The 72,089-nt window shown below is 33.3% G+C and overlaps 2 protein-coding genes across 2 annotated transcripts; both read left to right on the top strand.

Moving 5' to 3' along the window:
* Positions 1-29,664: 29,664 nt before the first annotated feature.
* On the top strand, positions 29,665-50,734 carry LOC134255430 (multiple epidermal growth factor-like domains protein 10). The gene is made up of 8 exons (XM_062737953.1): positions 29,665-29,818; positions 46,552-46,791; positions 46,875-47,009; positions 47,092-47,232; positions 49,409-49,549; positions 49,759-49,899; positions 50,028-50,159; positions 50,589-50,734. The coding sequence occupies exons 1-8, from the start codon at positions 29,665-29,667 to the stop codon at positions 50,732-50,734; spliced, it is 1,230 nt and encodes a 409-aa protein (XP_062593937.1).
* A 201-nt stretch (positions 50,735-50,935) lies between these two features.
* LOC134255423 (receptor-type tyrosine-protein phosphatase alpha-like) lies at positions 50,936-68,311 on the top strand. Its single transcript, XM_062737944.1, has 18 exons — positions 50,936-51,055; positions 51,194-51,282; positions 51,837-52,006; positions 52,187-52,274; positions 52,385-52,456; positions 52,722-52,760; positions 52,967-53,064; positions 53,737-53,865; positions 56,782-56,927; positions 61,350-61,485; positions 63,970-64,119; positions 64,346-64,439; positions 64,682-64,752; positions 65,074-65,208; positions 65,415-65,534; positions 65,844-65,992; positions 66,604-66,739; positions 67,871-68,311. The coding sequence occupies exons 1-18, from the start codon at positions 51,051-51,053 to the stop codon at positions 67,940-67,942; spliced, it is 1,899 nt and encodes a 632-aa protein (XP_062593928.1). The 5' UTR covers positions 50,936-51,050; the 3' UTR covers positions 67,943-68,311.
* Positions 68,312-72,089: the final 3,778 nt, after the last annotated feature.

The raw sequence follows: 72,089 nt of genomic DNA, 5'->3' as shown, positions 1-72,089 counted from the left end.
AATTTTATGAATGAAGATTTTAAAAAGTTACTTGTAAGTTGTATATGTTATATCTGTGTATTCTACTTGGCTGTGTGCTTCAATAAAAGGGGGGGGGGGGTCGTCTTGAACATAGTAAATAGCCATAACGTTTGAACGGTAAGTACTAGGGCTTTCGTATTTCAAATATGTAATCCTTGTGAAAAGAACTTTTATTGGATACGACGAACTTTGACCCTTTGACCTAGACCTTGGAGAACACATGTGTACATCTGTATCTTTTTTTCTGTTTCGTTTCTATGGCAACCGTGAGCGACTCATTACAATTATTTTGAAAGTAGAAATCACTTTGACACATTGCAAGGAATAAACATTGAAAGTTTCAAAACGATTGCCTGAGTAGTTATTGAGAAAATCGAAATTAAAGAATTTTTACTTTCACCTGGTTTCCATGGCAATAATCGATTATATGAAAATTTTAAATACGAGTTGCAGAACTACAGATACTAATCCTTAAAATAAGAAAAGTTTCATGACGAACGTTTAAGGGACCAGAGAGAACACTCTCGGACAAAATTTGTCGCTTTTTACAGGTTTCCATGGCAACGGTAGACATATTGGAACTGAACGACCTCACTGCACAACTACAACCAGTGATCGTCCTTTGAGGAAAGTTTCAGGAAGATTGTCCCAGCCATCTCCGAGAAACAGCCTGGATAAAAAAAACATGCGTACAATATCAATATGTCGTCCCCGACTTCGTTCGGGGCGACATAATAACTCCTGAATTTTTCTCATCAATAACTCCTGAATTTTCCCCTTCAATTCGAGCATTTCTGCATTGCAGAGAGCTGATGTGTGTTATGAGATGATAAATCATGTGTGAACTTTCTCAGTTTAGCGGAATCATGAACATTTTCGGCGAGATGAATGTTTTGTATACAGTGGTGATCAAGGCTTTGCGAACCATCAGGAGCGGATCAAAGAATTTATGAATGAATAAAAACTATGGAAATGACGTACCAATTTTTTAATTTATACTTGCACTATCTAATGAAATGAATAATATACAAGTGATAGATATACAAGAAAACGCCAAATGATAATAAATGCAGCTGACAATCGTTATTTTTTTTATATAGATAAAATAAAATATTTATAAATTCAAGAGACAAAACAGAAGGAGAATGAATGATGGCAAAATATCACATGACGGGAACTGAATTTTATGAATGAAGATTTTAAAAAGTTACTTGTAAGTTGTATATGTTATATCTGTGTATTCTACTTGGCTGTGTGCTTCAATAAAAGGGGGGGGGGTCGTCTTGAACATAGTAAATAGCCATAACGTTTGAACGGTAAGTACTAGGGCTTTCGTATTTCAAATATGTAATCCTTGTGAAAAGAACTTTTATTGGATACGACGAACTTTGACCCTTTGACCTAGACCTTGGAGAACACATGTGTACATCTGTATCTTTTTTTCTGTTTCGTTTCTATGGCAACCGTTAGCGACTCATTACAATTATTTTGAAAGTAGAAATCACTTTGACACATTGCAAGGAATAAACATTGAAAGTTTCAAAACGATTGCCTGAGTAGTTATTGAGAAAATCGAAATTAAAGAATTTTTACTTTCACCTGGTTTCCATGGCAATAATCGATTATATGAAAATTTTAAATACGAGTTGCAGAACTACAGATACTAATCCTTAAAATAAGAAAAGTTTCATGACGAACGTTTAAGGGACCAGAGAGAACACTCTCGGACAAAATTTGTCGCTTTTTACAGGTTTCCATGGCAACGGTAGACATATTGGAACTGAACGACCTCACTGCACAACTACAACCAGTGATCGTCCTTTGAGGAAAGTTTCAGGAAGATTGTCCCAGCCATCTCCGAGAAACAGCCTGGATAAAAAAAACATGCGTACAATATCAATATGTCGTCCCCGACTTCGTTCGGGGCGACATAATAACTCCTGAATTTTTCTCATCAATAACTCCTGAATTTTCCCCTTCAATTCGAGCATTTCTGCATTGCAGAGAGCTGATGTGTGTTATGAGATGATAAATCATGTGTGAACTTTCTCAGTTTAGCGGAATCATGAACATTTTCGGCGAGATGAATGTTTTGTATACAGTGGTGATCAAGGCTTTGCGAACCATCAGGAGCGGATCAAAGAATTTATGAATGAATAAAAACTATGGAAATGACGTACCAATTTTTTAATTTATACTTGCACTATCTAATGAAATGAATAATATACAAGTGATAGATATACAAGAAAACGCCAAATGATAATAAATGCAGCTGACAATCGTTATTTTTTTTATATAGATAAAATAAAATATTTATAAATTCAAGAGACAAAACAGAAGGAGAATGAATGATGGCAAAATATCACATGACGGGAACTGAATTTTATGAATGAAGATTTTAAAAAGTTACTTGTAAGTTGTATATGTTATATCTGTGTATTCTACTTGGCTGTGTGCTTCAATAAAAGGGGGGGGGGTCGTCTTGAACATAGTAAATAGCCATAACGTTTGAACGGTAAGTACTAGGGCTTTCGTATTTCAAATATGTAATCCTTGTGAAAAGAACTTTTATTGGATACGACGAACTTTGACCCTTTGACCTAGACCTTGGAGAACACATGTGTACATCTGAATCTTTTTTTCTGTTTCGTTTCTATGGCAACCGTTGGACACATTGCAAGGAACACATGTGTACATCTGGTTTCCATGGCATCTTTTTTTCTGACGAACTTTCACAGGAGAACACTATGGCTTTTTAACCGGCAACGGTGAGCGACTCATTACAATTATTTTGAAAGTAGAAATCACTTTGACACATTGCAAGGAATAAACATTGAAAGTTTCAAAACGATTGCCTGAGTAGTTATTGAGAAAATCGAAATTAAGTTGTATATGTTATATCTGTGTATTCTAGAATTATTGACATAGTAAATAGCCATAACGTTTGAACGAAAGTACTTATGTAATTAAAAGAACTTTTATTGGATACGACTTTCACCTGGTTTCCATGGCAATAATCGATTATATGAAAATTTTAAATACGAGTTGCAGAACTACAGATACTAATCCTTAAAATAAGAAAAGTTTCATGACGAACGTTTAAGGGACCAGAGAGAACACTCTCGGACAAAATTTGTCGCTTTTTACAGGTTTCCATGGCAACGGTAGACATATTGGAACTGAACGACCTCACTGCACAACTACAACCAGTGATCGTCCTTTGAGGAAAGTTTCAGGAAGATTGTCCCAGCCATCTCCGAGAAACAGCCTGGATAAAAAAAACATGCGTACAATATCAATATGTCGTCCCCGACTTCGTTCGGGGCGACATAATAACTCCTGAATTTTTCTCATCAATAACTCCTGAATTTTCCCCTTCAATTCGAGCATTTCTGCATTGCAGAGAGCTGATGTGTGTTATGAGATGATAAATCATGTGTGAACTTTCTCAGTTTAGCGGAATCATGAACATTTTCGGCGAGATGAATGTTTTGTATACAGTGGTGATCAAGGCTTTGCGAACCATCAGGAGCGGATCAAAGAATTTATGAATGAATAAAAACTATGGAAATGACGTACCAATTTTTTAATTTATACTTGCACTATCTAATGAAATGAATAATATACAAGTGATAGATATACAAGAAAACGCCAAATGATAATAAATGCAGCTGACAATCGTTATTTTTTTTATATAGATAAAATAAAATATTTATAAATTCAAGAGACAAAACAGAAGGAGAATGAATGATGGCAAAATATCACATGACGGGAACTGAATTTTATGAATGAAGATTTTAAAAAGTTACTTGTAAGTTGTATATGTTATATCTGTGTATTCTACTTGGCTGTGTGCTTCAATAAAAGGGGGGGGGGGGGGGTCGTCTTGAACATAGTAAATAGCCATAACGTTTGAACGGTAAGTACTAGGGCTTTCGTATTTCAAATATGTAATCCTTGTGAAAAGAACTTTTATTGGATACGACGAACTTTGACCCTTTGACCTAGACCTTGGAGAACACATGTGTACATCTGTATCTTTTTTTCTGTTTCGTTTCTATGGCAACCGTGAGCGACTCATTACAATTATTTTGAAAGTAGAAATCACTTTGACACATTGCAAGGAATAAACATTGAAAGTTTCAAAACGATTGCCTGAGTAGTTATTGAGAAAATCGAAATTAAAGAATTTTTACTTTCACCTGGTTTCCATGGCAATAATCGATTATATGAAAATTTTAAATACGAGTTGCAGAACTACAGATACTAATCCTTAAAATAAGAAAAGTTTCATGACGAACGTTTAAGGGACCAGAGAGAACACTCTCGGACAAAATTTGTCGCTTTTTACAGGTTTCCATGGCAACGGTAGACATATTGGAACTGAACGACCTCACTGCACAACTACAACCAGTGATCGTCCTTTGAGGAAAGTTTCAGGAAGATTGTCCCAGCCATCTCCGAGAAACAGCCTGGATAAAAAAAACATGCGTACAATATCAATATGTCGTCCCCGACTTCGTTCGGGGCGACATAATAACTCCTGAATTTTTCTCATCAATAACTCCTGAATTTTCCCCTTCAATTCGAGCATTTCTGCATTGCAGAGAGCTGATGTGTGTTATGAGATGATAAATCATGTGTGAACTTTCTCAGTTTAGCGGAATCATGAACATTTTCGGCGAGATGAATGTTTTGTATACAGTGGTGATCAAGGCTTTGCGAACCATCAGGAGCGGATCAAAGAATTTATGAATGAATAAAAACTATGGAAATGACGTACCAATTTTTTAATTTATACTTGCACTATCTAATGAAATGAATAATATACAAGTGATAGATATACAAGAAAACGCCAAATGATAATAAATGCAGCTGACAATCGTTATTTTTTTTATATAGATAAAATAAAATATTTATAAATTCAAGAGACAAAACAGAAGGAGAATGAATGATGGCAAAATATCACATGACGGGAACTGAATTTTATGAATGAAGATTTTAAAAAGTTACTTGTAAGTTGTATATGTTATATCTGTGTATTCTACTTGGCTGTGTGCTTCAATAAAAGGGGGGGGGGGGGTCGTCTTGAACATAGTAAATAGCCATAACGTTTGAACGGTAAGTACTAGGGCTTTCGTATTTCAAATATGTAATCCTTGTGAAAAGAACTTTTATTGGATACGACGAACTTTGACCCTTTGACCTAGACCTTGGAGAACACATGTGTACATCTGTATCTTTTTTTCTGTTTCGTTTCTATGGCAACCGTGAGCGACTCATTACAATTATTTTGAAAGTAGAAATCACTTTGACACATTGCAAGGAATAAACATTGAAAGTTTCAAAACGATTGCCTGAGTAGTTATTGAGAAAATCGAAATTAAAGAATTTTTACTTTCACCTGGTTTCCATGGCAATAATCGATTATATGAAAATTTTAAATACGAGTTGCAGAACTACAGATACTAATCCTTAAAATAAGAAAAGTTTCATGACGAACGTTTAAGGGACCAGAGAGAACACTCTCGGACAAAATTTGTCGCTTTTTACAGGTTTCCATGGCAACGGTAGACATATTGGAACTGAACGACCTCACTGCACAACTACAACCAGTGATCGTCCTTTGAGGAAAGTTTCAGGAAGATTGTCCCAGCCATCTCCGAGAAACAGCCTGGATAAAAAAAACATGCGTACAATATCAATATGTCGTCCCCGACTTCGTTCGGGGCGACATAATAACTCCTGAATTTTTCTCATCAATAACTCCTGAATTTTCCCCTTCAATTCGAGCATTTCTGCATTGCAGAGAGCTGATGTGTGTTATGAGATGATAAATCATGTGTGAACTTTCTCAGTTTAGCGGAATCATGAACATTTTCGGCGAGATGAATGTTTTGTATACAGTGGTGATCAAGGCTTTGCGAACCATCAGGAGCGGATCAAAGAATTTATGAATGAATAAAAACTATGGAAATGACGTACCAATTTTTTAATTTATACTTGCACTATCTAATGAAATGAATAATATACAAGTGATAGATATACAAGAAAACGCCAAATGATAATAAATGCAGCTGACAATCGTTATTTTTTTTATATAGATAAAATAAAATATTTATAAATTCAAGAGACAAAACAGAAGGAGAATGAATGATGGCAAAATATCACATGACGGGAACTGAATTTTATGAATGAAGATTTTAAAAAGTTACTTGTAAGTTGTATATGTTATATCTGTGTATTCTACTTGGCTGTGTGCTTCAATAAAAGGGGGGGGGGTCGTCTTGAACATAGTAAATAGCCATAACGTTTGAACGGTAAGTACTAGGGCTTTCGTATTTCAAATATGTAATCCTTGTGAAAAGAACTTTTATTGGATACGACGAACTTTGACCCTTTGACCTAGACCTTGGAGAACACATGTGTACATCTGTATCTTTTTTTCTGTTTCGTTTCTATGGCAACCGTGAGCGACTCATTACAATTATTTTGAAAGTAGAAATCACTTTGACACATTGCAAGGAATAAACATTGAAAGTTTCAAAACGATTGCCTGAGTAGTTATTGAGAAAATCGAAATTAAAGAATTTTTACTTTCACCTGGTTTCCATGGCAATAATCGATTATATGAAAATTTTAAATACGAGTTGCAGAACTACAGATACTAATCCTTAAAATAAGAAAAGTTTCATGACGAACGTTTAAGGGACCAGAGAGAACACTCTCGGACAAAATTTGTCGCTTTTTACAGGTTTCCATGGCAACGGTAGACATATTGGAACTGAACGACCTCACTGCACAACTACAACCAGTGATCGTCCTTTGAGGAAAGTTTCAGGAAGATTGTCCCAGCCATCTCCGAGAAACAGCCTGGATAAAAAAAACATGCGTACAATATCAATATGTCGTCCCCGACTTCGTTCGGGGCGACATAATAACTCCTGAATTTTTCTCATCAATAACTCCTGAATTTTCCCCTTCAATTCGAGCATTTCTGCATTGCAGAGAGCTGATGTGTGTTATGAGATGATAAATCATGTGTGAACTTTCTCAGTTTAGCGGAATCATGAACATTTTCGGCGAGATGAATGTTTTGTATACAGTGGTGATCAAGGCTTTGCGAACCATCAGGAGCGGATCAAAGAATTTATGAATGAATAAAAACTATGGAAATGACGTACCAATTTTTTAATTTATACTTGCACTATCTAATGAAATGAATAATATACAAGTGATAGATATACAAGAAAACGCCAAATGATAATAAATGCAGCTGACAATCGTTATTTTTTTTATATAGATAAAATAAAATATTTATAAATTCAAGAGACAAAACAGAAGGAGAATGAATGATGGCAAAATATCACATGACGGGAACTGAATTTTATGAATGAAGATTTTAAAAAGTTACTTGTAAGTTGTATATGTTATATCTGTGTATTCTACTTGGCTGTGTGCTTCAATAAAAGGGGGGGGGGGGTCGTCTTGAACATAGTAAATAGCCATAACGTTTGAACGGTAAGTACTAGGGCTTTCGTATTTCAAATATGTAATCCTTGTGAAAAGAACTTTTATTGGATACGACGAACTTTGACCCTTTGACCTAGACCTTGGAGAACACATGTGTACATCTGTATCTTTTTTTCTGTTTCGTTTCTATGGCAACCGTGAGCGACTCATTACAATTATTTTGAAAGTAGAAATCACTTTGACACATTGCAAGGAATAAACATTGAAAGTTTCAAAACGATTGCCTGAGTAGTTATTGAGAAAATCGAAATTAAAGAATTTTTACTTTCACCTGGTTTCCATGGCAATAATCGATTATATGAAAATTTTAAATACGAGTTGCAGAACTACAGATACTAATCCTTAAAATAAGAAAAGTTTCATGACGAACGTTTAAGGGACCAGAGAGAACACTCTCGGACAAAATTTGTCGCTTTTTACAGGTTTCCATGGCAACGGTAGACATATTGGAACTGAACGACCTCACTGCACAACTACAACCAGTGATCGTCCTTTGAGGAAAGTTTCAGGAAGATTGTCCCAGCCATCTCCGAGAAACAGCCTGGATAAAAAAAACATGCGTACAATATCAATATGTCGTCCCCGACTTCGTTCGGGGCGACATAATAACTCCTGAATTTTTCTCATCAATAACTCCTGAATTTTCCCCTTCAATTCGAGCATTTCTGCATTGCAGAGAGCTGATGTGTGTTATGAGATGATAAATCATGTGTGAACTTTCTCAGTTTAGCGGAATCATGAACATTTTCGGCGAGATGAATGTTTTGTATACAGTGGTGATCAAGGCTTTGCGAACCATCAGGAGCGGATCAAAGAATTTATGAATGAATAAAAACTATGGAAATGACGTACCAATTTTTTAATTTATACTTGCACTATCTAATGAAATGAATAATATACAAGTGATAGATATACAAGAAAACGCCAAATGATAATAAATGCAGCTGACAATCGTTATTTTTTTTATATAGATAAAATAAAATATTTATAAATTCAAGAGACAAAACAGAAGGAGAATGAATGATGGCAAAATATCACATGACGGGAACTGAATTTTATGAATGAAGATTTTAAAAAGTTACTTGTAAGTTGTATATGTTATATCTGTGTATTCTACTTGGCTGTGTGCTTCAATAAAAGGGGGGGGGGGGTCGTCTTGAACATAGTAAATAGCCATAACGTTTGAACGGTAAGTACTAGGGCTTTCGTATTTCAAATATGTAATCCTTGTGAAAAGAACTTTTATTGGATACGACGAACTTTGACCCTTTGACCTAGACCTTGGAGAACACATGTGTACATCTGTATCTTTTTTTCTGTTTCGTTTCTATGGCAACCGTGAGCGACTCATTACAATTATTTTGAAAGTAGAAATCACTTTGACACATTGCAAGGAATAAACATTGAAAGTTTCAAAACGATTGCCTGAGTAGTTATTGAGAAAATCGAAATTAAAGAATTTTTACTTTCACCTGGTTTCCATGGCAATAATCGATTATATGAAAATTTTAAATACGAGTTGCAGAACTACAGATACTAATCCTTAAAATAAGAAAAGTTTCATGACGAACGTTTAAGGGACCAGAGAGAACACTCTCGGACAAAATTTGTCGCTTTTTACAGGTTTCCATGGCAACGGTAGACATATTGGAACTGAACGACCTCACTGCACAACTACAACCAGTGATCGTCCTTTGAGGAAAGTTTCAGGAAGATTGTCCCAGCCATCTCCGAGAAACAGCCTGGATAAAAAAAACATGCGTACAATATCAATATGTCGTCCCCGACTTCGTTCGGGGCGACATAATAACTCCTGAATTTTTCTCATCAATAACTCCTGAATTTTCCCCTTCAATTCGAGCATTTCTGCATTGCAGAGAGCTGATGTGTGTTATGAGATGATAAATCATGTGTGAACTTTCTCAGTTTAGCGGAATCATGAACATTTTCGGCGAGATGAATGTTTTGTATACAGTGGTGATCAAGGCTTTGCGAACCATCAGGAGCGGATCAAAGAATTTATGAATGAATAAAAACTATGGAAATGACGTACCAATTTTTTAATTTATACTTGCACTATCTAATGAAATGAATAATATACAAGTGATAGATATACAAGAAAACGCCAAATGATAATAAATGCAGCTGACAATCGTTATTTTTTTTATATAGATAAAATAAAATATTTATAAATTCAAGAGACAAAACAGAAGGAGAATGAATGATGGCAAAATATCACATGACGGGAACTGAATTTTATGAATGAAGATTTTAAAAAGTTACTTGTAAGTTGTATATGTTATATCTGTGTATTCTACTTGGCTGTGTGCTTCAATAAAAGGGGGGGGGGGGTCGTCTTGAACATAGTAAATAGCCATAACGTTTGAACGGTAAGTACTAGGGCTTTCGTATTTCAAATATGTAATCCTTGTGAAAAGAACTTTTATTGGATACGACGAACTTTGACCCTTTGACCTAGACCTTGGAGAACACATGTGTACATCTGTATCTTTTTTTCTGTTTCGTTTCTATGGCAACCGTGAGCGACTCATTACAATTATTTTGAAAGTAGAAATCACTTTGACACATTGCAAGGAATAAACATTGAAAGTTTCAAAACGATTGCCTGAGTAGTTATTGAGAAAATCGAAATTAAAGAATTTTTACTTTCACCTGGTTTCCATGGCAATAATCGATTATATGAAAATTTTAAATACGAGTTGCAGAACTACAGATACTAATCCTTAAAATAAGAAAAGTTTCATGACGAACGTTTAAGGGACCAGAGAGAACACTCTCGGACAAAATTTGTCGCTTTTTACAGGTTTCCATGGCAACGGTAGACATATTGGAACTGAACGACCTCACTGCACAACTACAACCAGTGATCGTCCTTTGAGGAAAGTTTCAGGAAGATTGTCCCAGCCATCTCCGAGAAACAGCCTGGATAAAAAAAACATGCGTACAATATCAATATGTCGTCCCCGACTTCGTTCGGGGCGACATAATAACTCCTGAATTTTTCTCATCAATAACTCCTGAATTTTCCCCTTCAATTCGAGCATTTCTGCATTGCAGAGAGCTGATGTGTGTTATGAGATGATAAATCATGTGTGAACTTTCTCAGTTTAGCGGAATCATGAACATTTTCGGCGAGATGAATGTTTTGTATACAGTGGTGATCAAGGCTTTGCGAACCATCAGGAGCGGATCAAAGAATTTATGAATGAATAAAAACTATGGAAATGACGTACCAATTTTTTAATTTATACTTGCACTATCTAATGAAATGAATAATATACAAGTGATAGATATACAAGAAAACGCCAAATGATAATAAATGCAGCTGACAATCGTTATTTTTTTTATATAGATAAAATAAAATATTTATAAATTCAAGAGACAAAACAGAAGGAGAATGAATGATGGCAAAATATCACATGACGGGAACTGAATTTTATGAATGAAGATTTTAAAAAGTTACTTGTAAGTTGTATATGTTATATCTGTGTATTCTACTTGGCTGTGTGCTTCAATAAAAGGGGGGGGGGTCGTCTTGAACATAGTAAATAGCCATAACGTTTGAACGGTAAGTACTAGGGCTTTCGTATTTCAAATATGTAATCCTTGTGAAAAGAACTTTTATTGGATACGACGAACTTTGACCCTTTGACCTAGACCTTGGAGAACACATGTGTACATCTGTATCTTTTTTTCTGTTTCGTTTCTATGGCAACCGTGAGCGACTCATTACAATTATTTTGAAAGTAGAAATCACTTTGACACATTGCAAGGAATAAACATTGAAAGTTTCAAAACGATTGCCTGAGTAGTTATTGAGAAAATCGAAATTAAAGAATTTTTACTTTCACCTGGTTTCCATGGCAATAATCGATTATATGAAAATTTTAAATACGAGTTGCAGAACTACAGATACTAATCCTTAAAATAAGAAAAGTTTCATGACGAACGTTTAAGGGACCAGAGAGAACACTCTCGGACAAAATTTGTCGCTTTTTACAGGTTTCCATGGCAACGGTAGACATATTGGAACTGAACGACCTCACTGCACAACTACAACCAGTGATCGTCCTTTGAGGAAAGTTTCAGGAAGATTGTCCCAGCCATCTCCGAGAAACAGCCTGGATAAAAAAAACATGCGTACAATATCAATATGTCGTCCCCGACTTCGTTCGGGGCGACATAATAACTCCTGAATTTTTCTCATCAATAACTCCTGAATTTTCCCCTTCAATTCGAGCATTTCTGCATTGCAGAGAGCTGATGTGTGTTATGAGATGATAAATCATGTGTGAACTTTCTCAGTTTAGCGGAATCATGAACATTTTCGGCGAGATGAATGTTTTGTATACAGTGGTGATCAAGGCTTTGCGAACCATCAGGAGCGGATCAAAGAATTTATGAATGAATAAAAACTATGGAAATGACGTACCAATTTTTTAATTTATACTTGCACTATCTAATGAAATGAATAATATACAAGTGATAGATATACAAGAAAACGCCAAATGATAATAAATGCAGCTGACAATCGTTATTTTTTTTATATAGATAAAATAAAATATTTATAAATTCAAGAGACAAAACAGAAGGAGAATGAATGATGGCAAAATATCACATGACGGGAACTGAATTTTATGAATGAAGATTTTAAAAAGTTACTTGTAAGTTGTATATGTTATATCTGTGTATTCTACTTGGCTGTGTGCTTCAATAAAAGGGGGGGGGGGGTCGTCTTGAACATAGTAAATAGCCATAACGTTTGAACGGTAAGTACTAGGGCTTTCGTATTTCAAATATGTAATCCTTGTGAAAAGAACTTTTATTGGATACGACGAACTTTGACCCTTTGACCTAGACCTTGGAGAACACATGTGTACATCTGAATCTTTTTTTCTGTTTCGTTTCCATGGCAACCGTGAGCGACTCATTACAATTATTTTGAAAGTAGAAATCACTTTGACACATTGCAAGGAATAAACATTGAAAGTTTCAAAACGATTGCCTGAGTAGTTATTGAGAAAATCGAAATTAAAGAATTTTTACTTTCACCTGGTTTCCATGGCAATAATCGATTATATGAAAATTTTAAATACGAGTTGCAGAACTACAGATACTAATCCTTAAAATAAGAAAAGTTTCATGACGAACGTTTAAGGGACCAGAGAGAACACTCTCGGACAAAATTTGTCGCTTTTTACAGGTTTCCATGGCAACGGTAGACATATTGGAACTGAACGACCTCACTGCACAACTACAACCAGTGATCGTCCTTTGAGGAAAGTTTCAGGAAGATTGTCCCAGCCATCTCCGAGAAACAGCCTGGATAAAAAAAACATGCGTACAATATCAATATGTCGTCCCCGACTTCGTTCGGGGCGACATAATAACTCCTGAATTTTTCTCATCAATAACTCCTGAATTTTCCCCTTCAATTCGAGCATTTCTGCATTGCAGAGAGCTGATGTGTGTTATGAGATGATAAATCATGTGTGAACTTTCTCAGTTTAGCGGAATCATGAACATTTTCGGCGAGATGAATGTTTTGTATACAGTGGTGATCAAGGCTTTGCGAACCATCAGGAGCGGATCAAAGAATTTATGAATGAATAAAAACTATGGAAATGACGTACCAATTTTTTAATTTATACTTGCACTATCTAATGAAATGAATAATATACAAGTGATAGATATACAAGAAAACGCCAAATGATAATAAATGCAGCTGACAATCGTTATTTTTTTTATATAGATAAAATAAAATATTTATAAATTCAAGAGACAAAACAGAAGGAGAATGAATGATGGCAAAATATCACATGACGGGAACTGAATTTTATGAATGAAGATTTTAAAAAGTTACTTGTAAGTTGTATATGTTATATCTGTGTATTCTACTTGGCTGTGTGCTTCAATAAAAGGGGGGGGGGTCGTCTTGAACATAGTAAATAGCCATAACGTTTGAACGGTAAGTACTAGGGCTTTCGTATTTCAAATATGTAATCCTTGTGAAAAGAACTTTTATTGGATACGACGAACTTTGACCCTTTGACCTAGACCTTGGAGAACACATGTGTACATCTGTATCTTTTTTTCTGTTTCGTTTCTATGGCAACCGTGAGCGACTCATTACAATTATTTTGAAAGTAGAAATCACTTTGACACATTGCAAGGAATAAACATTGAAAGTTTCAAAACGATTGCCTGAGTAGTTATTGAGAAAATCGAAATTAAAGAATTTTTACTTTCACCTGGTTTCCATGGCAATAATCGATTATATGAAAATTTTAAATACGAGTTGCAGAACTACAGATACTAATCCTTAAAATAAGAAAAGTTTCATGACGAACGTTTAAGGGACCAGAGAGAACACTCTCGGACAAAATTTGTCGCTTTTTACAGGTTTCCATGGCAACGGTAGACATATTGGAACTGAACGACCTCACTGCACAACTACAACCAGTGATCGTCCTTTGAGGAAAGTTTCAGGAAGATTGTCCCAGCCATCTCCGAGAAACAGCCTGGATAAAAAAAACATGCGTACAATATCAATATGTCGTCCCCGACTTCGTTCGGGGCGACATAATAACTCCTGAATTTTTCTCATCAATAACTCCTGAATTTTCCCCTTCAATTCGAGCATTTCTGCATTGCAGAGAGCTGATGTGTGTTATGAGATGATAAATCATGTGTGAACTTTCTCAGTTTAGCGGAATCATGAACATTTTCGGCGAGATGAATGTTTTGTATACAGTGGTGATCAAGGCTTTGCGAACCATCAGGAGCGGATCAAAGAATTTATGAATGAATAAAAACTATGGAAATGACGTACCAATTTTTTAATTTATACTTGCACTATCTAATGAAATGAATAATATACAAGTGATAGATATACAAGAAAACGCCAAATGATAATAAATGCAGCTGACAATCGTTATTTTTTTTATATAGATAAAATAAAATATTTATAAATTCAAGAGACAAAACAGAAGGAGAATGAATGATGGCAAAATATCACATGACGGGAACTGAATTTTATGAATGAAGATTTTAAAAAGTTACTTGTAAGTTGTATATGTTATATCTGTGTATTCTACTTGGCTGTGTGCTTCAATAAAAGGGGGGGGGGTCGTCTTGAACATAGTAAATAGCCATAACGTTTGAACGGTAAGTACTAGGGCTTTCGTATTTCAAATATGTAATCCTTGTGAAAAGAACTTTTATTGGATACGACGAACTTTGACCCTTTGACCTAGACCTTGGAGAACACATGTGTACATCTGTATCTTTTTTTCTGTTTCGTTTCTATGGCAACCGTGAGCGACTCATTACAATTATTTTGAAAGTAGAAATCACTTTGACACATTGCAAGGAATAAACATTGAAAGTTTCAAAACGATTGCCTGAGTAGTTATTGAGAAAATCGAAATTAAAGAATTTTTACTTTCACCTGGTTTCCATGGCAATAATCGATTATATGAAAATTTTAAATACGAGTTGCAGAACTACAGATACTAATCCTTAAAATAAGAAAAGTTTCATGACGAACGTTTAAGGGACCAGAGAGAACACTCTCGGACAAAATTTGTCGCTTTTTACAGGTTTCCATGGCAACGGTAAACATATTGGAACTGAACGACCTCACTGCACAACTACAACCAGTGATCGTCCTTTGAGGAAAGTTTCAGGAAGATTGTCCCAGCCATCTCCGAGAAACAGCCTGGATAAAAAAAACATGCGTACAATATCAATATGTCGTCCCCGACTTCGTTCGGGGCGACATAATAACTCCTGAATTTTTCTCATCAATAACTCCTGAATTTTCCCCTTCAATTCGAGCATTTCTGCATTGCAGAGAGCTGATGTGTGTTATGAGATGATAAATCATGTGTGAACTTTCTCAGTTTAGCGGAATCATGAACATTTTCGGCGAGATGAATGTTTTGTATACAGTGGTGATCAAGGCTTTGCGAACCATCAGGAGCGGATCAAAGAATTTATGAATGAATAAAAACTATGGAAATGACGTACCAATTTTTTAATTTATACTTGCACTATCTAATGAAATGAATAATATACAAGTGATAGATATACAAGAAAACGCCAAATGATAATAAATGCAGCTGACAATCGTTATTTTTTTTATATAGATAAAATAAAATATTTATAAATTCAAGAGACAAAACAGAAGGAGAATGAATGATGGCAAAATATCACATGACGGGAACTGAATTTTATGAATGAAGATTTTAAAAAGTTACTTGTAAGTTGTATATGTTATATCTGTGTATTCTACTTGGCTGTGTGCTTCAATAAAAGGGGGGGGGGTCGTCTTGAACATAGTAAATAGCCATAACGTTTGAACGGTAAGTACTAGGGCTTTCGTATTTCAAATATGTAATCCTTGTGAAAAGAACTTTTATTGGATACGACGAACTTTGACCCTTTGACCTAGACCTTGGAGAACACATGTGTACATCTGTATCTTTTTTTCTGTTTCGTTTCTATGGCAACCGTGAGCGACTCATTACAATTATTTTGAAAGTAGAAATCACTTTGACACATTGCAAGGAATAAACATTGAAAGTTTCAAAACGATTGCCTGAGTAGTTATTGAGAAAATCGAAATTAAAGAATTTTTACTTTCACCTGGTTTCCATGGCAATAATCGATTATATGAAAATTTTAAATACGAGTTGCAGAACTACAGATACTAATCCTTAAAATAAGAAAAGTTTCATGACGAACGTTTAAGGGACCAGAGAGAACACTCTCGGACAAAATTTGTCGCTTTTTACAGGTTTCCATGGCAACGGTAGACATATTGGAACTGAACGACCTCACTGCACAACTACAACCAGTGATCGTCCTTTGAGGAAAGTTTCAGGAAGATTGTCCCAGCCATCTCCGAGAAACAGCCTGGATAAAAAAAACATGCGTACAATATCAATATGTCGTCCCCGACTTCGTTCGGGGCGACATAATAACTCCTGAATTTTTCTCATCAATAACTCCTGAATTTTCCCCTTCAATTCGAGCATTTCTGCATTGCAGAGAGCTGATGTGTGTTATGAGATGATAAATCATGTGTGAACTTTCTCAGTTTAGCGGAATCATGAACATTTTCGGCGAGATGAATGTTTTGTATACAGTGGTGATCAAGGCTTTGCGAACCATCAGGAGCGGATCAAAGAATTTATGAATGAATAAAAACTATGGAAATGACGTACCAATTTTTTAATTTATACTTGCACTATCTAATGAAATGAATAATATACAAGTGATAGATATACAAGAAAACGCCAAATGATAATAAATGCAGCTGACAATCGTTATTTTTTTTATATAGATAAAATAAAATATTTATAAATTCAAGAGACAAAACAGAAGGAGAATGAATGATGGCAAAATATCACATGACGGGAACTGAATTTTATGAATGAAGATTTTAAAAAGTTACTTGTAAGTTGTATATGTTATATCTGTGTATTCTACTTGGCTGTGTGCTTCAATAAAAGGGGGGGGGGTCGTCTTGAACATAGTAAATAGCCATAACGTTTGAACGGTAAGTACTAGGGCTTTCGTATTTCAAATATGTAATCCTTGTGAAAAGAACTTATATTGGATACGACGAACTTTGACCCTTTGACCTAGACCTTGGAGAACACATGTGTACATCTGAATCTTTTTTTCTGTTTCGTTTCTATGGCAACCGTGAGCGACTCATTACAATTATTTTGAAAGTAGAAATCACTTTGACACATTGCAAGGAATAAACATTGAAAGTTTCAAAACGATTGCCTGAGTAGTTATTGAGAAAATCGAAATTAAAGAATTTTTACTTTCACCTGGTTTCCATGGCAATAATCGATTATATGAAAATTTTAAATACGAGTTGCAGAACTACAGATACTAATCTTTAAAATAAGAAAAGTTTCATGACGAACGTTTAAGGGACCAGAGAGAACACTCTCGGACAAAATTTGTCGCTTTTTACAGGTTTCCATGGCAACGGTAGACATATTGGAACTGAACGACCTCACTGCACAACTACAACCAGTGATCGTCCTTTGAGGAAAGTTTCAGGAAGATTGTCCCAGCCATCTCCGAGAAACAGCCTGGATAAAAAAAACATGCGTACAATATCAATATGTCGTCCCCGACTTCGTTCGGGGCGACATAATAACTCCTGAATTTTTCTCATCAATAACTCCTGAATTTTCCCCTTCAATTCGAGCATTTCTGCATTGCAGAGAGCTGATGTGTGTTATGAGATGATAAATCATGTGTGAACTTTCTCAGTTTAGCGGAATCATGAACATTTTCGGCGAGATGAATGTTTTGTATACAGTGGTGATCAAGGCTTTGCGAACCATCAGGAGCGGATCAAAGAATTTATGAATGAATAAAAACTATGGAAATGACGTACCAATTTTTTAATTTATACTTGCACTATCTAATGAAATGAATAATATACAAGTGATAGATATACAAGAAAACGCCAAATGATAATAAATGCAGCTGACAATCGTTATTTTTTTTATATAGATAAAATAAAATATTTATAAATTCAAGAGACAAAACAGAAGGAGAATGAATGATGGCAAAATATCACATGACGGGAACTGAATTTTATGAATGAAGATTTTAAAAAGTTACTTGTAAGTTGTATATGTTATATCTGTGTATTCTACTTGGCTGTGTGCTTCAATAAAAGGGGGGGGGTCGTCTTGAACATAGTAAATAGCCATAACGTTTGAACGGTAAGTACTAGGGCTTTCGTATTTCAAATATGTAATCCTTGTGAAAAGAACTTTTATTGGATACGACGAACTTTGACCCTTTGACCTAGACCTTGGAGAACACATGTGTACATCTGTATCTTTTTTTCTGTTTCGTTTCTATGGCAACCGTGAGCGACTCATTACAATTATTTTGAAAGTAGAAATCACTTTGACACATTGCAAGGAATAAACATTGAAAGTTTCAAAACGATTGCCTGAGTAGTTATTGAGAAAATCGAAATTAAAGAATTTTTACTTTCACCTGGTTTCCATGGCAATAATCGATTATATGAAAATTTTAAATACGAGTTGCAGAACTACAGATACTAATCCTTAAAATAAGAAAAGTTTCATGACGAACGTTTAAGGGACCAGAGAGAACACTCTCGGACAAAATTTGTCGCTTTTTACAGGTTTCCATGGCAACGGTAGACATATTGGAACTGAACGACCTCACTGCACAACTACAACCAGTGATCGTCCTTTGAGGAAAGTTTCAGGAAGATTGTCCCAGCCATCTCCGAGAAACAGCCTGGATAAAAAAAACATGCGTACAATATCAATATGTCGTCCCCGACTTCGTTCGGGGCGACATAATAACTCCTGAATTTTTCTCATCAATAACTCCTGAATTTTCCCCTTCAATTCGAGCATTTCTGCATTGCAGAGAGCTGATGTGTGTTATGAGATGATAAATCATGTGTGAACTTTCTCAGTTTAGCGGAATCATGAACATTTTCGGCGAGATGAATGTTTTGTATACAGTGGTGATCAAGGCTTTGCGAACCATCAGGAGCGGATCAAAGAATTTATGAATGAATAAAAACTATGGAAATGACGTACCAATTTTTTAATTTATACTTGCACTATCTAATGAAATGAATAATATACAAGTGATAGATATACAAGAAAACGCGAAATGATAATAAATGCAGCTGACAATCGTTATTTTTTTATATAGATAAAATAAAATATTTATAAATTCAAGAGACAAAACAGAAGGAGAATGAATGATGGCAAAATATCACATGACGGGAACTGAATTTTATGAATGAAGATTTTAAAAAGTTACTTGTAAGTTGTATATGTTATATCTGTGTATTCTACTTGGCTGTGTGCTTCAATAAAAGGGGGGGGTCGTCTTGAACATAGTAAATAGCCATAACGTTTGAACGGTAAGTACTAGGGCTTTCGTATTTCAAATATGTAATCCTTGTGAAAAGAACTTTTATTGGATACGACGAACTTTGACCCTTTGACCTAGACCTTGGAGAACACATGTGTACATCTGAATCTTTTTTTCTGTTTCGTTTCTATGGCAACCGTGAGCGACTCATTACAATTATTTTGAAAGTAGAAATCACTTTGACACATTGCAAGGAATAAACATTGAAAGTTTCAAAACGATTGCCTGAGTAGTTATTGAGAAAATCGAAATTAAAGAATTTTTACTTTCACCTGGTTTCCATGGCAATAATCGATTATATGAAAATTTTAAATACGAGTTGCAGAACTACAGATACTAATCCTTAAAATAAGAAAAGTTTCATGACGAACGTTTAAGGGACCAGAGAGAACACTCTCGGACAAAATTTGTCGCTTTTTACAGGTTTCCATGGCAACGGTAGACATATTGGAACTGAACGACCTCACTGCACAACTACAACCAGTGATCGTCCTTTGAGGAAAGTTTCAGGAAGATTGTCCCAGCCATCTCCGAGAAACAGCCTGGATAAAAAAAACATGCGTACAATATCAATATGTCGTCCCCGACTTCGTTCGGGGCGACATAATAACTCCTGAATTTTTCTCATGAATAACTCCTGAATTTTCCCTTCAATTCGAGCATTTCTGCATTGCAGAGAGCTGATGTGTGTTATGAGATGATAAATCATGTGTGAACTTTCTCAGTTTAGCGGAATCATGAACATTTTCGGCGAGATGAATGTTTTGTATACAGTGGTGATCAAGGCTTTGCGAACCATCAGGAGCGGATCAAAGAATTTATGAATGAATAAAAACTATGGAAATGACGTACCAATTTTTTAATTTATACTTGCACTATCTAATGAAATGAATAATATACAAGTGATAGATATACAAGAAAACGCGAAATGATAATAAATGCAGCTGACAATCGTTATTTTTTTTATATAGATAAAATAAAATATTTATAAATTCAAGAGACAAAACAGAAGGAGAATGAATGATGGCAAAATATCACATGACGGGAACTGAATTTTATGAATGAAGATTTTAAAAAGTTACTTGTAAGTTGTATATGTTATATCTGTGTATTCTACTTGGCTGTGTGCTTCAATAAAAGGGGGGGGGGGGGGGGGGTCGTCTTGAACATAGTAAATAGCCATAACGTTTGAACGGTAAGTACTAGGGCTTTCGTATTTCAAATATGTAATCCTTGTGAAAAGAACTTTTATTGGATACGACGAACTTTGACCCTTTGACCTAGACCTTGGAGAACACATGTGTACATCTGAATCTTTTTTTCTGTTTCGTTTCTATGGCAACCGTGAGCGACTCATTACAATTATTTTGAAAGTAGAAATCACTTTGACACATTGCAAGGAATAAACATTGAAAGTTTCAAAACGATTGCCTGAGTAGTTATTGAGAAAATCGAAATTAAAGAATTTTTACTTTCACCTGGTTTCCATGGCAATAATCGATTATATGAAAATTTTAAATACGAGTTGCAGAACTACAGATACTAATCCTTAAAATAAGAAAAGTTTCATGACGAACGTTTAAGGGACCAGAGAGAACACTCTCGGACAAAATTTGTCGCTTTTTACAGGTTTCCATGGCAACGGTAGACATATTGGAACTGAACGACCTCACTGCACAACTACAACCAGTGATCGTCCTTTGAGGAAAGTTTCAGGAAGATTGTCCCAGCCATCTCCGAGAAACAGCCTGGATAAAAAAAACATGCGCACAATATCAATATGTCGTCCCCGACTTCGTTCGGGGCGACATAACTAGAAAGTTTGCTATTGCAAGCAATAGCTTATGTCGTCCCGAATTAGAGAAGACTTTCATTATTTGTCATCACTAAATCAAAACCCATTATAGCTAAGCTTGGAAAACTATCAACTCGTATCAGTCCTTTCAGTACTTTCAATACTTTGATTTAAAATCAAAGTTAAAGAATTTTCACTTTGTCCCTGTTTCCATGGCAACTATTGACAATTTGCAACTTTTAAATCAAATCGCACAATTACAAATACTAACCATTACAACAACAAAGTTTCATGAAGAATGTCCAAGGGACCAGAGAGAACACTCGCGGACAAAATTCGTCGCTTTTTGTAGGTTTCCATGGCAACGGTAGCCATTTTGAAACTGAATGACCACATGGCACGACAAAAACCAATGATCGTCCTTTGAGGAAAGTTTCAGGAAGATTGTCCCAGCCATCTCCGAGAAAACGCCTGGACAAAAAACATGCGTACAATCGCAATATGTCGTCCCGACGACTTCGTCTGGGACGACATAATAATAGTGGAAAAGAAACAAACGTATCAGTAGAAGGTATTCCGTTGGAAACGGAAGACCTTAATAATCATAATAATAAAAATAATAAGAAACAGAGTAAAAACAATATGTTGGGGAACATAATTACGGAGCCAAATTTTAAGCCCGACATTACTAACCCACGCATGCGCATAACAGTGGCTGGGGCCATTGAATGTCTAGGTAAATTTGCTAATTATGTAATTTGTACATGTATGCACATAGCCACTTCGAGGTATCGAGGGTAAATTTCAATAGAAAATGCATAGCGGGACTGCATTTTGACTTCGAGGGATAAGGGATTTCGGGAGATCAAGAGTTTGAGAAATCAAGAATAAAGAACTACGAACGATAGTATTGTTCCCCCGCCTACCTCTAAGTCAATTCTCAGAAGTTAACATATTCGAATTATTTTCAAAATTATTATAGATATTTATATGAATTTTCATAAAACGTTACTTATTTGGGATTCCAAGGAGTGATAACTCTATAATTTTGGTAAAACTTGAGTTTTTTACTATAGAAATCAATGGAAAACGGAAAATATTTTTAAAACATCCCCCCCCTCCCCGTGAAATAAAAATTGATTTTTACAGGTAACATGGACTGTCATTTTACAAATTTATGCCAAAGCATTTTGTGTTTCACGGGGGGGGGGGGGGGGGGGGGCATATGTTTATAGACAAAAACGAAAAAATGCTGCTCTTTCAACCAATTTTAAAAGCTATTTACAACTAAATAATTGTATTTTAATAATTTATATAATTTTGTTTCATTTATTTGCTTAAAACATAAGAAAAGATATGAGATACATTTTATCATATGTAAGACTATTTCAAACTAGAGGTACTGTGAGCAATGAGCTCACTAAATGATACCCCCCGCCTCCTATAATGTCCATGTGTTGCTTTATATTGTTTTACGGTAATGTATAAAGAGAAATAACTCGTCCTATCAAATGTTACCAAGAAGCTTCTATATGTGACGTCATACGCAAACATTTAATGGCAATGTCCATGTTTTGCTATGGGAAACCTAAAATACGTGTCGAATAAAAAAAAGTAAAATAAGAGGTGCACAATGGCAATATTGTAAACCAACTTTTATTCGCGACGACTTTATTTCGCAATTACCAAGGATAAACTAATTTGCAACGATTAATTTTCGCGATCAAGCCTTTTAATAGACAAATATACTATAAGGACCGGTTCGCAGCGTGAAATATTCGCGATTTCGAGGTTCTCGCGAACTACGCGAAAATTTCTCGCATGCGAATAAAAGTTGATTTACAGTATGTAATAAAGATTCTGTGAAAGGTTCGTTAAATTTCACTCAGTAGCATAAGAGGAGTTGCGGATAAGAGATAAAGCGTAACAGACTGACGGACGGACGGACGGACGGACGAAAATCCCCATTACTATATACCCTCCCACTTTTCAAGCGGGGGGTATAGATATGGTGATTCTTGAACGTTTGATTTCAGTAGAAAATATCATGCATCTACCCCTTTTTTTTCAAGAGCTGGAATTAATGATGATTTACTATCTATCGCTGGAATTAAAATGATTAATCAATTACTATAGAACTGTTCTTTGTATTAAACAAAGATTTATTGGCCAAATTGCCATTAATATTGAATTTGATGGGTGCAAAATGTAGGCGGGAATCAAGAGTTAGAGTTCGTAGTTCTTTGCTTAGTTATATAGGGGGAAAAATTGGGACCAGAGACTCACTTCGAGCGATCAAGTACTTCGAGGTATCGAACTTCGAGCCATCAAGAGTTACCTGTATATGAATTTTATTTGGTAGGAGTATAACAAAACAGTTGTCGACAAGGGTCTCGGGCAACAGTCGACCTGTCGGACCAATGTGTAAACTGTTGCCCGCGGCCTTCGGCCTTCGGCAACCGTTTGCACACTGGTCCGACAGATCGACTGTTGCCCGAGACCCCAGTTAACAACTGTATACTATTGCATCCTATCAGACAAATTAATGCATTGAACTAAGGTCCAGACTGACATGTACCACCCTGATCTAACATAAAAAAAAGTCTCATTTAAAGAATTAAAATTTCTTTGCCAAAGCTCTACTAGGAAGTAAAGCCTTTAACCGTAGGTTTTATAACAAAACGTTAGGCATTAGAAAGTCACATTTCCATATAAGTGTTACATCTGAATTAAAGGAAGATGCCAAGGTCTGGTTGGAATTTCTGACAAGCTATAATGGCCAAACACCATTCCCATCTCTAGATTGGTCGACTAATGAAACACTCAACCTTTTTCACCGACAGTGTTGGTTCCTGTGGTGGAGGGGCCTTTTTCGAAAGAGTTTTTGAAGATCTATTTTCCAATGACATAATATTTTTAGTGAAATGAAAATTAACAGACATTTATAGAACACAAGAACATATTTTACAATCTGCAACCTATTCTACTCAATTAATTACTAATAGATACTTCTTAAACCTTTGTCGTTTTTTTTTCTCTTAACCTTGTTCATTAATTGTTTCCAATATTGTCCTCCATAGATATATTTTTCCCTATAAGTGATTTGGACTTTTTTTTCATATTATTGCGTTTGGGCGTTGAATGATATTAGTGTGATTCTATCAAACATGATCAGTTTTTGGATATTGTTTGTCTTTATTGGAATTACATCTGGATACGGTATGTTGTTTTTATAATCTTATTACAACATTTCAAAAGTCCCAAACTTAGGAAAAAAGGAATATTCACTAATTAATTTTTTATGCATAAATCAATGCATTTTTTTTCAATCTTGTGATATCACTTCTATTTTATGGTATGCGTCATTAAAGTATGCGTAATTAATGTAACATGATATGATTTTACAATGTTGTTACATGACATCTTTTGGTCAATAATAACAATTGATTTTTTTGGTATGGAATGGTGTACTATGATCAAAAGGACAAAAAGTAAGAATGTTATTTAAATTATGAAATAAACGATTTGCTTTCAGATAATTGCAGTTTTCTTCATATTATTATTACTGTTTTGCTACTCTTCCATTTTAAGGTTCTTATAATTAAAACAAAGAATCAAAAATAAATTCTGTACTCTATGGAAAGCTTGAAAAAAAAATCGCTATGATTAAAAATGATGCCGGTGAAATAATTCTTTACGTTTTAAGAAAACTTATTTTTAAAACCTAAATAGAGTAGATCTCTAGTTGGAAATAAGCACATTACGATATTAAAAAAAAGCCACGAATGAAACCGATCCCCAAGTCCATACATGAGTACAAACTTTAGTCAAAATTTCAAACGATTATAACTCTTTTGAAACAATTTCGATAATCAAACAAAAGTTTAACCATAGATTTTAATAAAATATTACACATTTACAACATTGCAAATTTTAAAGCAAATACAAATTATAAACTAAAGATACTAAACATCAAAATTTTGACTTAAATTTGTTCTCAGTTTATGGTCTTTTGGCCGGGTTCAAGGCAATAAAATGAGTTTTAGACTTTATACAAACATTAAAGCATTCAAAAATTGAACGAAAATGATGGGGAAAACATTGCTACAAATAGAATTTTGCTTATGATAATATTTTTAATCACAAGCATACAAACGTATAAAGACTATATCATTTCTATATAATTAATGTGTTCGTGTGTAATATGAAAACTTAAAAAAAAACCGTGACAATTTTGAATTTATTTAAGTACAGATGTTGAATAGTTAAGTAAACAAAAGGATGCCCAAATTGATGTATACCTTTGGCCTATTCCTATTGTCTTTTTTTTTATTTACAGATTCTAATACATAATTATACAATACAAATATACATTTTCTGTAATTGTTTTATGGGAGAGAGAGAGAGAGAGAGAGAGAGAGAGAGAGAGAGAGAGAGAGAGAGAGAGAGAGAATGAGAAGTAGAGCAAGAAAGAGAGGAGAGAGAGAAGGAATAGTAAGAAAAAATTACAAAAACAGATTCTTCCAGGGTTTCCAGCCTTCGTCAAAAGTCACCTGATTATTGTTCTTGTATGCCATATACTTATTTGTTTCATACATATATTTGATGGAGGATATCAGTCCATTCAAGGAGAGGTTTTTACCACTTCATCTCATTCTATAGACAAATTATTTAATCAGAAGAGCAATGAGATACTTTATTTTGTCTAATTTTGCAAAAGATCCCAATATGAATTCTTTTTTTAAAATATACAACATTAATATGAATCTTTCTAAGACAATAACTATCAAAACTATTCAATAGGTCTTGTATTGCTTCACATTCCCAGAATATGTGTTCAATAGTTTCTGTCTCAGTTTCACAAAAAGAACACTCATATGAACCTATTTTCTTAATTTTATGTAAAAAGGAATTTGTTGCTAATATTTTATGATTAATGCGGAACTGTAACCACTGAAGTTTTGTATCCTTAGTGAGCTTAAATCAAAATGAAAAAACTTTTTCCCATTCACTATCATTCAAGTTAAAAATTCTATTCAAGCTAGTTTGACCTAATGGCTTGATGTCATTGCTTTTCAAAATTTCATATATATTTCTTGATTTCTTCGCATTTAATAAACGGAATATTTTTTGTGTAATATATGGCATATACACAGTTGGCATAGAAATAATATTTTTGGTTTTCATCCATTCTCTGATAGCAGGTATAAGTCCATTGTACTCAAGAAAGTTTGTATGGATTCCATATTTCAATTTAAACATATTAACGTCCATAATTTCCAAAAGACCTTAAAAAATTCTGAGGTAAAGCCATCTGAGCCAGGTGATTTATTTGATTTCATCCTAAAAAGTGTTTCTCCTGCCTCCTTGATTGTAATTTGACCTTCTAATGACCTTGACTCTTCATTGGAAAGCTTTTTAATATCTGAAAAATTCATTTCCTCCTGAAGGTTAACATTTTTAATGACATCATCTACATTTCTATATAAATTTTCATAATATTGTTTGGTTGTTTTTAAGATATCTGATTGATTATAAACTGTCTCTCCATTTTCTAATTCAATTTTTGGAATAATTTTACTTAAGAAATTTCTTGACTCCAGATTGCAGAAATATTTTGTCGGTTTCTCCCCTTCTTCTATCCATCTTGCCCTTGACCTTATATATACACCAGCCATTTTTTCTTTTCTAATATCTTCCAACGCTTTTTTTCTTCAAGAGTTTCATTATTGCTTGTAGATCCCTGTGCCAATTCCTCCAGGGAACTTATTTCTTTTATAAGTTTTTCTTCTTTGAAAAGTCTGCATTTTTTTAAAAAGACGAATACGAAATACATTTCCCTCTAATTTCCATAAGAAGTGTTTCTAGAAATAACTGGTCATTGACTAAAAATACAATTTTTCATCTTCAATAGATTGCAAGTTATCTATGTTGTAAACTGGAGCTGCATACTGCTCTTTAACCCTTTGTATCACCCCCTTAATTGAGTTTAAAAATTGTTCATCATATAAAAGAGAATTATTAAATTTCCATAATCCTTTGCCTTTCTTAAAATCATTGAACTTTAAACATAAAGTAATAATCGAGTGGTCGGACCTATAGCTAGGTTCTATAGAACTTGTTGTAACACTTGACAGTAAATTCTCCGATACAAGAAAAAAATCTAATCTACTTTGCTTAATGGGACTTTTTTCTTCAAGTATATCTCAAAGCATCTGGATTATTTTGTCTATAAATATCAACTAAGTTGTTTTCTTCCATAAGCTCTATAACCCTCTGTCTTGCATTAGGGTTATTTATATGTTTATAATTATAGTAGTCTAATTCAGGATTTAAAACAAGGTTAAAGTCACCACATAATATGACATTTTCACAATTAAAGTCATTAATGTACTCATGTAATCTTTCATAAAAATCAGGGTTATCATTGTTTGGTCCATATAAACAACATAAGAGAAACCTTTTTTCTTCAGCAGTAAAATCTAAAAGAAGAAAATCACCATCCACATCTCCTTTTTCCTTAGATATTTTAACCTCAAAATTATAATTGAATAGAATTGCTATACCTCTTGCATTTGATGAAAAAAAAACTAAAGTAACAGTCAAAACCCCACATGCTTCTGATTTCATTTTCTATTTCAGTTGTAAAGTGAGTGTCTTGAAGGCAGTAAATATTATAATTCATTCCTCTTAGATAATTACCCCGTGGGGATCCGGGTTAGAATAGGTCCTCAGTACCCCTTGCTTGTCGTAAAAGGCGACTAAATGGGGCGGTCCTTCGGATGAGACCGTATAAACCGAGGCCCCGTGTCACAGCAGGTGTGGCACGATAAAGATCCCTCCCTGCTCAAAGGCCCTAAGTGCCGAGCATAGGCTTAAATTTGCAGCCCTTCACCGGTAATGGTGACGTCTCCATATCAGTGAAATATTCTAGAGAGGGACGTTAAACAGTATATAATCAATCAATCAATCTTAGATAATTAAAAACATCTCTTCGTTTGCTGATATCCCCCAGTCCTTGACAATTAGCTGATAATATTTTCAAAGACATGATGGATAATCAAGAAATTTACCTCTGACGGAACCTGGAGCTTCTGTACGAATCTTGAATAAACACAGAATTGAGTTGTAAAGAGAAAAATAGAGTAGAAGGGAAAGAAGTAGCAGAACAGGAAAAAGTTTGTAAAAAGCATTCAAACAGTTCAAATATTTGCTAGCTCGAAAACTGTCAATGGGCCAATATTTCTATTGTCAATAATAAGTAATTTCTAAAGTTTTAAGAAATTGTAAAATTCCTAACATATATTTAAGTGGTTATTTCAAAATTTTTCCTAAAACTTTTATCTGTTCTTGTTTTGTCTGTTTCGAACATATTTTATTGACAATATGTCAAAAGGATTGGATTCAAGTTCCACAAACTTAGATAGTCCTCTCCCTTATATTTACAAGTAAATTTTCCAGACTTTAATATGATAAATGTAATCACAGCTTAGACTAAATGCACTCTTTGTCAAATGTTTCTGTGGTCTTTCAAGTTACGTATATAGGAAGATATGATTCTTCAGTTATCATACAGTACTATATTCGGTAATTAGAAATATTTGCCCCTAAAATCAAACTTATTAATATTGTCAATGCAATATGTGTATATTGTTCTTGAGCAGGTCTGTGCTCAATTATTGTTATGATTAACATTGAACAAAATTCCATTTTCTTTCTCTTTCTGAAAAAATAACATTAATTCCGAATAGTTTTTGACGTTAAACCGAAACAAAAATTGCAAATATTCTTTGGAACTACATGTATAGTATTTTTGTTAATTTTGCATACAATTTAAACAAATCAGCACATTTAAAGAAATTTAGAAAAAATACTTTTGTGGGTGCAGAAAGTACATATACATCATATGCCTCTTTTTTTCTATATCAAGTGCATAACCCCAAAACGTTCTGTACTCAAGAGTGTAGATAAAAATGTATTTTAACACTTCAAAGATGAAAAAAACAGACATGCTGAAAAATAAGATATTGAGCGAACCCATGCACAAGTAGTGGTCTTAAAATTGATCATGCAACGCCTATATGGAACATTAAATCTAGAATTTCATCGAGTACATGAAATGATTCTCATCGTACATGTATCATAAAAATGGTTTTTATTTAGATAAGTATAGATATATCTAGGTAATTTTGTTTTAATCTAGAACATGAGGTTAATCAACAAACAAGTTTAAATATATATTTATGTCCTTTCCAGATGTTTTATCTCACGATCATCCGGCATATCAAAGTACAACTTTACCTCGGACTGGTTCTGGAGCAAAAATGGCTGTAGATGGGAATCCTGCTACATGCGCAAGGCCTGATGTAATTGGTCCTAATAGTCGATATCAAAGGGCTCAGTGGTACGTGGATCTAGGTGACATGGGCAGCATATACAGCATAAAGATACAGTTTGAGGACATGGGTGAAACATATGGCAAGTTTATAACTATTCATCATAGTATTCACCTTACTCTATATTCGCATAATATCATGCTATATTCGCATAACATCATGTTATATTCTAAGTATTTGTTTATCTAGTTTAAGGGGGTAAAAGAAAAAAATCTTCATTTACATGTAACCTCATATCAATTAAAAAGCATTTTTGCTGACATCTTCATTTTTTCAAAAGTAATTGTTTACTTCTTTGCCTTATTCATTTTCATACAAATTTAAGAACAATGACACTGGAAAGACTGTTCAAAAATTTACCATCTATAAAATTCTTAATACGTTAATTCAATACTTGATGGAATTTCGACAGCCAATTTTGTTCATTGCATAAATCAGAATAATTTATGCACTGAACAGATTGAATATAGCATAGAAACTAAATTGCAAGCTAACAGGGAAAAAAAATGAAGGACTTGTTGATGATTATAATTATGCAGTTCATGGAATTTGATTTGATACTTTTATTCTAAAACAAAATATTTTAAACTAGATGCTGTCATGAGACAGTAATACCCGCACTAATGTGTTTGTCTCTAAATGCACACTCCTTCAAATTGGGATTCACCAAGGAAAAAAGTCAATATAAATCAATAATTTACGCAATATGTACATATATTCACCAAATCGAGCATAATATGCTCAGGTGACCATGTGACCCATACATGGGTATAATTATTTTTTGGCTATAATAGGTGCTTTCAAGAACAACAAGAGCATGATTAATATGGAAACATTCTCAAGAGACACATGAAAATGCAAATTTTGAAACCATTTTAAACATACACAAAACAAACCAATCATTTTCCAAATGATCATGATTTAAGGCTAATGCATACAATATTAGGGAAATTTAAGTTCTTAGAAGCAGGGTGTAGAACATATCCAATATTAGAAAAAAAAGACCCCCATTTAACCCCCCGGGCAAAATGAAAATTCCGAAACCTTACTGCACATTTACATGACACCACCAACCATCTTTTAAAAGATGTTTAGGTTTCTGAGTCAAATTCAAGAGGAGTTAAGGGAAGACGGGGCTTTTTGCATAAAAAAAACATCATTTTTCGACCCCCATTTGCCCCCCCCCCCCGGCAAAATGAAAATTCCGAAACCTAACTGCACATCTACATAACACCACCAACCATCTCTTAAAAGATGATTAGGCTACTGAGTAAAATGTTAGAGGAGTTCAGGGGAGACGGGGCTTTTTGCATAAAAAATGTCATTTTTTGACCCCCATTTGACCCCCGGGGGCAAAATCAAATTTCCGAAACTTTACTGCACATCTACATGACACCACCAACCATCTCCCTAGAGATGATTATGCTACTGTGTAAAATCTTAGAGGAGTTAAGGCAAGATGTGGTTTTTACATTAAAAAAAATATTGTTCGACCTCTATTTGACCCCCCGGGGCAAAATAAAAATTCCGAAACCTTACTGCATATCTACATGACACCACCAACTGTCTCCCTAGAGATGATTAGGCTGCTGTGTAAAATGTAAGAGGAGTTCAGGCAAGATGTGGCTTTTTGCATAAAAAAAAAGTCATTTTTTTACCCCACGCAGCACTGTTAAGGCTATAAAAAAGGGGGCGTGGCCTAATTTATACGGGAAAAGTTTAATGTGACGTCTCACAAAAATATGAATTTTATGCATTCCTCATATTACCCGAAAATAAAATGATTTGCAACTTTAAACTGTATTAGCATAATAAACAGCAATAAAACTTGGAAATGCATTAACAAAAGTCGCTAGATAAATCCCATACAGCTGGTTTTAAACAAATCACTGATCTCGATGAACTAGTCAATCATGACGTCATTTTGGTAAAAATGACGTATTTCATGTGCTGTGAGAGGCAGATTTGGGAATTTTTTAACAATGAAAAATGTGTTTTATTATAAAACAGAATATTATTTACAGGTTTTTAATAGGCTAATAAATACCAATGTATATCTTTTGTTAAGTGCGATTATTCATCAACTATCGAGAGAATGTATTTAAATAATTCTGTCGTGTTTTTTTTGTTCAGGTTAGGTATATTTTACATCGAGGTGCCACATTAAATCGCTCTTTTGCAAGGGCATACACTACAAAAATTTTGATCATTTTTTGAATATAAATAAAGGATATGTTCCTTAACTTGAAAAGTGCTGCTGCTTTATTTAAATCGAGAGCATTACTTTATAAGTACACAAAATATTTGGTAAAAGTCAAACATATTTCGACATTGGCCTATTTACTTGAAATTTTAACTTTTACAACGCGAATTCTTTTCAAAGCAGCAGCAGTTTTCAGAAAGTGCAAAGTATGCAGAAACAATTCATAGCTTGAATTTTTAATTTCAACTAGGGTATGCCCTTGCGATATTGAAATTTGTTATTGATCTACATTCCGTGCACCTACTACGCATTCATCACGTGACTGTCCATCGATGGAACCAAACTCCATACAGTACATAGTAGGTTATACTATGCTATTTTCATAAGTATTAAGTTCTGTAATAATAGAACAGCTGAATAAAAATAAATTCAGTTTTAAAAACAATTCCCGTTTTTGCACTTTTATTTTCCGTTGATTTTTCATAGTAAGCCTTAAAAGTGCTGCGCAATTTGACCCCGGGGGCAAAATCAAAATTCCAAAAACTTACTGAACATCTACATGACACCACCAACCATCTCCCTTGATATGATTAGGCTACTGTGTAAAATGTAAGAGGAGTTCAGGTAAGATGTGGCTTTTTACATAAAAAAAACATCATTTTCGACCCCCATTTGACCCCCGGGGCAAAATGAAAATTTCGAAACCTTACTGCATATCTACATGACATCACCAACCATCTTCCAAAAGATGATTAGGCTTCTGCTTAAAATGTAGGAGGAGTTCAGGGAAGAAAATTGTGACAGACGGACAGACCGACGGACGGACATGAGTAACAACATTATACGCGAACTTTCTTTAGAAAGTACGGGTATAACAACTTGAATTTCGATACATTTTCAGTTTAAAAAAAAAGAATACAGTTGTTGATTACTGAAAACATTTTTTTTATGTTTTAAGCTCAAACAAGAGGCCCAGGTGCCACACCGCTTACCTGAGTACTATGCCTAGAAAAAAAATCAGTTTAGAATTAAAAAGCTTAATGCATTAGTGTTATCGACCTACCCCTAAAAGGCAGATGGTGTAAAATGGAGAGGATGCAATTTAAACAAATTTGAATCTACATTATCTGAGGATGCTTCAAAATAAAATGACAAACCATGGCTTTCCAGTTCTTGAGAAGAAGGTTTTTGCTTATCTACTTCTATGTTATTTTAAATCGTCCATTGTGGCTCCACACTATCCACGGGGTCATAATTTTGAATCTACACTACCTTTGGATGCTTTTAAATTAATTTGGTGTGATGGAGAAGATATTTGAAGATTGTTCCTCTATACTCCTATGATAAACTTTCATCGTCAATTGTGGCTCCACCCTAACCCCAAAGGTCATCGCAGATGTGATAAGGCTGTCCGAAAACTTAAAATGTTTTAAAAATATATATTTATTTTGAGCTAGATTTTAATTTCAATATGTGATCCTTGTTTGAAATTGCAGTCAACTTGAGATAACAGTTTAATTAGGTATTATAATAAAGCATTTCTTTGATGTCAGAAGACTGTGTTGGTCACGTGACGGACATTTTTGAAATTCTTAAATGTTGCACAAAAATCGCTTCGGCACAAGTGCAAAATAAAATTATTGTGCAAAGTTTTTTACATAGATCGATTCATCGTGATCCCTGGTACATAAAAAGTGCTGGGGGCAGGTTTAATTTTTACTTATGAAGAAAATATTTTACGATAAATTAAAATTACCAAAGTAAGAAGGGATATTTTCGACTCTTTTTCGCGATTGATACAAAAACTACATACGATCCTACAGCAAAAATCAGTTAGAAGACATACTTCTCTTTTAGATTCATGCAGAATAGCTTCAATTTATCCTTGTCTTTCACTTGTGCCAGTCCAATATAAACACGATTCATAAATTCTAACTCTGTCTACGGGTGTGTAAGGAGAGCGTTTCAAACATAATTTTTCCCTATTGCTTTAATATGTGCATATCGAACAAGCAAAAGGATTGGAGAAATTTAAATATCAAGTGTTAAATATTATAACAGCACACGCGAGCTTAAAAACAACCATTACCCTTGAATTAAACACAAGTCCCCATAATAAATATACATGCCGTGTAATAATATTATGACACTTTCCCCGTCATGTCAGCTCAAGTATGCAGTGACTTGACGTCATATTCTATTATGACGTCATACTGAGGTTTCATCAATATTCGTTGAGCACTAATTTTCGTGGATTTCGTTGTTGAGCAGATCCACGAATTCAAATGTTCATTGAACTACGGAATATGACATTCATTTGTATAGGCAATGCCTTTGTCCACGAAATTACGTATCCTCGAAAATGTCTGTTTTACAAAATCCACGAAAATTGATGCCAACGAAAATTGATGAAACCACAGTATCTACTCGGCTTAGTTAAGGAAGGTCAGAGTTCACATTCCTTGTACATCGTATTGGAAGTTTAATTGTGACGTCATTGAAATTTAACTAGCCACAAAAATTAAGGGGGCCGACTATAGTTTTATTGTGTGAAAACTACAATAGCGAAACTCTTCATTTTTATACCATATATGACTTGCATTAATTTCAGTGTACATGCAAAGTTTGGGGGAAATCTACCGTCCAGGTATTTTTGAGGGACCGTCTCAAAATACAGGAACATTTACTATAGGATTATATAGGAAAATGCCCATTTTTAGCACTTTAAAGCAAATTATACAAATACTACAATAGACTTTTTGTTCAAACTATAATATTTGATGAGTAATACTATATTATACAATATATGTAAGAAACATAAAATTCTACCGTCTTGTTACCAGAGGGGGCATCTCAAAATGCAAAAAATTTACGAATTTTACTGTTTTTATAGAGTACTACAAAATATGACGGACACAAAGGATTCATATGAAAACATAAGAAAAATAAGGGAAATATTCTCAAGTTTCTATATTTTAAATATCAAGAGCCTATGTTTATTACGTTTTCTTTAATAACATTTTTATTTCCCCTTTCATTAAGAACTTCAGATTATCATAACGTCAAAAACACACTGTAACGACGTCAACCTACCCATCAATTTCAAAATCGGTTTAAAAATCAGTTATATCAAATTGAAATTATATTTTTATAACTATAATTTCTTAATTTCATTTGATTTTAATAATTAAGCGAAAAAACTTGCATTATAACAGTAAATACGCTTCATTTTAATATGATGCGCGAAATATTGCGCAATGGAAACTATAGTCGGCCCCCTTAATTAACGGCATGACCATGCGTAAATAACAACTTGAATTTATTTATTTTATCGATTATTCATAAAATCTTGTAAAATTACAATGCTTGATAGCGAAACAGTCGCGTAATAGAAGAAAGCCTTTCGTCAAATATGACGTCATCAGCATTGACATGACGCAGCACAAGTGATCCAGAGGACTAGATTTACTGGTTTAATTATAACAAGAATGCTTAAATAAATATGATACGATTGCTAATTTTTAAACCTAATTATTAAAACTAAAAGAAAATAATTTATTAAATACAATGTGTATAGAATATGAATTTATCTAGTAGCATTGAAGCTGCTCAGGGATAAAAAATAAGGAGAATATCGCTAAAACGATGAGGGTATTCGTGATTTACATCAAAAGTGCAAGGGCATAGACTATTTTGTTTGAGCTGAAATTTGGAATATTTATTGCTCCTGGAGAGTATATTTTGAAAAGTGTTCGGAGCTGATCCTGGTCTGCATAACATTAATTTTATTTATAACAGAATTTAAGCGAACTGGAAATTTTTAGCTATTATAAGCATTTACGGCAAAATTTTAAGTACTTCGTAAACAGCACTGACTAGCTCCCAGCACTTTTTGGGTAAAAGAAATAAACCTCTTTCAATGTGTATCAATTTTTTTTCTTGAAAAACAAGCGTATGCCCTTGCACTATCCCCATTTCCTACATTCAGCTTAACAATTCTATTTTTAAACAAGTCACGTGACAAACAGCTGATGCGTGCGACATAACTGGTAATAACTACGGCCCACTCCTATCCATTATTGATAGCTATATTACATTTTCTACAAGTATTCAGTTACTTTGTTACAAATTTTTTAAAGAAGTAATACATATTAAAACGGTGCAAAGATCACATTTTCCATATTGGTCCATAACATAGCTGAGTAGGTAGTTCAGAGAAGTTACTACAGTTTGAACCGTTTGATATTTTACGAGCGGCCTTATCTTAGCTGCGATACTTTGAACAAACTTGAACTGAACTTCGTTTGGAATCTTTCACATAAATTTGACCAACCATGGCTTTGATATTCTTGAAAAGAAGATTTTTAAATATTTCTTTTTCCTTTATATTCCTATGGTAAACTTTGATCATTGATGTTGCCCAGTCCCTCCATCGGGGGTCATATTTGGAACAAACTTGATTCTACACCACCTGGGGATGCTTGCATATAAATATGACCAAGAATGGCTTTGGTGTTCTTGAGAAAAACAATTTTTTCCTATATATTCTTATGTGAACCCTTGATAGTCCATTGTGGTCCTACTATATCCCCCGGGGAGGGTCAGATTTGAACAAACTTTTTACTACCTGCAGATGCTTCCATATAAATACATGCATGACCAGTAATGACTTGTCTGTTCTTCAGAAGAATACGAGGGGTGATCGAAACGTTTGCGATCTAATTCAATAACTTCCATAAAAGAAACAATATTTGGTTTCAGTGTTGAATATGTTTTAAATTAGTCCTCTCCGATTATAATGAACGTCTTCCGCCGTTCTGCTCGTACGCAAATTACATGATACAGGCTGTCACCTGACCCTGTCCGTAGCGTTTTGTAACAAAAAGACGAAAGATTTTACAGAATTTAAATAATTTTTTCTATGTAAGTTATTTTTTTTATTAAAAGAACAGTTCCTTTGTCGGAAATTGTCAAATCTCGGCAATAGAATGGGTGGGTAAGAATATTCTTTCCAAAAATAAGCATGGCGACCATGAAATCCCACATCTTCCCTCTCGAGAGAGACATTTATTTCAGAAGGATAGAAAATAGGTGCCTCCATTATATCATATCTTAATTGTTTATGATCTAAAATAAACGATATCTTAAGTATTTGATAAATATATTATTGTTAAGATATTCAGCTTTTTATAAAAGTGTAATATAAAACGACCCGCCATGGTTAAATTTGTGTGCGCCAAGGTTAAACGAGCTGCGCCATGGTTAAAATCGGCAGCCGCCACGATTAAATTTTAGTGCATTTCAGTCCTATCACCTATTTTTTTAATTACTTGAGTAGTTTATTATGTTTATACTACGACTGCCAGGTAACCCGCATACCTCGAAGGAAATCGATCTATGCTTAATAAACACGTCGTTAATTAGCGACAGTAGTGTGAAGCGAGACAATTAATGGTGAGTCAATCAGCTGATCAGATGATCAATATTTTGAGAGTTTATCATTCTGTACACATGTAAATAATTTTGGGAAATTTCAACTTGTTCACTAAATTATTGCGTGGACTTTGAGGTCTACGCAGTAAATATATAAGCTAGGTTAAACCGGATGACATTGGGAAACGACAGGCTACGCATGCGAAAGAATGCTAGAGAGTTTGCGTCTTAGGCAACTTGCCCGTAGAATAATTCGCCCTATTCGAATTAGAATATATGTCATTCATTGGCAAATCGCGCTTTTAAATCCGCATATCGCATTTATATATTCATTGGCGGATCCAAATTTCTCTCTTATACAAATCCTTTTATATATAAACTAAACATTGATTCTATGGCACAAGCATTTTAAAAAGTAGGAAGAACTTGCAGTATATAGATACATGTAATTTAACAGCTTGAATGAAAAACGTCATTCTCAAAGACTAGTTCTAGCTTTTAAAAGATAGAACAAGTTTTCACCGCATTAGTTTTGTGCATCAAGGCTCGCAAAATAATTTGATATGTCAGCAATCCAAATACCGTTTGATAGAGGTCTGTAGCAACGGTTTTTAAAATGGGGAGCGGGGGGGGGGGGGTCGGACAAAAAAGTCTGCGTACTACAGAACTGTGCTATACGTGAACCATCAAATCTATTTTTCCAATGATAGATTTATCCTTGTAGATCCAGAACAGGTGTCAAGTCCAAGCCATTATGGGTTACATGTATCAAAATAGCCGATTTTGTAAACTGACAAAACTAAAGGCCGATCGGAGATAAAAATTTATTTAACATTTTTTCATTGAGACTACAGTCATAAGTAGGCAAATCATTGTAAAAAATGTGAACAAACCAATAAGAATATTCACTCCATCTAGAAAATTTTCGAAAATTTAATTTCGGTTCGAAATACATGCATATGGTCTATGTATTGCAGTCCATTTTTTAAAGGACAAAAACTTGTTAGATATATAACAGGTTTATAAAAGATGACAATTACGAGCATGATAATACATGTACATGTAGTCATGCATGCGATTCAGGTTTCTGTGCTAGAAAAATATGAAAATTTCATATTCCTCTGTATTTAATCAATTCCCCTGCTCTGCTTTTTAAGCTTTAACTTTTTTACCTATCAGATCAAATGTGCAAAGGGCCTACTTCTCAATCGCCGTCTTAGTCTTAGTTTTAGAGTTACTTCCCGCTGTTATGAAACGTTGCGTGGCGCTATTCTTAGCACTCGGTCACATGGAGAAGTAAAACTAAACTTGGTGAAAAATGTAGTATCTAGAAAGATGAAACGTTATAGAAAAAGAGACACTAGTTCAAAAGTTCCTTTATGTGTTAACTTTAAAAAATACTTCCCATTCATCAGTTTTATAGTCATATTAAAACAAAACATTTCATACAACTGGCTACAATTCTCATAATTAGTAATTTCTGAAAAGTATTGCCATGGTCTCTGACTTACTGTATCAACAATTTTTCTTTAAATTTCTTCAGAATGTAACTACAGTTTTGGACAGATTTTGGTACAATTGTGAAATAAGAAATTGGATAAATCCTTTCTAATTTCATTATTATTTTTTAACATTAAAAAAGGATAGATTTTCCATTGTATTGTGTTGCAGTGCTTAGAATTGTAAAACCAGTCATTGATTAATGAAGATTACAAATGTCTAACACGCATGTTAGACACGTGTTTACAAAACACTTCGCCTTTGCACAGCTTCCTCCATGGTTAGATTTTCAAATATGGAGAACCCTGATCTTTTCAAACTCGGCAACATAACACATATCATTTTCAACCATCTGTCCTCACTAAAACAAACAATCCAATCATTGATTAAATTTATGCGGCGTCTTTTGTCTTAATAAACAGTGTATATATTATTATACTCTACTGCAAAGTAATTTCTCAGATATAGCATAAATGAAACAGTCGTTCGTTGAAAGAGTACGACTGAGACAACCATTTTTTGTCGCACGTGACCTACATCGAGACGACATTTTCACATTGTGATGTCACCAACACGAAAGCAAAACTTTATTTAGCATATGCTTTTTATAGAACATGTGTATGGCTATGTCTGTACCAACTTTTTAAATAATATGAATTGTGTTTTTTTAGATATAATAGAGATAGTTTGCAAACTTTTTGATCACCCCTCGTATTCCTATGTAAATATTTGAAATTGGCACTGTGGTTTTTGAGGAGAAAGTGAAAATGTGAAAAGTTTACAACGACGACGACAACAACAACTACAGAGGACAGACAAATTTTGATCAGAAAAGCTCACTTGAGCCTCCGGCTCAGGTGACCTAAAAATCAAACGCGACTGGAAAAATATTGCAGGAAGAAAGCAGATTCTATCGTCCTATGCATATCCTTGTACTAGGATTGTGTTTCCATATAGACCTAAGTACATTTAACATTCTTAAAAAAATATTGACGTTAAATTGTTACTGAAAAGAAATAATTTATCAGAAATTGCTTTTCTTTTTAAGTAACTAATCTACAAATCAAACTAGCTTTGATTCTATAATTCCACCCAAAATAAAAAAAAAACGTTTAATTTTCCTCGATCTCAGTCTTTGTTGGAATGAATACAAAGTAAACATCAGTTATCCATGTAGCTAGCTGAAAATATTGCGCTTGTGTATGTGTTTCCATATTGAATTAGGTTTAATCCCAAATATGTTTGAATTTCTTTCAAATTTATTATTACCTTACCATTTAAATCAATGTTATCATCTTAATAAATGGTATTGCTTTTTGTGTGTGCATGAATTCTGTGCTATGTTAATATCTAAAAAATATAATTTTTAAAATCCTTGCATTTTTGAAAAGCGAATGCTACATTTTAGGTCCCTTCACTACGAGCACATACAAAAATATATGGTCATGCATAGAATATTGCATATAAAGATGGTTATTCGAATAGAAGACCTCTCGCTGCTCGCGAGTTTAAGTACACACTAAATTTGTATGACTGCGCGCTGGATTTTGGCCGCCGAAGGCGTTTATGCATAAAATTATCACACAAGCCAATCCATTGATCATCTTCATGAATTCGAAAAATCTGACAGTTATTCCTTATATTTACATGCTTTGATTCCGCCAATCCACGGGCTCCAAGCCTGCTTCTCTCTAGGTGTTGTCCCGCCCTGCACGTGTTTTTGTTTTTTTGGAACCGCGCCAAAACATTCATGATGAAATCAATTACATTTACAATTGGTAATTTTATCTCGGACAAAGACATTGGAAATGTAAATATATATATATATATATATATATATATATATATATATATATATATATATATATATATATATATATATATATATATATATATATATATATATCTTTGCTCCTTAAATTACTTCATCGGGTTGGTGGAAAACGTAAATTGCGCGTTAATAGTGGTTTTATTCCTGGAAATAAAACATTATATTTCGGATTACTAGTAGAAATGACATCTTATAAATGATTTACTCTTTCCATTTGGCATAATGGGCCTCAATACCAATTACCATGCCGACAAAAAATTATGGTTTAATTGACAATCCTAGTTCTATGGGGAATGAAAGTAATCTCAAGCATTCAATTGTGAACACTTGTGATAGAAATTGAGATTCAGACGTCCTTTAAAGCTATCACAATCACTTGTTGCTATGTTAATAATGCAACTTTCTTAGTTTATAACCTTCTGTTATTCTCTACACTCAAATGTGAAAACGTTTCATTAAAGTTATTGGTATCTTTATATTCAGCTTATAATATTTTATTATTTCAATATTTTTATCATTATGGAAATCTACCCCGCACTGTACAAAAATGTCATCAATGCTTTACCATTGTCGTTACGAGCAGCTGTTTGTTTAATACAGCTGTGTCAAAATATGTGACAATTGTATTGTATCATCTTTGGTTCGGGTAGTGGGGGGTCTATTGATTATAAACTGAAAAATACATTAATTCTTTTTAATATTCTCTGCTCGATCCTGGGAATTTAACAAATTCGCAAAAAACGTACGCGGGTATGTTAAGGTAGCATAAAAGTCATTTCTCGGGAAATGTAGACTTTTTGGAGAAAATTAAGTTTGATAATTTACCAAAACCACTGATAAACGAAAACTTTTATCAATTATTGCATAAAGATAAAAGAACATCTAACGCAATGGCGTGCGCCACCACTACGGCATCACGTGACTTCTATAAATAGCGAAATGTTCCTTAATAAACAAGAGGCCCAGGGGCCACAGCGCTCACCTGAGCAAATCAGCTAGGAAAAAACACATATAAGATCAGAACTGAAAGTTAATTTAAGTTGGGGTGGGTGGGTTGAATTTTAACCCCCAAGGGGATCATAATTTGAACGAACTAGAATCTACATTACCTGAGGATGATTCCCTACAAATATTACTAATCCTGGCTTTGAAGTACTTGAAAAGAAGATTTTAAAAGGTTTCCCTATATATTTCTAAGTAAAACTTTGGTCGGCCATTTTGGCCACATCCTTACCCCGGGGTCATGACCTGAACAAACTTGAATCTACACTACCTGAGGATAATTTCACATGAGTTTCATCTGTCCTGTTTCAATGGTTCTTGAGAAGAAGGTTTTTAAAGATTTTTCCTATATATTCCTATGTAAAACTTTGATCGGCCATTTTAGCCCCGCCCTACCCCCGGGGGTCATGACTTGAACAAACTTGAATCTACTCTACCTGAGGATGATACCACATGCGTTTCATCTTTCCTGGCCCAGTGATTCTTGAGAAGAAGATTTGTAAAGATTTTTCCTGTATATTCCTATGTAAAACTTTGATCGGCCATTTTGGCCCCGCCCTACCCCCAGGGGTCATGACTTGAACAAACTTGAATCTACACTACCTGAGGATGCTTCTACATGAGTTTCATCTTTCCTAGCTCAATGGTTCTGGAGAAGAAGATTTTTAAAGATTTTTCCTATATATTCCTATGTAAAACTTTGATCGGCCATTTTGGCCCCGCCCTACCCCCAGGGGTCATGACTTGAACAAACTAGAATCTACTCTACCTGAGGATGATTCCAAATGAGTTTCATCTTTCCTGGTCCAGTGGTTATTGAGAAGAAGATTTTTAAAGATTTTTCCTATATATTCCTATGTAAAATTTTGATCGGCCATTTTGGCCCCGCCCTACCCCCGGGGGTCATGACTTGAACAAACTAGAATCTACTCTATCTGAGGATGATTCCACATGAGTTTCATCTTTCCTGGCACAGTGGTTCTTGAGGAGAAGATTTTTTAAAAATGCCGATAATTTTTCTCTAAATCTTGATTATCTCCCCTTGGAAAAGGGCGTGGCCCTTCATTTGAGCAAACTTGAATTTCCTTTACCCAAGTTGAGTTTCATCTTTCCTGGCACAGTGGTTCTTGAGGAGAAGATTTTTTAAAAATGCCGATAATTTTTCTCTAAATCTTGATTATCTCCCCTTGGAAAAGGGCGTGGCCCTTCATTTGAGCAAACTTGAATTTCCTTTACCCAAGGATACTTTGTGCCAAGTTTGGTTAAAATTGGCCCAGTGGTTCTTGAGAAGAAGATGAAAATGTGAAAAGTTTATGACAACAACGACGACGACAGACGACGGACAAATTTTGATCAGAAAAGCTCACTTGAGCCTTCGGCTCAGGTGAGCTAAAAAGCTAACAAAACAACAATACCCCGGAGTTTATTAACTTCTTTGAGTAAATAATATAATCGAAAAACATCTATTTTAACTAAAAAGTGTTGCTAGAATCCAACTGTCCTGTCAATAAAATAATGATTCCACACATCTGCACGAAACCTAACCCGATGTTTGAATTTTAAACATATGAACCGAGAATTTTCGTAAAACCATGCTTAACTCGGGATTCTAGCAGCACTTTCCAAGTATTTTAGAAAGCGAACTTTTCATCTGTACAAATCTTATGTTTTGAAATATCCAGCTTATTGTTGTTCTATGGCATTATTTTTGTCATGAATGACCGAGGGAAGGCCGACTTAGATACAGATATAGCTGACTGTCTTCGAGAGAGAATATAATTGATGCAAAATGAATTAGCATACCTGTTTATGTAACTGAACTCCATATGGATTTCACATAATATTCCCGATATTTGCTTTTTAACTTCTTTTTACGTATATCTTTGTACATGCCGTGTTGCAACCACGTGCACTATTGAAATAACGACCACTTTTGAAATAATTATATCAATAGTGGTTGAGAGTGCATTTCAATAACAGAAAAAGTTAGTATCCACTATTGAAATACAGCCACTATTGAAATAATTCTATCAATAGTGGTTGAGAGTGCATTTCAATAACAGACATAGTTAGTATCAACTATTGAAATACAACCACTATTGAAATAATTATTTCATTAGTGGTTTAGAGTGCATTTCAATAACAAACATAGATAGTAACCACTGTTGAAATACGACTACTATTGAAATAATTATTACAACAGTTGGTAAGATTCATTTCATAACAAACATAGGTTGCAACCACTATTGAAATGAAAATCACTTTTAATAAGGTTTCAATATGGATAAATTTATTGATTTCAATAGTGCTTTGAACAATGAATCCAATATATATTGTAATAATTTTTTCAAACGTTGCTGACGTGGTGAAAGTTTTTTTTCCTATAGTGCTCATATTTCAATAGTGGTCAAAACCTATGGTTATTATATAGAAATGCACTCTCACCCACTATTGAAATAATTCTTTCAATAGTGGTTACTTACATGTAGTATATCTGTTATTGAAATGCACTCTGAACCACTATTGATATAAATATTTCAATAGTGGTCGAATTTCAATAGTATTTACTAAGTATGTTTACTATTGAAATGCACCCTTAACCAGTATTGATATAGTTATGTCAATAGTGGTCGTATTTCAATAGTGGTTACTTAGTATGTTTGCTATTGAAATGCATCCTTTTACCACTATTGATATAATTATTTCAATAGTGGTTGTATTTCAATAGTGGTTACTAATTGTGTTTGCTATTGAAATGCACTCTCAACCACTATTGATATGATAATTTCAATATAGCGGTTGTATTTCAATAGTGGTTACCAACTATGTTTGCTATTGAAATGCACTCTCAACCACTATTGATATAATTATTTCAATAGTGGTTGTATTTCAATAGTGGTTACTAACTATGTTTGCTATTGAAATGCACTCTCTACCACTATTGATATAATTATTTCAATAGTGGTCGTTATTTCAATAGTGGTTGCAACAATGCCGTCTTAGCCAAATTCTCTGCACACGACACGATGAATTCCCAAGTTACTCGATGAACACATATGACGTTATCGTTGTTAGATTTTAATCAAATTGACAGATACAGCATAACAAAATGAAAACATCTTATTTTGTTAATTTTTACACGTTTCAATTTATTTCCCAGAGTTAAATTACATCTCTAAATATCAATATTATTACGAAAATCTGTGTTCTAAAATTGACGTCATCTCGCCCACTATGACGTCATAATGTTTCAGTGACTTAGTCAAGGAATAATATTCTGTATGCTTCCTTATCACCGCTGCGTAGATATGATGAGCATGGCTGTCTCTTTCCAAACTGTGAAATTTATGGCCCCTGAGTCAGTGTTTCTGGTGTTGGGGCGGTGTTCTACTGTTGATTATTGAAAATACATAAATTCTTTAAAAATCCTTTCCTATGATCCTGGGTATTAAATAAACTAACTAAGAACATAGTTATGATGAGTAGCCTCTTCAAAAATTGAGAAATACATGGTCACAGGCTCAGTGACTCTTGTGTCAGAGTGGGACTCTTTAATTGTGGCTATGGGGAGAGGATCGTACATTTTGGCCGTGGTTTGCGACAATGTGAGGCTATTCAGCAGAGGATATTCGTAACAATGCTTTCGCTGAGAGGAAAAATGACAATCTTTATCTTTGAAATCTTTGATTGAAACTGATTAATTTTGAAAGATATGTATGCTAAAATCTTATTACTGTAATGCTTGTGAATAATTTATAATATTGTGCCTAACAATCGGAGATCAGCGCTATTAAATGATTTCTGTATCATCCGTCCCTCTGAATAACTGCATGTTCTAAGCTGTCCTCTTCATAATAACATTTGCACAACATAGCTTGGACACTTTTTGCAGACTGTAGGACTTTAAAAGTGACGTACTTTCGTTTTTGAAAAGGAAGTCGGCAACAACGGAAAAAATCAACGTTCTGTGATTCTTCTAGCCTGCTTTTAATGAGACATGTATATTTCATTTGTATGTGTCATGTAAGCAAAACAAGGTTAATGTTATTTGGGAGGGGTTCCAAATTACTAAAATATAAGATTTGCACATGCCTTAAAATTAAATGATGCATTTAATATGCGTAGATTGTCTTATTCCTGCTAACTTTTATCTTTTTATTTAAATTGCCAATTTCAAGATCTTAAGTTCATCAAATGTGTTTTATAAGTTTCTTTTTCCATTACAAACGTACCTATCCACCTAACCATTTAAAACAGTATAAACTTGCACCTTTAGTCAACTGCATGATTACTGAAAGTTATCGAATTATGACTGAATTACGGAGTTCTGATATTCAATTAACCTTTTGCAGTCTTTCAGTCAACTTGTAATTGTCCCTATCAACAAAAATGCCTTGTATTGATCATGCATTAATATGTAAACTGCAGTTATTTTTTAAGACATTGATTAATTGTATTATGCTTAACGTCCAATTCGAGAATATTTACTCATGTAGAGATCTTTCCATATACCGATGAAGGGCTTCAAATTTTGACCTTAACACTTGACCCAAACCTCAACTTTCTCTGCAAGTGCTGAGCTCTTGGAGAAAGAACAGTTTTTCCCATGTTTTAATAGACGTAGGTCAGTCGCGGCCGAGAATCGAAATCACTCTCTCCTGATTGTGGAGTGAAAGATCTACCGACGTATAATCCTAAATATAAAACTGAAGGGAAATTGTGCTATGTTTAAAATTCATTTTTGCTTAAGTATAATGAATGTTGAGATAAGTCATTATAAAAAAAAATAACAGGACCTTTGTCCTCGTTATATAAATTTTTAATTTTCATCTTCTTTTTTGATTAGTCATGAGACAAAGGGGAAGATATGCTGGATTTTCTCTTTACCTTTCAAATTCAACTACAAAAGAAGAGGGATATATGTGCTACAAAGACGGACCAGATTTACCTCCCTTAAATTTCACGACAAAATGTGTAGGATACGGACGATTTGTCATCTATTACAATGAAAGACTGAGTGGAGTAAAGTATCCAGAAGGTTATGAAGAAATGTCTTACTCTCAGTTGTGTGAAGTCATAGTTGAAGGTAAATTCAAAGGAGTTATTTTTTTTTTATCTTTTTTTTTTTTAATTTTGTTGTTTGTCAGTTAAGGAATATTTCTTTAACAGGATGCTCTTCAGGAAAGTATGGAGAAAATTGTAAAATGAATTGTTCTCCAAATTGCTTTGGAACTTTATGTGATATTATCGATGGTAAATGTATGAAATGCAGGCCGGGATGGGAGGGAGAAAAGTGTCAATCATGTAAGTCGAATTTTCATGTCATAAATTGATTTTCCATAGATAAAACTCTTATTGATTTCTAAAATTTTGCTTGTTAAAATAGCTTGCCTTAAAGAATCGTACGGTCAGGACTGTAAATTTCGATGTTCAGGACATTGTAAAGATGGACAGTCATGTGACCACGTGACGGGTGAATGTGTCAAAGGATGTGTCTTGGGATGGACAGGATCTATGTGTAATAAAAGTAATGTAGAATACGTGAATTAGATTTCTTGTAAAGGATATAAGCAACATAGTTTGAACTTACTTGTAATTTTCCCTTAAGGACATACACAAAGTACCTGGCCTACTTATAATTTTTCAAAATACATGTATTCTGAATTTAAACTTACAATACCATTACATGTTCTTAAGCAAAAAAATCAGCATGCGTTACCAGGGGTTTTGAAAATATCTCAAATTGTGAAAATTTTCGCATTATTCAAAGAAAAATGAACAAAAATAACAAAACATAAATTCCACATTTTTTCATCAAAATTGTTTAAGAAGAAGTGCACATATCCATATATAGACATTAAAAGTATTGTACACGGGTCATTCATTTAATGGAACTCTTCAACTTCAGGGAAGAACCCAATAAAGTTCACACTACATTGCGTATGACCTTACGATGAAGAGTACTGATAGACATAGTATAATTTTTAAAGAATGTTCCGCTATATTTTATTTTCTCAATATGCTCTTGTTCACTTCTTTAAAACAAGTTTGGATAAAGAAAACACAAAGAATCCTTGTATCCATGTTCATAAAATATCCAATATATGCAATGTTATATTATGCAAAATAATAATCATCAGTGATAAAATGTATCATGAAAAAGAAAAAAATCCACGTTCCTAGTGAGAGCGAATTCTATCAATTATAGCACTGTTCAATGATACAATGTTAATGACATGTTACATGTAAACACATGTCATCATAATCTGATGCTAATGAGTTCACTTTATGTGTTATCCTGTACATGATAAAGACTATTAAAAAGTTTCAATTACATTTTATTTATCTGGTATCTAAGAATAAATCTACAAGGTATTACTGTAGAATCATCATTGTTCATGGGGGACCAATGTTCGTGGATTTCATAGGTCACCCTTACCAAAAAATTAACACCCCCAAGAACTTTCATTTTGTAACGTTACATTCATTGAACCATCGTATTTATGAGTAATCCACGAAATTACGTCTCAAAGAACAGGACAAGTTCTGCCTACTGACGAACATTGACCCCTACAGATTAAACTGATTTCCTCAGTAACTAATCTGAAGCTTAAGACTGATTTAGGAATCGCATGGTTTTCAAAGTAACACTGATGTAAGAAATGTATCTTTCAAGAAAATTTATTTCTATGTATCAATACAAAAACTATATTTAAGCTTTGAATCGATTTTTTTTTTGCAGGATATTGTCTCAGAACTTCAATGGTGTGAAAAAACAAATTGAAATTTGCGCGTTATCGCGTTATAAAATTTTGTTTTCACACACCGTCGAAGTTCTTAGACTATGTCTTGCAAAAAGATTAATGATTCAATGCTTAAATTTTGATTATTTTGTAAATTCTTTCCTTGACCGAAAAAAAGCTTTACCTTTTAAAATCGATGCATTATTCCTCGGGTAAAGTAACAATTATTTGAAGGGTCGTTGCAACATCCTAGTTTGTTATACCTCTAAAAATGTGTTCCTATAAAAATCTCTAGGGAAAAAAGTCTAACATTTTTAATGTTTTTCTGAGCGGGCATAAAAAATCGATGTTGGACCGCTGAGTGAGATGTTGGACCGCTCGGAGAGATGTTGGACCGCTTACGTCACAGAATGGGCGGAGCTTAATCTCATTTTCATTCGTTGGTGTAAAACAATGACAAACTTATGTTACATCATGAAATACAGTAAAAACGTGTATGTAAAAAAAATTTAATTAAATAAAAGGTATAACAAAACATTTATTGACAGAGTTCTCGGGCAAAATGCGTTTTGTCGGACCCTCGAACCAAACTGTCTGCCTTCGGCCTAACAGCCTCTGCAGGCAGATAGTTTGGTTCTTGGTCCAACAAAACGCATGTTGCCCGAGAACTCAGTCAATAAATGTATAATGTTCAATACGAGCGTGAATTTTGATATCGTTTACACATTGAATGACGTTGCATTCCCATGGCATTAAAGGTTCATAACGTCAAAGAAAAGACATCCTTTTAAACTTTTGACCCCTTGTCCGTGTTATGGAGTTTTGAATGCCTTAGCTAACCTCACATCTCCTAAGCAAATTACATATTGAATGTAAATATATGTATGAAAATATTACATTTAATGTGATAATAAAACTAAGCCACAGCATTCATAAGTACATGTGTTTACCTAACTACAGCGTGTGACAATGGACATTATGGCATAAATTGTTCTTCCAAGTGCAGTGGGCATTGTTTATACGACAAAGCTTGTAACAAGGAAACTGGACACTGTGACTCGGGATGTAGTGATGGATTTTTGGGAGATTTGTGTCAGAACGGTAAGTTTTAAACATTTACTGAAATTCACAGCACAAAAGAGAATTGTGATATATATGAATTAATACTTGTATGTGTAGTTCTATGAAGCATTTGTTCATTTTGAAAAGTTAAAACACGATTTGTAGAAAAATTAAATTATTAAGAAATATATACAAGAGTATTAATGTCGGCGCTTTTTGTATAAATGATCAATTATTCACATATACAGAATGTACACCCGGGTGGTTTGGAGAGGGCTGTAAAGAGAGCTGTAGTGGACACTGTGCGGATAAGGCTATTTGTAATCACGTGGACGGAATTTGTCGAAATGGATGTGAAGACGGTTATACCGGACAAAAATGTAGCACAAGTAATATATTGAAACGCTGATAATCGAGTTATTTTGAAAATATGTTTCCTTTCAATCATCTGGCTGTTTTATTAAAATAAAAATACCACATCAAAGAGAATTGTTTTCAATTTTATATAATTATTTAGTATGTCCTCTCAAACACTACGGTAGAAATTGTTCCAGTTTATGTTCTTCAAAATGCTTGGGTACCTGCAAACATACTGATGGTTCTTGTACATGCAGTCCTGGTTGGATGAAACCTCCTAATTGCAACACAAGTAAATAATGATAATTTATATATACGTACTAATGATTTAAAAATTCTAGTACATTTATACTGTTTTATAACAAATTTTTCTGAATTTCGATAAGTACCTAAACATATTTCTTTTAGAATTTCTTCCTAACTTATTTAGCACTTGCAGTCCAAATTGTGTCAATGCCAAAATATATTTACTACTTAAATATGCCAGATATATAATTACCTTTTATATTCAGTATTTGTGAACATTAAATTTGAAGCTTAATTTTTCTCATATCTTCAAGAGGGTAAATAACTTGGTTGTAAAGATATTTCACAAACGGCTTTTAATATCTGATACCGTAACGATAATGATTGAATGTTGTAATGCAGGTACTATATTCAGTTGATGACTTGTTACATTATGTTTCATTGAAATAAATAAAACGAAACATTAAAACTTTAGAATGTCTTCACGACAAATATGGAGAAAATTGCAGTAATGTATGCAGTTCGAATTGTGTAAACGGGACCTGTGATAGATTCAATGGGAGTTGTACTGAGGGATGTAAAGAACCATATTATGGAGAAATGTGTAATCAAAGTGAGTAGTAAAAAAAAGAAAATCATGAAGAAGAATTTATTCCCTGGTTATTTAATGTAAAACTGTGTATATGTGTACATGAAATACTAAAGACTATCCCACCGAATACCTGGCGTATATTCCGTAAACTATTATCAAATTTAAAATACTTTACGCTCACATATAATTTATTAGCATTGTTTCATGTCTTTTTTGCATTATTTTCAAGGAGATGGAACTTTCCGTCGTCAATCTAAAAGTACGTCTGCTCAGCCACTTACCATTGGCGCAGTTTTAGGTGCATTTATCATTGTGATCATCCTTCTCGCATTGTTTGCTTTTTTTATGCGGTAATTTTTTTTCCCTGGAATCTTTATTAATTTTTTTTAAAAAAGTATTTCACAATTTGCAAGACAAAACGGATACAAATGCTTTTAATCCGATTTTGAGGTTTAAAAGATGGGTCATTTTGTGACAATTTATTATAGATTACGACGAAAAATACACAAGGAAACCACCAGAGCCTCTGTATCAATACAAATGTCACCTGTAATATCGCAGAATCAACAAACTACAGGTTTAACACTTCTTACACGAATAACAATGTGTTTTGCAATTGAAATGTAAGATAAAGGTATTTCTTTTTAACTTTTAATTTTGGTGCAAAAGTATGCACAATTTTTACACCCCTTCAAAAAAAAAAAAAATAAAAAAAAAAAAACAACCAGGAACCGTAAAAAAAAATACTTTAGTTCAATTTTGCTCAATATTGTGAAAACTATGATTCACCGTGAAATTTTGCTCTTGAATTTTTTTTGAAGATTTAGAACCTCAATATGTCTTGAATTACATCCTAATGATTTATTTTGGGGGGGGGGGTATATAAACTTTAATATAAAAGTTTATTTCAACATCATGAAAGGATTTTAAAAATATATATATCTGTATTTCATAATGAAGATACTATGATTTACTATAATGGAAGTTTGATCTACTATACGTAGTTAACTAGTGTCTACTGTAAAAGTGAATTAAAGTTACATGTAGCAGTAATACTTTTTAGTTAGGCGAAGTTCGTTTTCCTTCAGTGGGAGCTAAATTTTTCTATCAAAATTACTATTTCTTTTTCAGCACTTACGTCAAAGAAAAGAAAAGAACAAAATAATCACCAATTACATAATGTTGAAGAGAAAGCTAAGAGAGGTCCCCCTACAAATAAAACCATTCTTACAAGGAATCTACTGGCAATCATTGCTAAAATGTCTGGTGCAGAGAACGCTGGATTCAAACACGAATATCATGTATTATACATAAAATTATGTAATATCTAATAATTTCAATTTGATAAGTTAAATATATCTATGGTATGTATATGTCATTCAATTATTCGAGTGAGAGAATGAAGTTTGTTTGCATATATCTCATGACAGAAATTTTATGACACTCTTTGACATGCCTAAACACTTTCTTGAATTTAATAGGAAATTCCAAGAGGAGAATTGTTTTCCTGTGAAGAAGCTAAGAAGCCTGAAAATAAACCTAAAAATAGATATACAACTACATTTCCGTGTAAGGATAACATTTAAAACATACATTATGCATCTGTAAAAATATTCTGATGTTAGTTAAATGTTTATTGAAAGAAGAAGATAAATTAACTTCTTTATATATATTCATAGATGACCACTCTCGAGCTGTACTGAAAACCAATTCTCCTAATGAAAATGACTATATCAATGCAAATTATATCGAGGGAAGTATTATTAGATTCAATGCTACTTTAAGATCGATATCAAACTGTTAAAAAAGAAATTTTTAAATGGTTCAATCTAGCAATCCAACATTGTTTTACCACGAAACATTATAACCAATAAATCAATCTTTTGATTTTCCTAGTCACAATTCTTTTACCGTATATCTCAATAAATCCTGAAAAGTATCTACTTGAGATGATTTGACTTTAATAACTTGAGACGTTTTAGTTAATTTTGTATATTTATTGATTTTTACGTCCATAGGACACTCAGAGTAATCGAAAGTATATTGCAACTCAAGGTAACTTTATTTCCTTATGTGATTATATTTGTTTATTCACAAATTAATCTAACATATTGATATAATCACAAAAAATAAAAACTAATAAATGTAATTATTTTTTTTTATATAAAATCACAGTTTCAAAAAAAAAAATTTTCATTTTGTTCTACTCGTGAGAGATTTTTGTGATGTTGCTTTTTCAAATAAACTGATTAATGTTCTAGGCCCAAAACCAAAAACAGTGGTGGACTTTTGGAGAATGGTTTGGCAGGAATGTGTGAACACTATTGTCTGTCTGACCAATCTTAAAGAAGGGACAAAGGTTTGCTGATAAATAAAAATGAATGCACAAATATTCACAGTTCATCGTATATACTGCTTTTTGTTGTAGTAATCTAGATAACTTCCGGTTTTGTGTTTGAATACAAAACTGTGCCTTATGACTGTCAATTCAATTTTGATAAAAAAGAAAAATAGTTCAACATGTCATTTATCCATAACAGTATTTTAAGTGGTTTGATGTTTAAGGTGCTAGTACAAAAACGTTTCGGTGTGCACCTCAAGACAGAGTGGCATTGCAATTGTCTAACCTGTAATTAGATAATGCGTTTTAACAACGAAAACTATCAATGGAGAATTCATTATAAAAAAAGATAAGGAGGAATATTTTACATAGAAAAAAAATCATAAAATCAATATAAAATGTAATCGAAGAAAACAACATGTAAATCTAAGTGATATGTATTACTCATATCACAATCCTTGAAGTAAAATTTTTGTAACAACTTTTCCATAATTTTAAACATAATTGAAAAACAACTACATGTATGCATATGTGTAGTAGGAATGTTTTGATTAATTTTTAGGTACAATTTACCTCATAATTTATCTTTACAGCATCAATATTCTCTTTAAATTAGAGTTATCGTCATTTTTCATGGTAGTTTAAGTGAGATGTTTGTGGTAAAGTACATGTATAATATTTTTTTTGTAGATTAAATGTACTCAATATTGGCCAAATCTTAACGACAAAATGCAGCATGGTAATTTTATAATCAGAAATCTAGGAGATAAGGTATACGCCAATTACACATCAAGACGATTTAAAGTGTACAACAACATGGTAAGAAGGAGTCGTGAATCATGATAGCCCATAACCAATTTAAATTATGAAGTTGGGGGTGAAATATTATTGAGAACATGTCCTTTCTTTGAGTATCCCTTTTTTATCCCTTTACATTGGAGTTTGATTTTTACTTGCAAATTTCAATCTTCCAAAAAATCAAACATTTGGGGTTTATGTGTTTTGCAAAAAAACTTGTGCTTTTATTCATTGTTGTGCTATATATCTTTTGTGTTAATTCAAAAAATAGTCTCGAAGTATAATCAAATAAAATTTTAACCCCCCCCCCCCAAAAAAAAAAAAACAAAATAAAAACAAACAAACAAAAATGCATACAAATGGTTCGATCAAATATAAATGTACTTTGTACAATATTGTGAGCAATATAAGTAGTGTATTTCTGAATTGTCTTTCATCAAGGAACTGATTTTTACTGAAAATGTATCTACTGCATCCTTATAAACAGGTCTGTGATACAGTACCATTCCTGGCCACTGGTCAAAAGTTCTACTTTTGCTGTAACACACCATGAACATCTAAAAATAATATCAAAGTTGATTTCGAAATACAAATATTCTGATTATAAGGAACACACACACAACAGAATGAATTTGGATGACATTTTATCTTTAAAGCAAGGAGATAAAATCAAAAAAAAAAGTATGATCTTTCTCGAGCAAAACTAGAATCAAGATACTTATCTGGAATATTTTCAATCTTTGAACAATGTAAGTCCTCCATAAAGATTGTTTATAATTTCCGTAGATTGATAATTGGATTTCATTGTTCCTATTATAACGTTGATAAATGCATCAAGACGAATTTCCACTCATTTTTTCCCAAAAATCCGTTATGTTTATTTAACTTGTTGCGATAACTTAAGCACAATAGGAATATAAGAAAGCAATTACTGTATCTGAATAATCAACATTGCACCGTAAAAGACCGGTCCAAAAATGTTATCCACGCTTAAACAGGTCTTATATACTCCATTTTGAAGGAAAGATGCCATTTTACAACAAATGCGCATGCTCCTATTAATTTCTTATTTGATGAAATTTTAATGGACTCAGTGTATGCATCCATTTTTTTTCTCAAAATATTAGCGATTCCAATAAGACAACTATAAATAATAAAATAATGCTTATCTTTTATTTTCTTTTAATAAATGATACATATCAGCTCCAAAAGGTGAATTTAACGATTATTTAATGCAGTCGTAATTTTAGGCACATGTATGGAAGATCCTAAGGATGCAAAAAGTTAAATTATTGACTTTTTTATTAATTTTTTCTGACTTCTACGTCGGAGCAGCTAGGGGTATCTAAATCTATAAAACTCATAGAATTTACCAATGTTTAGGATTTTAAACAGCTAGTCTAGCATATTTTTAAATATTTAATCTTTATTCAGCACTACAAGTGATTGAACCTTGAAAGCACACAAAAAATACAAGCATTAAATCTCTAAATTGAATGCTTAATTGAATGATTGATTGTTTGATTGACATATGTTGATTAACGTCATTTGAGAATAATGAAACTTTCAATTACGAAATATATTGTTAAAATACTTTATAAAATACATGTACATGTATGTGTGTTTTGAAAAATGAATCCCATATTTTATATACGCTAAATACAGCTGTATGCAACGCGTAAGAGATAAATATTAAATAGAAATGTGTGTGTTTTAAGTTAAAAAGACCTTACATCACAGTGCTATTGTAGATTCCAATATATACGCTTGAAATTAATTACTGGGTAATTTTGCGAGAAGCGCAACGCGCGAAATAAAATTACTCGCCTTTATTTTTTTGATGATCAGATCTATGTAAAATATCTTGATCAACTGTCCATTCGCGAATTTTTATTCTCGCGATTTGCCGTAAAAGAGCCCATTCGCGATAATAAGTAATTGCAAAAAATAAAGAATCAACATCATTTTTTAGGATATGCATTGAAGTAAACGTCTTCATTTTTTCTAATTTTTAATTAAAAGATATCATAAAAATCTTTACTTTTTGAGTAACCCCTCTTTAAAAAAAGAACTGTTACGTCATACTCATTATGACATCACTCTTAAATATGATTTAAAAAAAAACACATTCAATCAATATTAATTTGGGTCAACATGAATGTTGTTCAATGTCACAAAAAAGTGAAATAACATTTCAAGAACACATTTCCCTGATCTAAGAATGACAAACATGACAGTATCTAGTTAGCTAAATCATTCTATTTTCAAACAATCAACCATGGCTAAGAAACACGAAGAGCTTGAAGTGTTAAGAAATATTTCTGATACTAAAATTCTGGATAAAAGTTTTTGATAATGAACTGTCAGATGTATACTACCTGAAGCCGACCCTTTTCTTTTTAAAAGACCTTTTTCAATCTCAATGAAAATAATAGTAAAATATGACATACCGTATCTGTTCTGTTCTGGTTGTATATACTTGTTTTTTTTTTAATAATACAACAAATCCCTGACTTTCCCTACCAAAAAGTGACAGACAAAAACCTGTTTTAATGAAATCTGAAAATCTGTAATACACATCTATCAAGGATTTTAAAAAAAATAGAATAATTTATAATTGAATATCACCGACTGAGAGAAAGGAAAAACGTCCAAATACTTGGATTGTTAGGGGATACATATTTTCTTTAAATGACATTTACAGTCTTTTAAGTTTTCTTTATATTAATTGTCGCTTTTGAATTGCATTTTTAAATATATACATAAAAAACGTTTTTAAAATCATTTTATCAAAGCTTATCAATGTATATAAAGCTAGCAAACTGAATTAGATTAAAGATACCATTTGTATGCAATGACAAAAAGAAAGCAATCATGATCCACGCAAATGAACCAGCGACAAGAAAACAAAATAACATTCTCATTTCTTGATTGAAGGAACGAAAAGACCGTGAGGTGTTGATGTTCCATTACACAAGATGGCCAGACCACGGGGTTCCTGATCCACTCAATCTTGTTGTGTTCCATCGTCACGTGACGAAAACGTCACCCCAAACTGGAAAATATACATTGGTGCACTGCAGGTTATATTGTGATATCAAATTTACTGAATTCCTGTTCAAATTTAGAATCTCTCTCTCTCTCTCTCCCTCTCTCTCTGATTTATTAAAAAAAATCGTTATATTGATTTGTTCTTCTGCTCCTTATCCTTATCCATTGGATGACATAAACATGATATGGAATTTAACTAGATTGGATTGGGAAAACAATGATAAAAACATGATTACATTTACATGTACAACGCGAGAAATACATCTAAAAACTCAAATTGATTGGTTGATAATATTGTAAGAAAGTCCTTGATTGCTCAATAGGGAATTCCCGAATAAACCTCCCAGAACTTCAGTTGGGATGATCTCCCATTCTGAGATACTCCTCTGGAAACATTTCCGATCATTCGACAATAGATGAGAAAAGATGGTCCACATGATCAATTGAGAAACTGAATGTAACATCAATTTGCTCTTACGTCTCATTAAGACGATTTTTTTTTTTTAACAAATCGTATTCATAGCAAAAGAACAATTAGGATGAATCAAGTGTATAATGCGTGTCCATCACAAATTCATCTTCTTCAAGAACTTCACAGATATTTTAAATGAAAAAAACTATACTAAGATTGAATGTAAACATCAAGTGAAAAAAATGAAACCTAATTGAGTAAGAGAAATTACAGTTTTGTCTCTATTGGTCATACATATACAAAAATGATGTCTGCTTAAACAATGATTTTGATAAACATTATGGATAAATGTTAGGATTATTTTGAAAGTGTCTTGATTAAAACATATACATGCACTTTGCACAGACGAGGAAAATTTTCTAGCTCTGTTTTAAAAACCGTGCAAAAAGTCAAGCTAAATAGAAATCTAGTCTAAACTTTATTATCAAATATGTGTTTTATCTCACTGAATGTTCTGGGTCTAAATGTATACGTAAAGGGATGCGTAAGATGTAGATTCTGCATTTCACTCACTAGTATTTAAATTAGTAAATAAAACACTTAGATATAACGAACAGTGTTCAAGATCAAAAGTCAGTATAACAATTCAAAATAGGAGCAGAGAAAACACGGACCTCCAATACATCAGTTGTGGCACCAGGTTCAACGGAGGAGTGAGCATTTCCTGCCTACCTGTCACAATTGCTTCTTGTTATGATCGGGAAATAACGAATCAAATCGTTGTCAGTTCAGTGTAAAAATGATGGAATTACAATGAGTATTAAAAGAGTTAGTCATCATTTTACGCTCGTGCATATCGAATGAACTGAGATATATAACTCCGTATGCAGGTGAAGAATTTCTACATGAATGAGAAGTTGACAGTAGAAAAAATAATGACGTTTATCATGGAGCTTGGCTGATAGATTACCATTAACGTTTTTAACTAAAATACCCAAATATGAAACAGGTGTGTTAGACTCTGTGGTATTGTTTATCTTAAGCTCACCGGGAAATATCGTATTGACATAAGAATGGAAATTACCATCATTATTTGACATTATTATTTTACTTCTTTTCTCGCATATGGTTTTGCACAAATTCTTCTTAATATGAATTTAAAAATAGGTCTGCGGCTCGCAATTGGTACCCATGGGAACTCCAATAGATTGTTTTATTATATCTTATTGATAAAATTAAAATATGTCATTGTGTTAGATAATGTTCTCAAAGACTTCTAGGGAAAATATGAAATGCTACACGTATACACAATGTTGTTGCATAACACAAAACCTTTCGTTACTTCTCACTAAACTATTGACAGTAGTGAAGGAAAATCTTCAAGAGTACTGTACAACTATATATTCAAGAAGTGGTGTAAATCAGATGTGGATACTTAAAAATTCTAAAGAACTTTTGGACAATTTGAAATCAAAAGACTTTACAAAAATCAACAGCATAAAAACTTACGACTTTTCAACTTTATACACAACAATTCCCCACGACAAATTAAAATCCAGGCTTTTTGATATCATTGACAGCTGCTTCTTCAACAAAAATGGAACTCGTAAGTTTACTTACCTTGTCATTGGTCATTTGAAAAATTATTTTGTTAAAACAGATTCTGATTGCACACATAAGTACTCTGAAGTTGACATCAAGAAGATGCTTGAGTTTCTGATTGACAATATCTATGTGGTTTTTGGAGACCAGGTATTCCAACAATCTATTGGAATTCCCATGGGTACAAATTGCGCTCCGTTATTAGCAGACTTATTTTTATATTCATATGAAGCAGAATTTATGCAAAATCTTTTACGTGAAAAGAAGAAAACACTTGCTGTGGCCTTCAACTCGACATTTAGATATATCGACGACGTATTGTCAATTAATAATGATAATTTCCATTCCTACGTCGACACGATATATCCTGGTGAGCTTGAAATAAAAGATACCACAGAGTCCGACACTTCTGCTTCATACTTGGATATTTTACTTGAAAAAGACACTAATGGTAATCTAACAACCAAGCTATATGATAAACGTGATGACTTTAACTTTTCTATCGTCAACTTCCCTTACTTATGCAGCAATATACCTTCATCACCTGCATACGGAGTATTTATATCTCAGTTGATTCGATACGCAAGAGCATGCTCTACGTATGAACAATTTCTTAAACGAGGTAAATTATTGACAAGCAAGTTGATGAAACAAGAATATCAACAGTCTCGTTTAAAGTCATCATTTCGTAAATTCTATGGTCGATACAATGACCTTGTCAGCAAATACAATTTATCATTGAATGAAATGCTGACTGACGTTTTTCATACCAATTGTTAGTCCATTATTTATACAGTGAATTGACCACGGATTTTTTCCGTTATTTCCTGATTATGACAACGAGCACACGGCGGGTGTGACCGGTCGGCAGGGGATGCTCACTCCTCCATGGCACCTGATCCCACCTCTGATGTTCTGGAGGTCCGTGTTTGCTCTGCTCTTATTTTGTATATTTGTTTAATGGACGTTGAGATTGAATACTGTTCGTTATTTCCATATCCTTCATGTACAATATTCTTGAGCAACAAATTAGCTTTGTTTTGTCTTTCTTAAAGATAAAGACATCACACTGAATCATCTATTTTAAAAAAGAATACTGCAGAAAATTATTTACAGTATGAAGAGAATGGTCGATTTAAGAATTATTCTTAAATTGCATTGTGTTAGGAATTGTATTTTTTTTCAAATTTTAACTACGCGTGGCGAAATCAGATCAGATGAGATTATTAAAAAATGACGATTTTCAACAAAAAATAGCAAGCAGTGGATAATATTGCTTTTAAATTGAAAACTAAAATCATAGGAAGGTATTTTTCCATGTTCCAATTCACCGTAATCAGTGTTATTTTTCTTTATTTTATGCTATTTATACGAAATGTAACTTTAAGGAAAAAGAAGTCTATAGCATTTTTCAGTAATCAACGTTTTCCTTGCTTATGTTTGCCTTTAATATCAGATTAAGGTACGGTATATACAGATATAAAAAGCATCCATTCAGAAAGCTTAAATGATATAGAAAAACATCCGACTAATTTTGCTTGCAAAGCCACAATTGTGAATAGGAGAGATCTAATCCCATTTCGTTGAAATAAGCATTAGCCTTGCTAAGCATATCCTTCATCAGATATTTATTTTTAGCAAATATGACAAAATTTGCCACAGGTAACTAATAAAAAAAATACTTGTACTACCCACAGTGATACCCCTGTACAGTATACGATGTTTATTTAAGTATACGTACTTGTAGTTAGAGTTAAGCTATCTATCTGTTCAAGCACCGGATATGTTGATTTAGTCATATATACACTGGGATATACTTATGAACATCTCAATATGTAAAAAATTAATGAAACAAAATGGATTGAATCAAATTGTATAACAATGCATTAGTTTTTTTTAGAATCATAATAAAATCATACATATTATCATATCATATTATTTGGTAAACATAAAAAAAAGTTATGGCTGATGAACTGTTGATGATCTATATTCCCTTTATCATTCTTGTACACAGTGGATAACATAGACTGTTGGGAAAAATGTTTCATACTGCTCCTCCATGATATTGATTATTTCAAATCCAAAAGCTTTTTTTTTTTGCAAAATTAAGTTAATTTCATTGATAATAATTTGAAAAAAAAAATATCGTGTCGCTGGCTTTCGTATGGTTCTATATCAATTGTTTGGACAATGTTATAAGAAATGGGACTATGGCTACATTGCTTTATGTATCCAATACAAAGGACTTACGGTGGAGGTATTCATTCCCAGCCATGGAATTTCCATCTTGTATCTTTGTCTAATTTTCAATTTTAATTTCTAACTTTTGATTTTGTTTTAATAAAGATACTGTTCAACGTTATCATCTATAAAATAAATGAAAGTAAAGGTTAATAAAGTAGTCTTTATGATATATTAAAATGAAACATTTTTCTTTCAGTGCTGGGATTGGTAGAACCGGAACTTACATAGCTTTAGACGCACTCTACCGGGAAGGGGAGAGAAATGGTAGAGTCAATGTACCTATGTATGTCAGAACCATGAGAAAAGACAGAATGAACATGATACAAGGGGAAGTAGGTTAAGATTACTATTTCATTTGATACCATAATACCAACGTCTCCTTGAAATATCAGCCCTTATTTGCATTTTTCAAATTGTCACAAAAATAATTGGTCTTAATGTTTTTCTTAATTGCCAAATTCGTACATGTAGCTGTTGTTTCTGCCATTTGAATTTGATAAAGTAGTGTACATATATGCGCAAAAGTTTTAATAAAAAAAGAGACGCTTCTTTGGATGGTTTTCTTCCTGTGCGTTCAAGATCATGCACAATACTTTCCGCATTCTATTTATTTTTGCAAAAAGGAGAAATTATCTTTTATTGCGTAATAATAGCAAGTCCCTTGTAAACAAAAAGCGTTTGTAACATAAAAGTCTTATTGATTACTTTCTTTCACTCAGTAAAACAAACTCGACGAAATATTTCCCTTTAGATCTCCTATCAGGAGGAGATAAAAATTGATAAGTTGTAAAAGTTTCCTTAATCTACCCATATATTTAATTTTGTTGTATTCATCACGAAACTCTTCCTTAATTAAAGAGGGAAAAGTTAAAGGTTAATTATCTTTTCCAATCACCTCACTGTTTTCTTGCAATGTACCTTCCTTATATTGCATGTTCAAACATTTCCTTGTTTGATAAGATCTTTCAAAAGACGAATTAAATCATTCTGAATTTCATTCATTGCGGAAAGTTCCTTATTTACAAAACGTTCTCATATTTAAACATGTCTTAATTTGTAGATATTCTATTTAAGCCTTTACAGCAAAAACAAATTTAATCATGAAAGGAAATCAATTTTTTCCTGTTATTATCTTTAAGTTACTTTTTTTATCTTATTTCTATGTCGAGTCTAATATTTGGGAGTTTGTAAAAATACGAACATGGATTAAAGAAACCACGCCCATTTTAGTGATATGATATATACATGTTTCTAGCAGCGAGATATAATACTGGACAAATTGACCGTATTTAAAATATTATATACAATTACAGTTCATTATGATAGATGATTGTTACAGTAAAAATTGAAGGAGATATTACTTCAAACTAAAGGAACATCAACTTGAAGACTATCGAATCTCAAGAAAAAATAATAAAAAATCGAAAAAATATTGTGTTATTGGTCTCTTTTTTCAAAATTGATTTTCTCTTTCGTAGAATAACTTGACATTATTTCCTCGCGGTGTAAATGTTTTAATATTACATTCAACATGTTCACTACTACAGATTACATGCATTTTCAAGAAATTGGCTTTGAGTTATATTTTTTATTTCGCCTTTCAAGATTTTGTGCATATTTCCGTTAAATTCGTATACAAGCAAATTCAAAGAATTGTGGCCCCCGCTTTCGATGTCTTTGTGAGTAAGATGTCATTTAATGACATATTGTGTCAACTATGAACGCCCTATGTTATAAAAATTATCACCTAAGTTGATTTAATAAAGATGTAATGTCAATCGTGAAGGTCAAAGGGTCAGAAATCGTAGTATGCTCGGAAATATCTTATCAGGGGAAATAAATACGTCAAATGTAAAAGAAAATCTCTTCTCAGTCAAAAATTATAAGGAAGAAGATGTGTTTGTGAATCACTGATGAACTTGTATGGCTTACAAAGCGGAATTTAAACTTTTCTTAAATGCAAATCAAATATATTGATACCCAAAGTAGAGTTTTTCTGACTATAAATACGATTGTGAAATACGAAAGTCCAAGCACCACCTATTCAAAAGTTGTGGCCAAGGAGGAGCTTTTCAAATGTAGGTCAAACTTGTTAGTTTCTTAAGAAAGGTCTTGTCACAAATGTTACATATGTGAAGTATGAAAGCCCTAGCCATAGCCTTTGTTTTTTTTTTGTGGTACGTCAAACTCCAAGTTCTTTGTATCTATTGAAAATTCCTGTCACAAGAATTAGTATGTGAAGTATGAAAACCCTAACTATTACCGTTCATAAAGTATTCCAAGGTTAAAGTTTTTGCATAAGTACGGAAATCTCCAAGGTCAAGGTCAAATGTGTTGGTACCTGAGTTTAATTAAAAGGTCTTGCCACAAAGAATACATGTTTGAAATATAGGAGTCCTGGTACATGTATCTACTGTTAAAAAAGTTATGGTCAAAGGTTTGGAATTCTTGTGTAAAAGTCGGTCAAACTGCAAGGTGAAGGTAAAAAGGTCACATTTTATCGTATCCAAAGAAAGGTCTTAACACGAAGAATACACCTGTGAAATATGAAAGTCATAGCTTAACTCAATCATAAGTTCTGGGCAACGTTAATGTTTCTGTGACGGATGGAAAGACTGACAGACGAATGAGATTTGATTTCCCATCTTTTTGCGAAGGCGGGGGATAGATGCATGTGACTGTAAATTAAAAAAAAAACAACTCCATTCTAGGCATATTGTTTACATTGTGGATGCACAGAGTGTATGCTCATAGTCTTACATAAGAAATTGCACTCGATTCTGCATTTTACAACTTTTATCTTTTTCATTCATCAGGACCAGTACAGAGTCCTATATCTCGCTCTCTGTGAGTCGTTCAGCGGGAGATCAAGATGTTTGACAGCAGAGAAACTTACTCAAGGTGGATCCTGCTACTCAAGTTGTGGAGAAGCTACAAATACAAATCCCTTGTCGTCGGAGTTCCAGGTAAAATAGATATAGAATGTAAAAAACGCAATGCAAATATTATCATTCTGTAATAAAATTCTCAACCATAAATGTAAGTCGTATACAGAAATGAATCATATTTTGATACATTTTATAATGATACTTATGTCTTAAACAATTTAGATGATACTTGCCCAGTTATAAAAGAATGCAAGAAAAACCATCAAAATCAATTTCATTGTACAATGAATTTTATTTCTTGTAGAGTCTACAGTCTCTTCGGCTTAATTATACAGAGAAAGATTACGAACCTGGACAAACAAACATATCTGCAAATTACACAGAGAGTGTTCTGCCGGGTATTCTTCAATATTCTGTTCATTAATTTTACGTTTCATGTATTTTAGTCAAATTTTAATTTTTAGAGCGACATTTTTCTAGAAAAAAATGTAATAAGTGGCTTGATTTTCTAATTTTAGTCATTTAATGCACGTTCAATTGTGAATAGAAATTACTTGAGAAAAACGGCAAATAGCAGTTCAATTGTTTCTACATACAGCTTGTCAAAAATATATTGATCCTTTGTAAACATACATTTCAGTGGAAAAATTCATGTGCTATCTGTCCTATACAAAGGGAAGGAACAACTACTACAACGCTGTTATACTTCAGGTATGATTCTTTGTGTATATCGTGTAATGATAGGTTCATTATTGATTTGATTTAAAAGTTTGTCTTTTAATTTGTTAAAAGCTTCGAAGGTTTAGGAATAATGTTGTTATATAAGCTTTCATTTATCAATTATAATGGGAAAAAGTAACGATGTTTGCTTATAAGACCAGAAAATTGATTTATATAGAATTTATACATTTTAAAATTCTTTACATAATATATTTTTTTGATTTTCTATTTTGACACCACTCGTTTATCATATTTTCGAGCTAACATGTAATACAGAGAAAAAATCAACTAGATAACATCTTTATATTTCAGTCCTTCACAGAGAACGACAGTGTGATCAGCGCCCAGTACCCACTTCCGGACTACACTGAAGACTTCCTCAGACTCATCAGAGACTTTGATGCTCGTGTTGTGGTTTTCCTTGGTCCACTGAAGGAAATAAAATCAGTGAGACAGCCAAATATACTAATTTTAGATGCAGAATGAAAAAAAGTCGATTTTGATGTAAAGCAAAAGAGCATAAACAAAAGAAAATTTGTAAATGATAATTATCTTGACGTGAAAGAATGGTTTAAGCAGTTTCCAAAGTTTACTAAAAACTTATGAAGATCGTTTATAAAATAATAGCAAAAAACTTTTCTTATTTTCTATAGTCCTCCCTTTGGGTTCCAACAAAGTCCGAAAATAAAATAGTAGGCAGTTTTGTTCTTAATCTGGCAACATCGACCAATTCGGTCAACTTTACAACCAGGAATATTGTTCTGCAGCCAAGGGTTTGTATGCTGTATATGTCATGTCTACCACGTTATACCGTGAAATCACAAATAACCTTGGAAGGGGGGGTAATTTTCGTTGTTTTCGAAATATATAAAAAGACCCACGAATCTATGACCACCAAAATGTGAAAATGTTACATTCATAACTACTTTACAACTCTTCATCTACATCCTAATGAAGGAATATTTTCTCTTTAAACCACGACAATTTTACCCCACGAAGATATGTGAATTCACAGAATCTGCTACTAACTTTGTACGAAAGCCATGTGCTTCATATAAAACTTCAAAAGTGTTATATTGTAGGGAAGCAGCGACATAAAAATAACGGTGTTTGAATGTAAGACCTGGAGAGAAGGAAGGTTCCTTACCGACAAAAGAGTCCTGCTAGACGTGGTCAAGGAGGCAAAAGCAGAGAAAGACAAGGAAGAGGGGAAAATATTGGTTTTGTCCAGGTACATGTATGTCTCAACTCTGTGTATCTATCTGGCAATTATTTCATCATATTCTGATGAAAATGTACCATTGATTTCATTTACAATTACCAATTTAAAAATAAATGGCAGTTTTGGTTTTATCTTCCTCAGATCGTCAATATGCAAAATCTCCTTGAACAAAATATGCCTTATACATTTCATTTATTGAAAACACGTTTTAAATACAGAGGACATATTGCGAAAATTATCAATTGTGTGAATATGCTTGATATTGATAGTGTTACCTGTTGTGTAGCATTCTGTGTGGTCTATAATGCTCTGGAACAATTATAACAATAATATGAGTACTCAATAATAACAATAATCTAAGTACTCGCTAGATATAATAATCTTAGTATATCTTAATAGTGATGGCGCTACACTTTGTGGAGCCTTTTGTTTGGTCTTTAATGCTCTAGAACAACTCAATTACAATACCAATAATCTAAGCAATCTATAAAAACTCTATGATAATATAATTATATAGTGTTAGTGATGGCGCAACACGTTGTTGATCATTCTGTGTGGTTTATAACGCTCTAAAACAACTCTATAATAACAATAACAATAATCTAATTATATCTTTATAGTGATGGCGCCACACGTTGTGGGACATTTTGTGTGGTTTATAACGCTCTAGAACAACTCTCTATGGATCAGGAAGTGGACATCTTCACCATCACACGACAACTTCAGATCCGTAGACCGGAGTTTGTGTCGTCTTTGGTAAGAAGTTTTGTCTATTCAGTGACTGTAATAAGCGTTGTATGGTTAAACATATAATAAGTTTTGGTATTTTTTTTGTAACGCAACATTTGTGATTTCTGCATGAACATGGAACAATTAATGTGATACAAAAATATATATATTAAGATTATGCTCGCCTTACTATGGTTCAATTCAGGCATTTTACTCGAGACTGTCACAAGTAACCGTTTTGTTAATTGTTTTTAAGTTTATGGATACATTTAATTTCAGCAATATTATATCTCTGCAAAAATCGCTAACAAATTTCCTAGAAATTATACACAATAATCAGAGTAGCTCAATCGGTAGAGCGCTTGCTCCGTGATCGGGAGGTCGTGAATTCGAATCTCGGCCGCTACTGATCTAAGTCGATTAAAAATGGGTAGCAAGTGTTCCTTCACCATGCGCTGGGCACTTTGAAGTGAAATTTGTGGGTCCTTCGAATGAGACCTAAAAAAGAAGCCCTGTGTCAGCGGCAGGCGTTGGCACGATAAAGATCCCTCACTGCTCAATGGCCCTGAGTGCGGAGTAAAGGTCAAAAATTGAAGCCCTTCACCGGCATGCGGTGACGTCTCCATATGAGTGAAAAATTCTCGAGAGGGACGTTAAACAATATACAATCAATCAATCACAATATTCAGATATCTATGTGTTATAAATCATGTGAGCAAGATGGATGTTGGCTTAGGGTTGTTTGAGTATTACTTGGAGTTGACATCCATAATGATTCTTACGTATAATATCAATTCCTTCATGCAGCATTAAATTGAAAGTTTTCCTATTAATGCATAGCAGTCAGTCTTAGTTCAGTTGTCATTCACATATTCTTTAATGATATAATTTTCAAATCAAGGGTCCTTTTTTATATTCAATATCATTGCTTTATTGTAAATATTGAATTTTTGGGTACCTTTTTACTTACATGCACATGCTTAAACCATTTACTTTTTAATAATTAAATAAAAACATACTGTTTATTGATGTTAAGTCCTTTGTACAAATATATATTGGTTATACAATTCAAGAATCCTAATTACAGGTAAAGTCAGACACCATTATTTTTTATGTATTTAGAGCACTGTATTTTAATATATTTTCTTTATTTTTCAGGAGGAATACCAGCTTTGCTATGATGTTGTTGCTGAATGCATGCAGAATGACAGTGTGTACGCAAACTGTTAGACAAAGGGAGGGAACTCTAATAGCTTTGAAAAAACTGAAGTGCAAACTTTCTTATAATAATGATTGATTTCATGTCATGACATTGTGCAAATTCATAATATATTGATAATGCATATTAAACAGCGCAATGTTTTTTGCAAAGTAACCCCGACCGGGGTTCCAGGTTCCCCATATTCCTAATTACAGACTTACTCATTGAACTGAAACCACTTTTTGAAGATTGCTTAAATAGACTGTTATTTTTTTGGCCCAATGCTTTTTACGCTCTATTTTTGTAACACGACCTTGCATTTTTTTCTTTTTATAACAATAATATTGTGTAGTCAAATGTCATCTTTATGCTTTTGATTTTCAAATGACTAATTTTTTCGAGGGTTTGTATTTTTAAAGTTATAACATAAATATTGTAAAACCTCATTTTCAAATGATTTTGAAACCATTAAAATCCTTAAAAAATAAAACAAACTTAGGTAAAGATTCATTTAATATTTTAATGTTAATAAGGACACTTGTGCAAAATATAATTTTATTGATATTGTACCAACTTCAAATTACAAATCAACACAGGACTTTAGAATGCCTTATTGTAGAAGAATTATTTTGTCGTTAACACTTTTTTTTCTGTTATTTTTTTTGTTTTTTAACGTTGTTTTGTAGTTGCCGTTTACAAATAAAACATTTTTGAAAAGCTTTTTGTCTTCGTTTTATTGTTATTGAATACGAATTCTCAATTTTAAACTGATCATTAAAACAATATGAGGTACTGTGAGCGATGAGCTCACTATATGATACCCCCGCCTCCATATAGTTATAATGACAAAGTCATGATTTGCTGTGGCCGGGGAGCCCAAAATATGTGTCGGATCAAAAAGTTAAATAGAAGATGCACAATGGCAATATGTAATAAAGATTTTGTGAAAGTTTCTTTCGGTGGTATGAGAGGAGATACGGATAAGAGATGGGTACCCCAAAGCGTAACAGACGGACGGACGGACGGACGTACAGACGGACGGAATTAACGATTACTATATACTTTTCAAGCGGGGGGAATAATAAATAATAATCAATTTGAAAAAAAAAATCTTAAAATTTTAGACGTTTGCGACTGTTTCATCACTTATTATATATGATCAATGCGTAAACTCAAAGTCAACAAATGCCATACTTCCTGGACGTATTGCAGCAACGAATTATATTAAAAACTAGAGCAAAGCTCGTTGCTAAGCAACGAGTAGGTCTTTCGTCTAGTTTTGACCGGAAGTGACGTCAACAAGAGAAAGAAATAAGTTGAGACGCCTTCAGTGTCTCTAAAATTTAAAAGTTTTCAATTTTACGTCAAAACCTTCAAAATAAGCTATTTTGGCTACTTCCGGTTTGACCGGAGGTGAATCATTTGACAGATTTAGACAATTTAGGCATCATTTCCGGCTGACGTCAAAGTCACAAGTACGAAAAAACTTTGAAAAAAACTCACATAAAACCATTTATTCTATTTCTTTTGACGCAAGAGAGAAAGTTTGATTTTTCGACTACCTCCCGTTTACACTGGAAGTTATTCAAATGGATGTGTTTTGTTGACGATTGTTAATGTGAACCTAAGTTTTACTTGCCATTATACAAAACGGTTAATTTTTTCATAAAATCTCGAAAATTAATGTCACTTCCTGTGTCGACCGGAAATGACGGATGCAAAATCAAAAGATGCCATGCTTAACTGAAAGAGATGTTTTATCATCCCCGAAGATATCGTGTTTAAGTCTTGGGTGGTTAAGAAGGAGTTGCTTGGACAAAATGGCAATTTAAAATAAGAAAATCGGACAAAAAATGTGACCTGAAGTGATTTTAGGGAAAAAAATGGTCTGGAGATATTATAACAATGCATCATTCCTGAAAAAATCTTTGAAATCGGTCAAGTAGTTTCCAAGAAATCACGTGTACTATGAAAAGGGAATAATAATAATAATTATAGGAAACATAAGAAAAACAGTAAGGTCTTCCGAAGGAAGTCGAAAACCTTAATAATTTTTGCAGACAGGAATAAGCCTCAAGGATACGAAAATGTTTGAGAGATTACCAACAAAGACGGAAGTATTTTGAATTGTAAATATTAAAACACAAATAAAAAGAAATATAAGCTGCATTAAAGATGATTTTATTTTGGTGTTAAAATATGTCGTTGTTATTAATTTTGAATTCATGTAATTTTATTTCGTTTGATCAATTAGATCTGGCGTCTCGGGTTCATACAGTATGTGCGATGGAAAAGGGAATGTATTATTCTATATATATGTCGATTTACAGAAAGGAGTTACGTCTCTTAATATGAAAGGATTTAACTGAAAAAAAAACATAATCTTTAGTCCCCTAACAAAAAAATTCAATACTTTGTTGCTGTTGTTGTAGAAAGGGCAGGCGGAAGTGTTTCAAACTGAAACTTTCTCTGATTTTGACATTATTATTAATTTCATTTTTTTATATTGTGTATATGTACACTAGCGTAAATTGTTTCTTTTTTATAAATCCACAAGGAAATCAATGCAACTTCAAGTGAGTAATGCATCAGAGCATAAATAGAAGCAAAAATAGAAAACGGAAAAAAGTACTTGTATTCACCAGGAAGTGAAAATCACTGTTTTAGATGAAGTTTGACATATTGCACTAAAATTATAAGTACCTTTTAGTTTGTCTATTGCCATTATTCGGTACCCTCAAAAAAAAGAAAAGCAATACTTTCAATCTTGTTCAAAGTTTTAAATGTATTTTATCATAAAAGCACAAATTTATGTTTGTATTAAAAATATACATGTATATAATGTAATATTATTGATAATAATATGTTTTATGCATACATATGTAATTTCCCATTTCTGTGGTTAGAATGTAGAGATTGTAGTATACCTGGTATTTCATGTATATATCAGGTTTCAGAGCTAGGAAGTTATGTAATGCATAGTCTCAGGTTTTGGGGCTTTGCGTTGATTAGTCGTGAGCTAACATCGGAGATATCACGTGATTGTTATCGCTGGTAGATGCTGCAAGTGTTTGTACACACCATTTTTTGTAGAAAAACATAACGATTTCGGATTATTCATCTCGATCAATGCTTAATAATCAGTGGATTGGCAGTGCATACGTCTGTATGCACAGTATGTAAGTGGTGATATTTCGGATTCGCTTTGTGACTGCATGTTTTTCGACTCCATCGGAGCCTGGATACATGCAGGGTGTTTCAAAATGGCGGACATGACGAGGGTTGTGCTAATCGGCCATTCGTACATTAGAAGGATGGACAAGTATGTGAAAGACAATATGTGAAAAAAAAAATCTTTGTTTTGACCTAAATTATAAATAGATTCTCATTGTTGATCCGTGGCCAAGGTGGGTTAAACGTTAAGGGTTTGGCACATCGTGAACACTATGTACTTTCTCCACAGCCCCTGACATTAGCCTTTTTCAAATCGGAGGTAACGAACTTTCCTTCGACCCTTCACAAAGATTGTAAGGTATATTTCTTTTACGAACTTCCTGATTCATGGTACGAGTGTGAAACATGTAATTTTATGCAACTTCTCCGAAGGGATCCTCACAACTTACCACCGGGATGCAACAATGTTGTTATTGAGATTAATCAGCTTAGAAACTCTGTATCTGAATCCTTACCATATGTATCATTTTGGAAACACCAGGGTTTCGGGACTAACCTACAGTACCTAAGGGAGTTCACCTACCTACAAAGTCATGCAGTACCGATCCATTACCTATGGTCAATGGTCAATCAAAGATGTGGTGGTCAACACTTGCAGGAGGCTAAGGCCAGTATAAATTAATTTGAAGTTTGGTATAATGATATACAAGATATATGAGCATAAATCATGGAAATGAATAGATGCATATGTATAGGACAAGAGTCAAATATCTAGTAAGATATTTAGAAAGATGTCTGTTCTAAACATTCAAGTAGATCTATTAAAAAAAAAAATTAAATTATATCTTTCTGTAAGATATATATAACTTCATGAAAACCTGCAGAACATGTCAAAATTTTCCATGCTAATGTCTCAAAGTTATTTTTTGCAGGGTAAACTTACAGTATACATATGTCAAAATTTTCCATGTTTATTTATGCCGTAATATATACATTTGTGGT

Source organism: Saccostrea cucullata, unplaced genomic scaffold (assembly GCF_032062105.1).
Source record: "Saccostrea cucullata isolate Sc308-1 unplaced genomic scaffold, CSIRO_AGI_Scuc_v1 ctg4903, whole genome shotgun sequence".
Classification (NCBI taxonomy): Eukaryota; Metazoa; Mollusca; class Bivalvia; order Ostreida; family Ostreidae; genus Saccostrea; species Saccostrea cuccullata.
This window is presented reverse-complemented; position numbering and strand designations above follow the sequence as displayed.

Bases quoted from the DNA above. Each gene is read 5' to 3' on its own strand.
- LOC134255423 (XM_062737944.1), top strand. The intron at 52,007-52,186 runs GTATTATACATA...TGAATTTAATAG, and splicing joins GATTCAAACACGAATATCAT to GAAATTCCAAGAGGAGAATT. The intron at 65,993-66,603 runs GTACATGTATGT...ATATCTTTATAG, and splicing joins AAAATATTGGTTTTGTCCAG to TGATGGCGCCACACGTTGTG.
- LOC134255430 (XM_062737953.1), top strand. From the start codon at position 29,665: ATGGCTGTAGATGGGAATCCTGCTACATGCGCAAGGCCTGATGTAATT. The intron at 47,010-47,091 runs GTAAGTCGAATT...TTGTTAAAATAG, and splicing joins GGGAGAAAAGTGTCAATCAT to CTTGCCTTAAAGAATCGTAC. The intron at 49,900-50,027 runs GTAATATATTGA...ATAATTATTTAG, and splicing joins CGGACAAAAATGTAGCACAA to TATGTCCTCTCAAACACTAC.